At 38.3% G+C, this 55,786-nt stretch overlaps 1 protein-coding gene across 3 annotated transcripts; it reads right to left on the reverse strand.

Annotated features, from left to right (window-relative positions):
* Positions 1-384: 384 nt before the first annotated feature.
* hmgcll1 (3-hydroxymethyl-3-methylglutaryl-CoA lyase like 1) lies at positions 385-35,604 on the reverse strand. 3 transcript variants are annotated; one of them, XM_066679509.1, is made up of 10 exons: positions 35,362-35,604; positions 32,019-32,096; positions 28,919-29,026; positions 27,673-27,768; positions 27,244-27,392; positions 24,707-24,770; positions 22,011-22,199; positions 6,416-6,541; positions 4,048-4,175; positions 2,041-2,566 (listed from the first exon to the last, which is right to left on the reverse strand). In XM_066679509.1, exons 1-9 carry the CDS (start codon positions 35,452-35,454, stop codon positions 4,050-4,052), a joined length of 1,029 nt encoding a protein of 342 aa, XP_066535606.1. In that variant the 5' UTR covers positions 35,455-35,604; the 3' UTR covers positions 2,041-2,566; positions 4,048-4,049. The 3 variants fall into 3 exon arrangements, with proteins under 3 accessions (XP_066535608.1, XP_066535606.1, XP_066535607.1); XM_066679510.1 differs by having other exon boundaries at positions 2,041-2,841; XM_066679511.1 differs by lacking the exons at positions 2,041-2,566; positions 4,048-4,175 and adding an exon at positions 385-957.
* Positions 35,605-55,786: the final 20,182 nt, after the last annotated feature.

A 55,786-nucleotide genomic window follows, 5' to 3' on the forward strand; every position in this document is an offset into this window, starting at 1 on the left:
GTAGTCACTTATGGCTGCGGAAACCAGGTGTGTATTTTATGTAATGAGTTTTACAGTGCAGGGATAAATGCCTTATAGCCTGCTGTAATAAACAGCTGTACTGTTTACCATCTCCTGCCCTGCTATTCACCTGAGAGTGAACAGCCCTACATCTATATTACCCTCTCAAATACAGGCAAAAAACCTGGACCTTAAGTCCTCAAACATTTGATCTCAGAGCCCATCGAGCCGAAAGCAGCAAGGCATAAATATCAGGAGTAAACCTTACAGAATTGACACAACATTAGGCTTTAAAATGGCCACAAAATCAACTGGAAGAGTCATATTTACTAGAGTCGGTTGAGTCTGAGATGAGCACAGCATTTTATTTATGCATAGGACACTTTTACTGGCAACATGTGATTAGTCACTTCAAAAGTACAAAAGAAAACTGTTAGTATTACAACAAAGCAGCAGTTTAGTCATTTTAGTAATAAAATAGACAGATTAGGAATCTCCTGCAGGAGCTTACATCACTGAAGCATGCAGAGTATTTCCAGCATCCAGAGAGAACTCTACAATAGTACAAACAAATCATCAACATCAGAGCAAAAACATGTATTTTAATGTCTTGATTTTTATAAACATAATATGCCAGATGCTCTATGTCCATATTGTTTCACAACCAGACCAATATCAATGGCCCAAAACAATATGGTTGGTATACAATGGGGCATTCAACACGTTCTAACTATAGGTATAATCTATTAATTTTGCTGGTAGTTTCACAATGGTTCTAGGAAGTGACAATTTCTGGAGGAATATAAAGAAAACATCAGCTCATTTTGATAAGAAACACTGCTGAAAATGATAATTGTAGCACAGGTATGTTGACGAACATTTATCATTGTTCTGTGTTTGATTGTGGACATCAGCCCTCCACCTCAAAGCCTGGACTCAAGTGAATTTGTCCTGTTCCTGTTTTTTTAAAGAGGAAATGTATTTTTTTAAATTAGACAAATAGAAATATAAATAATTTTAAGTCATACATTTATCAAGAGACTTTTTGAACGCCCCTTGTATTATCTTACATATCTTTCTCTCAGAGTCACCAATAACAGATTATTTAGTCAATAATTACTTAATAATAAGTGAATGCTGCCGGATAATTCTGTTTGTCCTTAGCTTATACAAAGTTTACAGTAAAAAGTATGTGAAACCCCTTCATTATTGTTAAGTTCATGTGTTTCAGCCACACCCTGTAAAATCAAGCACAAAGCCAAGTGGTCTACATAGACAAATTCCTGCCCTGTTAGGTCTACCTTAGACCTTAGACCATTGTAGGTGCTATTGTACGTGTGAAATGGAAACAGACTATACAAGCTCATATAGAATGGTCACTGAGTGTGTAATGCAGGGTTTTTTAAAATCGTTCCAACGATCACGAGCCAAAAAAATGAGAACAAATTATATTTAAAAAAAGAAAAAAAAGAAACAGTGCTTCAAGCTACTAGGTGTATTCTGTATACAGCTCTGCATCAGTCTGCAGTGCCTTCAGAGGAGCACTTCTGGACTTTACATTTAAATCTGATGCACAAACATATATTATCACCTATGCCTTATGCTTCTGTGATGCAAAACTGAATTCTGCTTCTTATTCCACAGCTTTTTTTTTTTCAAACCTTCTGATTCCACCTTAAATATTCCAGAATGTAATTGATTCACCATATAATGTGGAACTGGAAATATACTTGCTACTTATAGGTTACTACTAGTGATGTTTTATGCTTGTTATGAAGAAAAGAGTAATGTACTGTAAACTCTTAATTATAATAAACTATTCATTCTTAACAATTAAGGTGCTACAAAAGGGTCTTTGAGCAAAGCCAGCAAAATACTATGTTTGGTTCCATAAAGAGCTTTTTTTTCTAATACTTTAAATGGTTAAAGAAGCTTTAGATTGAATGATGGGTTAAACCTTAAAAAGGTTATGCACACTCACACATCTCTTCAACAAACATGGTCCTTCATGAAACCGAAATTGGTTCTTTTCTGGCATCTGTTCTAGTACACTTAATTACTGTTGAATAAAGAATTAATTAATAATTAATGACTATTTTTTTTATAATATACTATAATTTTTTTATAATTTATATACTAATTTAATTGTGACTCTTAATATAAAGTATTATCAAGTAGTTACACGTTTCTTTGCAGCAGTTAAAAAGTACAATTAATGTTCAATATCAACATATATGTCAATGAATTACAAATATATACAACATCAAGGGGGCGGCACGGTGGCGCAGCAGGTAGTGTCGCAGTCACACAGCTCCAGGGACCTGGAGGTTGTGGGTTCGATTCCCGCTCCGGGTGACTGTCTGTGAGGAGTTGATGTGTTCTCCCCGTGTCTGCGTCGGTTTCCTCCGGGTGCTCTGGTTTCCTCCCACAGGTGGATTGGCGACTCAAAAAGTGTCCGTGTGTGTGTGTGTGTCTGTGTTGCCCTGTGAAGGACTGGCGCCCCCTCCGGGGTGTATTCCTGCCTTGCGCCCAATGATTCCAGGTAGGCTCTGGACCCCCCGCGACCCTAAATTAGATAAGCGGTTACAGATAATGAATGAATGAATGAATGAACAACATCAAGGTTAAGGCATATAGGGAATCACAATTCACATCATTGTTACACATCCTAAGTTAAGCACAGTATAGCACACATTTTATTAGGCAATCTTTGGAGTTCAAGTTTTGGCCTGTTGTGAATGCAGTGTAAACCTGGGGAGTGCCGTAGGTGTAAGTGATGTTACTGTATTGGGTTAAGAGAATGAAGCCTGAGACCTCAAGGTTTTACCCTCTTCATTAGATCTGTGAAGGAAATGAAAATGTTTAGACAGGAAAATAATGATTGAGCTCTTACTGGTTTAAAACCACAGTGCCCTGTGTGACCCCTGCATGGGCTTCTGTCTAATTGCAACCACATTGGCCAGGAAATGAACTAGGGAGGACCCCCACTGATACATGAAGATTAACTTTCCTAAGCTGGGTGTCCGCAGACTTCTGCAAACAGAGCAGGGGTTCAGACCCTTAAGCAGTGGGCTGGTGCATAAAGTCTAGCTGGCATTGGAGCTGGCATCTGATTAAAGAGGTTCCATTTAGGCGTCCAGGAGGGCATAGCACAGGCACAGGGTTTTTATAAATATTGTATATATTTATATATATTAGCACGTTTAAAGATATTCATACACAAGGAGCTGATATTCCATGTTATATAGAGGCCATTACTAGAGGATAAATAAGTCATTTACATACATATATCAGCCATAACTTTAGATCAAGCAGCTTAATATTGTGTAGGTCCCCTTCGTGCCATTAAATCAGCAACGATCGTGAGGCAAGGCTCCACTAAAAGGTGTCCTGTGGTATATAGCCCCAGGATAGTGCAATCTAGTGCTATTTCTTCCCCAGGTAATCAATGCACACACATCAAGCTCTTTACTTGATATTAAAAAAAAAGAAAAGAAAAAGATAAAGTGATTCAAAAGAGATTTCATTGTTCCATATATAGATAGATAGATACATAGATAGATAGATAGATAGATAGAAGCATCACTAGTGAATAGATACTCTTGAATCATATCTATAAATGCTATTATTAATGCAGAACTTAAAGTGAATATACTATCTGAAAGTGTGTACTTAGGGCACTACTAAACGAAGATTAAGACGTTAATAAATCTCCAGTGTGTCCTTTAAAATAAATAAACACCAAAATATAATAGAAATGTACCAGTTAGTGAGTGGCTGAATATTCTTAACATCCACTTTTCCCAAAAGTTGGTAAATCCCTGCTTTCAACATTCAAAAAGTTATTTCTATATCTGAAGATATGGAGATTACATTGGATTTGATGAATATTTGATGTTAAAGTTTAAAAAAACTGACAGCATTGATAGAGTGTCTAGTTAGGCCCCGTTCTCCCCTACGGCCGAACCTTACTGCACTGCAAACACAAGCATTGGATGATGTGATAGTAAATAGAAAATGAAAGTCATGACGTTAAATATATCTCACATTTAGTTTGACACGTTGAGCGACTGCTTTGAGCTGTTAATAGCTTGAGCAACTTTCGAGCTGGTGGTCCGCCCTAAACTTTGGCAGATGAACTCTCCCGCTTCAATGACCTTGTCCAGATCCACACCCTGCAGAACAGGAAATGGTTAACAGAGCAAAGAACTGTAGTGCTGAGGGATCTACAGCAGGGGGGGCAATAGAAAAAGAAACTGGGCTGGTTCTCAGGCCTTTTGGGTGTGGATGAGGGTGTGAGGGAAATTGTAGACCATAATTACCACGGACACAGTTTCACCAGTAGGTCATGTTCATAAATACCGGGTATTTTCTGTATCAACAATACAGAAAAACAAAGGATTGGACATTTCTTTTGGCTTTTATAAGAAGTTTTAAGTCCTACAGTGTGCAGCTTGAGTGGATCTTAATAAATTGTGTAGGAAATTTTATTAGCATTTGTAAAATGTCTACACCATCAGAAAAAAAGATTATTTTCAGATACATTCTTGTTCTTTAAAAGTACAAACATTGTTAAACTACAACAGTGATAAAATCCAGTCATTTTCACTAATGGTGATTTACATTATTTTCTCTAGAAGAAGAATTGAACATCTGTAAGTTTTCATTATAAAACTGTGTAAAATAGATTTTAAAAAGAGTTCTGGAGATGAAATACAGTGTATAAATCAAATTGAATTAAAATTCTACAATAAATACAAAATATAATACAATTTCTTTTCACTAACTAAAAGTACTGAATATGTACCACAGTGAGCGTATTTCTGAGAGTGTACTATTTATGTTCATAAAACAACCAGCCTAATAAACCTAAACCTAAATTTATTGTAATTGTAAGCACCAAAAATATAGAAACAGCAACATTCATTCATTCATTGTCTGTAACCGCTTATCCAGTTCAGGGTCTGAAGTCTACCTGGAATCACTGGGCGCAATGCAGGATCACACCCTGGAGGGGGCGCGCACAGGGCGTTACACACACACACACACACACACACATTTCAGTTGTCAATCCACCCAACGTAGGGGAAACCCACACAGACTAGAGGAGAACACACAAAACTCCTCACAGACAGTCGCCCGGAGTGGGACTGGAACCCACAACCTCCAGGTCCCTGGAGCTGTGTGACTGCATCTAGCTGCTGCACCACCGTTCATGCAATGTTCATGACTTGAATCATAATAATAAAAGGAATAAAAAACACTTTTTATAAAATTCAGAGAATGTTTCCTCACAATCTGCTAGCTTTACAGTTTTAAGTTTTAAGGCCTAGTGTTAAGTTGGGGGTGGGGGGATTAAGAGTTAAGAGTGTCTATGCACCACTGGTTGAGTCACAGCTAAGAAAGAGCACCTGGATGTGTTTTGATGGTGGAGAGCCTCCAAATGTTGGAAAGCATTAAAATAGATGAGTATGTTACTCTCTTTCTGCTCCATATTTAGGTAATTATTGACTTATTTTTGCTGTTGCAGTTAGGTAACTTAAAGTGGAACTGACTTTCACAGCTACAAATTCCACAGCTGCATGAAAGTAAACACAGAATGAAAATGTTATGAAACTAAAGTGCTCAAGTCCCAATGGGATTCTATGGTAATTAAAATGATGAACAAACATCTAGAGACAAGTTAAGCTTCAGTCACATACAAGCTACTGTGCTATTTCACAGGACAATACTTCCCCAGAATTATCTATATGTTGCCTTTAAATCCTACTTAACTATAATGCTAAACTTAACCATGAACCAAAAATTAAGCTTTACAAGGTTATAAATGGCACTGCATTGTGCTTGTTAAATGCTATCACTAACACATAATCCTTAACCCTAAGCCTAGCTCTGACCCTAAACCTTATCCTGATGCTACACTTAACCAACATAAGTGTAAACTCCAAAAGTAGAGTAGAAATTGTTGTGTTTTGTACTTGTGTAATGCTATCGCCAACCGAAAATGGCGCTGTATTCATAGCTCCTTTTTGGGCATATTGAAAGCACTTAATGCAACAGTGCCACCAGTGGATGGGAGGTTATTGACTATAAAATAACAACACATTTGAATTTGTAGAGACCTTGTTGTTTAGTTTTCTGATGATTACATCACATATGTTTTAATTCCATGTAAACACATACACTCTAATGATTCCACATATTTAAGCTGTGGGGCTACATACAGCCTGTAGATATTTTGTTACCACACATTATGTGGTTACAATCATATTATAACTTGCCTCTGAATGTGGCACTGAAATACTGAAATGCAACAATATGGAGGGGGGTGGGTAAGGTTTTGAAGTATTTTCAAGTCCTCCAACAGCTATGAATGCTTTCTTTGTGAGTGAAACAAAAAAGAGAACCCACTCACCGTTTCAATACCCAGTCCATGCAGCATATACACCACATCCTCAGTTGAAACATTACCGGATGCCCCCTTGGCGTATGGGCATCCCCCAAGGCCGGCGACTGAGGAATCCACCACAGAAACCCCCATCTGCCAACGAGATGAGAAAAATGGGCAATCAATACCTAGTTCCATGGCTAGAGGGTGTAAAGCTGGAGAACAATACTGGCCATTATCTTCTGCCATGCTGTGAACTTTCTATGTGCCTCTGTTTCTTGGAAATGGACTGGTTTGTAACATCTGGGACATTACAAAGCACCTGTGCCTTCTGCTGCAGCTTTTCTGGGAAGTCCAATCAATCCAGGGATTATGAGCTTGAGCAAGTTCACATGTTCTTTAGTAAACGCCATGGTTCTATGTAGAACCAGGAACACTCTGAACAGCATTTGAAGGAGCATCTGGTACATGACAAAGCACCTGTGCTGCCTGCTGCACCACCTTCTGAAACGTGCTGTCAAACCTGAGTTTTGAGCAGTGTTGTAACTCTACACCCTAAAAAAAAGAACTGTAAAAACATAAATGATAAATAATAAATTGTAATATACACTGAAAATGAAAGATGCAAGTGCTAATTAAATATGGAAGAAATTTATTTTTAAGTTGTGAAGGATTGCATTCTTTCATTCATGTGCCTCGCTATGGTTTGCTACACTGTCTCCACAATCATCACAAGAGTTACCAGGAGGGGCATGTTTCTAAAGTTATTTGGGCTTGCTAGTTTATCTGTTTAATAAAGAGAAATTACTAGTTTTTCTTGCTGAAAGATATTTGTCAGTCAGCCATGATGGTTTTGCAGGTAGTCTCAATGCAACTCCAGTGTCCTGTGGCCCTGGTTCTGAGACACACCTCAAATCATTGTTTGTGAGGAGTTTGATGTGTTCTCTCTGTGTCTACATGGGTTTCCTCCTGGTGATCCAGATTTCTCCTACAGTCCAAAATAAAAAAAAACCATAATAGGTGGACTGGCTGTGTGAAAATTCCCACAGGTCTGTGTGTGGTGCCCTGTGATGGATCAGCTCCCCTACAGGGTGTGTTCCTACATTGTGCCCTGTGATTCTGAGGTTGAATAAATTATATAAAATGTGAATAAAACAAATGTTAGTTTGGTTTTATGTTTTCTTCCCCCATGTTATTATATATATAGAAATAATAATAATAAAAAAAGTAAAAAATATTTGACACCAGAAAAATCTGAGCACTATTCCCGAATGTTATGAATAATGCTAGGCTTTGGCTGTCAGGAGATTTAAACCAAGGGCAATCAAATAAATCAAACTGAGGCACAATGTCTCACTCTTCTTGCGGTCCTGTATAAATAAGGCTCTCACATATGAAAAAGTAATCACCTGTAAAAAGTGCCTCTTGTCTCGCTGCACTTCCTCAGCGTCGATCTGAACTGCGCAGTGTCTATAATCACTGTAATTGTAGAAACTTGCTGCCGTGTGAGAAAAAGGACCACAAGCGTCTGGCCTCCATATGAGAATTAATGATGCGTCCAGGGCCGGCCCTGCTTCTCAGAGCTTTTGTTGGAGCGCTCGACCAAACAGCCCGAAAAACGTTGCCTAGTACAGGATTTGACATTTCACTCATGTGTTCTTATTTACTTTAAGAATGCATACTCCCTTTGTGTTCACTCTGGCCACATTGCGACTATGAACTTTGACTAAGAAAGATTTTAGGCTCTGTTTTCCTTTCCTTCTGTAAGACCAAGGTGTTACAACTCCAACTCCTAAAGCGTCCATTTGATCCCCTTCTGACCCAAGTGATATCAGCTAAACTATAATCTAACAGGAAACTTTACTTTTCCAACACTTTGGACAGAGAGTTAAATGTACAATGTATACACAGGGTTTGAGGGAACCTGTCCCTGTAGAACCAGCCATTCCCAACAGCAACAATAATAGAGAGAGATTTATGACATATTAGATGCAGCAATGAATAGCAGTGCTGCTACACAATGCGCCAAGGTTCTGACTGTTTAATATATTATATAAAAAAGGCCTGGACTTCAGGGGTTCTGTCGTTGCCTCAGATCACTGTATGCGTGGAGTTTGGTGAGCTCTCCATATGTCTGCTGCCCAGTCACTGTGTTTTTGTGCTGGTTAGTGCACTCCTAGAGTATGTCCCAATCCCAGGTGGTTTGCTAGGGATTCATCAGAATAGGCACAAGATATAAAACCTGTGCCAAGTTGACTATGTAGGTTACTTGATCTGCTTTGGCTGCTCCTGTGAGGTGGTTGCAAAAGCTAAACAAGAAACAAGAAGGCTCCTTCACACATGCAAAATAACCTGGACATTTTCTAGATGTTACCCACACTGTATGTGTGAATGCACACACACACCCACAGCATTTCTCCCAGACTTTACAAAGAGTTTATCCCAATATTGGACCAGTAGTCCAAATCAGTGCCAATATGAATAGAGCCATGTTCTGGCGTATCTCCTGCATGCCCTGCACAGGCAATACCCCATGCATAAAACCTGCAAGAACTTCCAACTGACACAGAAAATATCCCACTGTGAACTACATGTGTGAATGGACCACTCTAGGATACTCTGGAGATTCTCTGCCTATCTATTTTTGCCAATTTTTAGTGTACTATATCATTTGAACATAGCAGTGGTCCTTGACATTGTGTGAAAGCTTCATAATGAATGGACCAAATAGAAATGCTCCAAAATTACTTGGAATCAAATCTTTTACACCGACTTCCACTGCAAGTTAAGAAGGTTTTGTCCTTCTACTGTAAATGAACTATTTTGGAGATGCATGTTTTTCATTAGACAATGACTATATGTGAAAAGGACTTATGACTGAAATTTGGAGGTGTGAACAAATAGCCACATATATTTTTTTGGTAAACTCAAAGGAAGAAACCTGAAAGGAATGGACACTGAAGCGTGTGAATAAACCTACTGAAATACTAATTAAATGATGTTGTGTGTTTTCTTGGCAGCCGTATGTAAATTTTATAAGAGCTATTTTAAACAAATGGCATTTTATTTAAAAACTTTTTATGAACAAAAATTACATTTTAATTCACAAACACAAACATCAAAATCACCATCTTTATATTTTCTAAACCACAACATACCCATGCATGCTTTTGGATATATCTAAATACAATACTATCCTCAAAAAACAAACCAAATTGACGCACATGCTTTTGCAGTGCTTATTCCTTGATGGAATTCATAATGAATGAAGTGATGAATATATTCTTCTCTTTTCAAGCCTTTTCAAAACTACTTAATTTGTAAGTTGCATGTTAAACATAACATGACAGTGGTCATTTTTATTATTATGTAACAGTTAACATAAAATGACAAAGAGTGGGAAAATGTTTTAATCCTGAATTACAATTATACATTACACAAAAAAAAATGCTTTAAAACTTATTGGTGTTATTGGTGCACCTAATATTTAAAACACTATCCCGGCTAGATGATGAGGTTATGTTCAGCCGTTTTACACCTGGTGTTTTCTACACAGTGGAAAGGAGGGGAGGGGAAGTGTGTGTTCAGTAATCCCTGTATTTACCTGTTTTTCTGGATAGATGTTTCTCTCAGCCAGCTGACCCATGAAAAAGTCAGAGCTGTGGAAAGGCCCTTGCCAGGCCTGGCAGGTTCTGTACAGCTGGGCTAAACTCTCCCGTGCTGCACCCCCCCCCCCCCCTTGAGACAGTGGGCTTACAGCCACTGGAGCTGTTACGGAAGCTTCTGGAAGCCTTTGTATTTGTCATTACAAATTACAAAGTCAAGCGTGTATCTTTCCTTCCTTTTTTTTGCAGAGGCAATGCAGATTAAGATATCAGAATGTTTTCCACATGTCCCACTCCACTGTCAGGAGAATATTAAATACGTTTTCCAGCAGGCAAAACCAGATGTCGGGGCCAGAGAAGAGGAAGAGGAGGAGGAGGAGGAGGAGGAAGAAGGTGGTGGAGGTGGAGGAGACTGGGCTGGTGGTGGTAGTAGAAGGGAAGGGGTTGTAGGGCTGGGGGGAGGGGGGGCCTACAGAGCAGTGAAATTAAGGCTACTCTCCTGCCCCTGACCTCAACCAAGTGTCAGGAGCCATCAGAGCTGCATTCTCAGGCCTTCAGGGCATGGGGGCAGGAAGAAAAAACAAAGGGAGCTCCCCTTCGCTTTGGCTAACAATGCAGCCCTAATTGCCAGCTTTTTCTCATGGCCCAGGTCCTGTTTCAGAGCGAGGGGCTGTCTGACTAGGCTGTAATTACTGTTTGTGTTGGCAGGATGGGGGAGGGAGCCATGCTGCTGCACACTACGCTGTAGATTTCCAGACCTGACCCCTCTCTGACTCACCACAGTGGTGGATATTGCAGCAGGCAGACGGCCCTCATCGTGTAAACAGTGCTAATTTACTGCAGCCATCTTCTCGCATCCCATCAGCTAACAGCAGGCTGCCGGCCTAGGTCTGCACTTCAGTACAGAGAACAAACAGCAAAGGTACAGGCTCAGGAAGATGGGCCAGAGATCAGGAAACCTAAACTCAAACTGTCAGCGCTGAACTATCCCAAGTCGGGTTACAAGTCAGAGGCATCGCTTATTGTGCTCTTGTGTGTTCTCAAGGATTCTCATGAGGTCTTCAACATATAGTTTCCACATTTAGTTCCAAAACTTTAGCAACTAAGACAATAAGAGTTACAACCCAAGCCTGGATACATCCATTGAATGAACTGCAAGTCCCATAAATCATTGCCAAATTATTACATTAGCAAAATAATTCAGAACTACACTGAACAATCAGATCACTGGATTAGGAACACCTATCACGTATCTACACTCATTGTCCATTTTGTCAGCTCCACATACCATACAGGAATACTTTGTAGTTCTATGATTACAGAATGTAGTCTGTGTGTGGCTCCACATACTTTCTTATCCCCATTTCACCCTGCTTATCATTGGTCAATGCAATGATCCTTCAGTGTAAAACTGGACATGATGCACCTAAATCTGCTTCAGATAAAGAGTTGAGTTCTGAGAAAAGGAAATAAACAAAGATGAATCAGATCAAACAAAGAAGCTGCTGGTGTTTTCAGAACAGTGGACTCACCCCAGATTTCAGACCTCAGCATGTGTTCGGGATTACAGATTACTTTGGGAATTGTGGGAAGCAGGGTATGCAAACAACAATGAACTTTGAAAGTTTAAAGAGCTTCCAAAAAGTAATAGCTGTGATAAATGTAAAGAGTAGAAAAATGTCATATTAGTAGTTGAGGCTTTTTTTTCTGACATTTGTAATTTAAATATTTATATTATAAATGGTTGGAGCTGGAAACTGACATGTAACTTTTGTGTTGATCTGTATTCTGATGAGTTTTTCCTTAGAAGTAAGGTTTCTTCCCAGGAACATGAAGGTGTTCTGCACTGAGAAACACCCCAGATTTTGGCTGGTAGCTGCAGAGCTGTGGTCAATGAGCTGTGGCCATGTTAAAAATCACAGATTCCATGCAGATCTCAGAGCAAAAGTTTCTTGCAAAGACATGCATTAAGTTTTTGGAGCAGTGCTGGCGTGGGTGGAAGCCTGGTGGTTAAGTCTAGAAGAATTCAAGGGAACAAAGGTATGTTTTCTGACAGGTATGGCTCAGAGCTGTGGTGCCTACAGCTACATATTTAAACTGACATTTCTCTGAGATAATATGTTGGAGGGAAGCTCAGTGTGCTGACAAGCTTCCAACCCAAGACAGCTCTTCCCCGAAATAAATAAACACAGCCATCTGTGTGAGGCCACAACCACGGTACCATATTTTTTTGGGGGCCAATCATTAGGAAGGCCAAAAAATCTAATAAGCCACTTTGTAGAAAACTTGGAAATGTGAACACAAGAGGCCCAAGACCAGACCTTCTCAGGCCAAGGTAAAGAAGTTTCTCCACAGGCACCAGTAACTCAACCATATACGGGAACGTAAAACCCAAGTTTTGGGCCTTTACTAAATAAATAAAATAAATAATAAATAAATAAATAAATCTTTACAAATTATACATTTTGACTCTAATTATTTTACTGAATACTGCCTGGAAAAAAGCAATCACACTATTTGAAGGACTGATTGGGTGATGTTTTCTGGGATAAACACCACTCTGGCTTATCTTAGATAGACAGAGAATACATTTCCACTGCTCTACAGCTATATACTTAGGGGCTTTAAAATCCCTTAGGTCATACTTGGTATTGCTCATTAGACTAAAATATGGCAATGCTTTTCAGCTGCACATTACATATTGTATATTGCATTTACCTATATATGTAACAGATTCTTAATTGTTACTAATTAAATATTTAGTAACTTGTTATTATATGGGTTGTATATGGGTTATTACCTTTTTATTATTTTTGTAGTTCTGCAAAAATAATGTGGTGCTAATGTAAAACAATGGCCGCAAATGCAGTGAAACTATTCAGAGCTGTGAAATACAAACTGCTTCCTATTTATTTCCTCTCTTACTGTCTGTAACATCAGGTAATACATCATTTACTCAGAATATATTGGGGAGTAGCTCTAGTATGTGGTTGGTGTAGAAGGTAAAACAGCTTCTTTTAAGGCAGAAGACTATAGTTGAATGGCAGTTTTGGTAATCAAGTGCAGCAAGAGCTGATAACTAGAGTTCGATTCTGTGCTCTGGTGAAGTACACATCTCAGTAAGAAATGATGGGTAATTTTGGGTAAAGCTCAGATCAGATAGAACAGATTATGATCAGATGCTGTGAGATGCAGTAACTCTTTCTGAACACCACACAGTATATAATCATTTAAAGACAAAACCTGGCAGAAATGTGATGCAGTTTTACACACTATTGTCACATAATTTCAGCAGAACTAGTGCAATGTGTTTAGGGAAATAATTCATTGGCAATCATAACAACTAGGAAACTGTCATTTCATTTATGGATAAATAAGAGTTGTTACACTTATATTACCATATTATTACACATTTATCACTAATCTATTAAATAACGTTGCCTGCTTTTCTGTGAAGATTGTGCCAACATTTTGTGCGATGCTGCAAATTACTGTGTAAACATTGGGCCATTAGAAGTGGTGTCTACAAATATTTAAATGTGGTGTAAGCCTATATCTGTCATATTAAAGCTTACAGAGGTGTGGTGTAGTGTATGAAATAATGGTGGGTCAGTACATTTCTCTTAAGAATTCCAGTAAAAACATAAATATACTAATGCAATGCCTTTATTACGTTGAATTAATTTAGCAGTGACAGATGTAGTAGCTCATAATCAGTCACAGGAGAGAGATGATCTAGCCCTAGCCTTGCATGGGGACCTCACCATAGCAACAAAGCCTAGAGTAATAGTGTTGCTTCAGCTGTAACCTTTGGGGCAGATGCTCTCTACAAGAAAAGCCCATGTGGCTCTGAGAGCTCATTGTGTTAAATGAAGGTTAATTGTCCAAAGCTATGGGATAGGCCCTGAAAGATTAATGAGGTGATAAAAGGTGTGTTCCTTCTTCTTTGAGACTGCCTTTAAACCTCTGCAGAGTTCAGACTGCGCCTGCATTTCTCCTAACAGAGTTTTGTGCAAAAGTTTGGGCATTTTGTCAAATGATTATTTGTTGATTTTCAAACATAGTGAACTTAAACATGGCCTTTAAAAAATTGCCTAGTCTTTCTTTTCATTCCCACAATACAAAAATGTCTCTCTCATTGCCTGTAAATGTATTTTATGTTAATAATGTCCTCTTACTTTAAAAAGTGTGAATACAAAAAAAAAAAAAAAAAACAATAAAACTTTTAAAAAACTGCAGGTGCTTTAAAGAAAATGAGAGAATGACCTGAAACCATGGGAACAACGGAAAAAATACAACAAATTAAGTATATTTCAAAAAATAAAAGAAACACTTTTTTTCACTTTTCAATTTTAAATTTTAAGAACATAAATGTAATTTGGACACAATTTAAGAAAATGTGTGCAAAAAAGTGTGTATTGTTCCCTCAAAGTAAATTTTCTGGGCTGTGCATTGTTACACAGGCACCATTTTATGGTTCTTTTCCTAGCTGTTTAATTCACTAAATAAAAAGTAAGAGTGCATTTAAAAAGGCAAAGAATTTTGACGTTAAAATCCCTTTGGAAATACACTGAATGAGTCTTGTGACACAAAATATTTTGCAGACACCTACTACAAAGCCATTGGAAAAGAACAGCATTTAAATCTCCTCAACATTCCACTGAAAGAGTCCCTCCCTCTGATTTTATTAAAATAACTGAGCAGCGAGCTGGTTCCCAGCAGCAGTTGCAGGACCCCTGAGACTCTGGTGGTCCAGCGCTGACCCTCCACACCGAGAGTTTTGGGCACTATACAAACAGGTCATTTACACTAAGCTCAGGTCATTGACATCTTATCAGGTCAGGCACCCTGCACTCAGCACATATAAACACACCCTGTTTCTCATGGTGTTTTCTCACTAATACAGATAGAAACACAGATAGAGTCCTCTGTACAACCTGTGCATTCTATTGAAATCGGTCAATCATCACTTGATTTACAAGTCATTTTCATTTTCTTTAAAAGTATTTGCTCAGTTTAAAAACAATTTTGTGACCAAGTTCTGGGTTTGACATATGCCCTAGAAGATTTCATCATACAGATAGACGATATGGAAGACTGGATCATCCTTATTTTTTTCTGTACCAAAACCAAATCTCAATAAATCCCACAATTTACATGTTCTTTTCCTTTTATACTCACTTAAAACCTTTGGGGGAAATTGAGATATTGCTTTGGAATTCATGGAAACTTAATAATATATTCTGCTACTGACAAATAAAAGTTTGAATTGAAGGGTCTAAGAGAAATATTTGGAAATCATGGGAACAGATTAAAAACACATGCATATATATTGCATATTGTTCATTCTGTAGATTTTTTGTTTAGCTCTGGCCCACCTTCTACTTCATAAGTCTCATTTTTTAGGAATTATGCTTTATAACAGCATAATAAATATAAATCTTATGATTTATATCAGCGTTATAAATGTTTAAGTATAAAGATGATTAAATTAAAGCATTTAATAAACTTCAGCTACAACTTTGTAAGTATTTTATCAATGCTAATGCATGTGTTATGCAATCCTTATGAACAGGCCTAATATTAATTATTTAATGTTGGAGTGCTAATAAATATGTTAAATGTATCACACTGAGGTTAATGAAAGTTTAAAAAAAACTTTATATTGCTTATTTGTAATTGCATCTCATAGTCCCTGATTATGAATTATGGTGAGAAAACTTAATCAAGGCAAATAAAGTTGTAGTGTTTTTGAGAAGAACAGTCAAATCTTGACTGCGTGTTCTGGAAAGCTGTCATAGATGAGCAAGAACAGAGCAGCTCTACTCTGCCAAAGCAGCCTGGACATGCTGTAATCTATCAATAAATCCACTGCTTTCAATATGGGGACTTTTGTTGAAATTTTAACCTTTGAAGCCTCAAGTCATTCCAGGGTTTAATGTTCTCCCTTCCCATTTACGGTGGACGCATTTCTGACTGTTTTATTTGAGGAATTATACATTGGAATGTATGGAATCTAATATTGAGTTTATTAATAAAAACAATAAAAACAAATGAACACATCTAATGGGGAAATCTTTTAAAACTTTGCAGGTATTTTAAAGGTCTAAAATTAAACTACAAGACATCCATAAATACATGTGAAAGAAGATTTTGATTTTTAAGTGTTACATAGTTTGCTTTAACACAAATTGTGGAGTAACCATTCAAACTTTTTAGGTCCATTAAAGGCTTAAGAATCTATCCAGAAATTAAAATGTATTCCCTTTTCTTTCAGAAAGTAACAAGGTACATAAGCAGAGGTAGAGGTTTGATGGGGTTTAGCAGAATTAATTTCTAGCTCAGTTGGTGGTGGGGACCACTGGAACCCTGTAATGAAAATGTATGATAAAATCTTTCATTTCCACTTCTTTTTCGAAGTTTTAGGAGGAGGGATAAATGTGTGGGGTGTTGTGGAGGAGGACAAATGGCAGGCCGTTATTATTTTCCGACCTCATGGGGTGTGCATGATAAATCATCTCAATTGCTGATTCACTCGCAAGAATTCCACCCCTTTTCTGCCTCTTCTCAGCAGTGTCAAAGATAAAAACCATGGGGATTCTGAAGTGCTCCTTCTCAATAGTGAGGTAAATGCTCATTATATAGTGCAGGGCTTCTAACAGCATTTACACAGTCCATTTCTCAATGGACAAAGTACATTGTGTTGCAAGTATTGCATTTCGGACGGTACATCATGCAGAAGTGATAATTGGATTATTAGCATGGATTTGCCTCCCTTTGCTGCAGTAAGGGCTACTACTCTTCTAAAAATGCGCAACACTCGATGTTAACATTTTTGTGAGAATCTGATGGCATTCAGCCAAAAGAAAATTAGAGGTCAGATAGTAATATTGCATGTTTAGTTCTGGATCACTGGTGTTTTATCTCCCTGCTCCACAGCCCAAATTCTGTGGGGGCTCTTATGCCCGTTTGGCCAACACTTGGTAGCCTAATAAAAATGATGATTTAAGGCTCACCTACAGCTGATAGATATAGATATTCATCAATACTCAACATTTTGATGGAAGTTAATATAAAAAAAAATTAAGCATTTCTATTGGTCTATTCACCCAGAAGCTGCACCATTCAGGGTAAAGATAAGCTAAATGGTTAAAACAATGTAGAAAATGGACAAAAATGAAGATCCTTTATTTTTTGGGGGGATAGCTATGTGCTTACATATATTGGTCTCCAATTAATGCATTTTCTCCAAAGTCAGTTTACGTAGTTATGTATTAGAAATTATACACTGACTTCACCTGTGCCCACAGGCATACCTTTGCTTTCAACTGGAACATATACATTTTGGTTACACTCAGTGTTCTATTTTTGTATTTAGTTTCTTATAATGGACTGATGGACTCTTGTTGAAGGGCATTGTCTAGTCTCTGGGTCTTATTTCCCTTTTTCTGCTTAAAGTACCTGTAGCTGATCCATACACAGGTTTAATTAAAGTCTTAAACTAGATCCAATGATTAAAACACGAAGAAAGCACCTAAAGGATCAACTTATTGGAAATGTCCTTATTTAAATGTTTAACAAATGATAAATTTATCATTTATTATTAACAAATGAATTAATAACTGTTCAAATTTAGATTTTAAACCATACACTTTATAAGTGTAGTCTTATTCTAAAGTGGCACCAATACATAAATTAAAATGTGGAGAGAGATACCGAGGCATATAATAATCAACCACATTTAAGCATTAAAATTGGAATGACATCTTTGCAATTTCAGGCAATTTATACTACAACTTGCTGTGAAGATTATAATTCGAAAATCTGTTTTTACATAACGGGGGACAACATCTGGGCATTGCTCAGGTTTCACCTAATTATCACTTGAAGGTGTTAACTGTTGATTTTATTAGGTCCACAAGCTCGACACCAAAAAAAAAGAAAAAAAAAGGCCTGCCTTACACTCATGTAAAACACATAGATGTCTAGGTGTCAGAATGAGTTCTGAACATTGTAAAGCTGTATAGCTGTATGGAAAGATTTTTTTCTGAATTTCACTTTACTATTTGTTTCTTAATTTGGAGACATGTTATTGTAGGGGCTCATATTTGTAGGGAACAAAATCTAGCCGCTCCATAAGTTAAAAACAATTGTGGGATCTTAATGAAACAAATGTGACATTTAGTCAAAATACCACAAGACTCAAACACCACAGCACCCTCTGTCTAAATGGACCTGTTCAGATTACCATTTTCAGCATGGAGACTGTTCCTTTAAATGAGAATGAGCCACAGCTCAGTTCAGTGCAAGAGCCCAGGAGTGAAGATTGAGAAGCATATTCTATTTTTCTCCACACTCATGTTTGTTTTGTTCTGTTTAACCTCACCTATGAACACTGACATTACTGTATTTCTCAGAGAGTCATGTGTGCACTATACATAAATAGCAGCACTAAATTACAATTTCTCATTTCATCCCATGTTTTTTGTTTGTTTGTTTGTTTGTTTGTTTTTTACTTAGGCAGTTCACAATAAACTGACTGGGTTGTGTTATTGTACAGTTTATGGGTCAGTAGGAGCTCCAGAGCCACAAAAATAATGTTCACATTCATAGGAATAGTAATGTTTTTCATAATATGTCTCCACTGCACAAAGTTTTAATGACATCTGCCTTAAGTCTACAAACGCAGTTGAGATGTTATAACACTTCATAATGTCTTCATGACGGCTTATCACATTAATAGATATTTTTGGGTAATGATGTCATTTGTCATAAAGGGCTTATGTAGGTATTTTAGCCTCATGAACAAATAAAAATGCTCCAGGAAAATAATTGTCGAAGATTCACCGTGATAGTTTTGTGGTACTCTGATGGCAGTTAGGGTTACAGAGTTACAGCCAGAGGGAGGGAGGGAGGTAAGAATGAAGGAGGGAGGAAGGAGGGAATACTAGAGCCTGGGGTTTTCCTTTCTGCACTGTTCTCCATGTGGTTAGTAGCGGGTGATGAAAGGATAATTTCCCCCTTGGCCTTTAAGCAAAGCATTGTCACGGGGGCTTCAGTGGCCCAGTGATAGATGAGTCGGAACCCTCTTTTAACCCCACCACCACCATTCCAGCCCCCCTCCAGAGGCCGGTGCTCCCCTCCAGCTCTAGGCCTTTGTCAAGAGCAGGCCACTGTCATATGAAGCAGACACCCAATAGGTAAGCCTTTGTCTGGACCTCTTCACATCTGCTGACCTGCCCAGCCCCCAGAGAGCATCCCACCGTGGCCAGCAAAGACAAAATTGTGAGAGAGAATCACAAAAGAGCCAGTGGAGGGACGACAGAGCCACTCCAGGCCTTCTCCTGTCCACTGTCTCCACAAGTTTTAGGTTCTGAGATGACAGAGGCGGATGCACAAAGGTAAAATTTAAAAGCAAAGGAATGAAATCCATTCTGATTCAGTGGATGGGTTGGATATAAACTGCAGGTCAGATGGGATACACTGTCACATATATAAGCTGTTCCTCCATAATTTAAGGATGGGACGGCAATTGCTTGAGGTCTATGACTACTCTGGAGATTTTTGTTGCTGTTGTTTTACTTTTTGTTTTTGTTTGTTGGATTTGTATTTTTTTTTTGCACAAGCAGACCACAAACATCCATCAAACTTAATCCCCTATGTTATATTTCCATCTTCAAACCAGAGCTTGAAAAATATAAAAGAAAAGCCAAAACAAGCTGTAGCTATTCAGGTACAAAATCAAAGCTGACTGTCAGATTAAAAAGAGATTACCTTCCTTTTCAATTAATGAACTTCTAGATTAGCAATAAATGCAATAACAAAGTAATATAATATAACAAGTCATTAAATTATACATTAAATGTCAGTTTCCTGTTGTGTTACTAAATCATTTTTTCAGTAATTTTTTTAGTATTTTTATTTTTTATGATATTAGATTCATTTCCTCAAACACAGTGCAGTTGTTCTGCTGAAATTATTGGGTGTTAATGTAAAATGCTCAGTCATGTTTCTGACCTGTTCTGCTTTTAAATGGTCAGAAGCAGTGTGAAGTATATCTCACTCCAGATGATTGGACTTTACCTGAGCAGGGAATCTAACTCTGCTAAGCAAATCTTATTGATCTGGGCTTTACCCATGCCTAGAATCAAATCCTACACATATTTTCCTGTGCTTTACGTGTTTTATCACAATTGCACATTAAAACACATCAGTACATAAACATTACTCCAATTAACGGTTTCTAGTGCAAATATTTTTCTTTGTTTTCTGTCATCATTAGTCCTCTTTGTTTTCTGTTACCGCTTCTTGACAGCTCTACTTTCTTTCATATTTTCAGATTGTAAGGATGAATACAAACACCTGTTTTTTTTTCATCAGTTCTGAAGCAGGAGTGTAGCTTGATTTACTCTTAATGATGAAAATTTAAGTGCTGTCCATCCAATGGGGACAGTTTTGGTTGTCTGCCAGGTCTTACAGTGTTTTCAAAAATCCCATTGGTTCAACTCCACATTTTGGCATTCCACTTCCTGTAGATGGATGTGTGTGTGTGTGTGTGTGTGTGTATGAATAACTTGCACATAGTATGCGTTATTATTAAATTGAATTATATCAATTCATCATTTATCTTTATCATCTTAGCATTAAAGGCGACATTCAGGATTGCAATATATATATATATATATATATATATATATATATATATATATATATATGTGTGTGTGTGTGTTTAATGAATTCAGAATATGTTTCCTCACCATTTGCTAGCTCTCCAGTCTGTTTTCACACTGGAAACTGGTGTAATCGGTTTATGAAGACCCAGTGTCAGTAAATGGGGAAAAAAAATTAAAATGAAATACAAAGAAGCTCTGTCAGACATTTTAGGCATCCTCCTTCTCTGCTCACAGCAGAAAAAACGGCAACAAGCCTTCCAAACGTTAAAAGTCATGAAATAAAATAGGATATTGGTTTATTCCTGCTCCATAGGTGGGAAGTATTGACTTATTTTTGCTGTTTCAAATTATTTAGGTAAGAACCCATTCTAAATTCGGGAGACTGCTAACTACATGAAAGTAAACACAGCAAAGTTCTACAATTGAGTTTCTGTGGTAAACTAAACAGTAAGGAAAAATCTATCTTTAAAATTTCAGCAACATACAAACATACATTGTTTTTCTCCTCAAACATACACTTCCACCTTAAAAGACGTGCTAAGATAACATTAGCACTATCTAAAGCAGTGCTGCACTTCCCAGTGTTTCAGGTCTGACCTGCTGCTCTCAGTGCCGCTGTAGGAGACACTGTGACTCCATTGGCTGCAGCATAGAATGATGGACAGATAACTCTGGCTGCTGATTGGATAAATAAAGGTGACGATCAATGAAAAGCGCGTTCTCTGCTTAGGAGCCATGGAAAATCTGCCCCTCGCAGATACGTACAAAACGAGTCTCGTATCGGTTCAAAACAGAACGCATCTTTTAGTGTCCAAATACAGGACATTCCATATTTTACGGGACGGTTGTCAACACTACGTGTGCACATTCTATCAAGAAAGCAGACGGATAGCCAATAGCTATCTGGAGACAGAACCGTCTTTGTTGAAAATAAAATAATTGGGGAAATGAAAATGAAAGAACATTTGGTGGTGGGCTACAGCCCCCCCTAACACAGGCCTAACGTCATCATAGAGCCTATGTAAAGATAATGGACTATATTTTTGGTCATAATTAAAATGAGATTTATCCACTTTTCATTTTGCTTCTGAGCTCTGCTATAAAAGCTATACACTAAACTTAAGGAATCAATCCTCCTCTCAAAATCTGAAGAAGCTCAGCTCAGGTGTAAGTACTTGAATGTGTTTTCTTGTCTCTGCTAATTTTCTCTCTGTCAATACAGTGTTAAAAAGTGTTGCTCCAATTACAGCAGTCTCTTGCCAAATACAGCACCCCTCAGGTTCCACTCCTCAGTCTGTGGTGTGGAGTATAAAGAGAACATTGAGAGTCCAGGGGCTGGCTCACCTGCAGTGCGGTCAGTATGTTGGCCAGGGCTTGGCCGTAAGTGTCGTGGCAGTGTACAGCCAGAGCGTGGACAGACACCTCAGCGGTCACTGATCGCAGCACTGCGGCCATGGAGCCTGCCGTCCCAGTGCCAGTGGTGTCCCCCAGAGACACTTCATAACAGCCCAGGTCCAGCAACCGCTTCACCACCTGCGTCCACAACCAGTCATACACAAACCCACTCAGCAAATACACACAAACAGGGCTTAGTCTGAGGGGTATAGTCTCGCGGTTCTACTGCTAACAGCGTAATAAAGGCCCCCAGGGACTGGGAAACTGTTATAACTGGAAGAAAAGGCACATGTAGTACTCAAATGATTTACTACACTTTTACTTATATAATAATAATAATTATTATTATTATTAAGTCACACGTATGTATATATTGAATTTAACAAACCCAAGTTTGCTTTAAAATGTCAGGGGGGACCCTTTTTACGTCCTTAAATTTAGTAGTAGCTTTTGAGCTGCTTCTTTTTGACCTGCTCTGCTCTGAACCTTTATTTAAAAGTGCTGTTTGTGTGTGTGTGTGTGTGTGTGTGCACTCACAGAGAAAGAGAAGAAGACTTATGATAATTAATACATATTTCAGCATAATTATAATGTAATCTACTTTTGAACAGACACTGTGTTTACATTGCTAAATAAAACCACTAATACATCATGGAAGCAAGGATGAATTATGTAAGGAAGTTGTGCCCATATTCTGTAAACCAATTAATTAGCTAAAAAAACGACTGTTAAATTCCCACGTCCGTTCACGTGCATTAACATGTTAATATTGACAGCACTATTACTTAACTGACAAAAGTACAAATAAAAGTTTTCTGATGCAAAGCCATCTGGGGGCTTATAGGTGTATGGAGAGAGATTGGTCTCAAAATATTTGCCAAATGTATAAACAAAATAAATAAAAAGTCACAAATATGTTTCACTGTTCACAAATTAATACATCTCAATCTATGCCTCACTGTCTGCAGTTTTTAAAAATGCAGTTCAATTCATAAATACTTGTTTGGTTTTCATAGACATGTCATCGTTTTATGTGAAAATAAATAAATTTCTTTACATTTACATTGTGCCACAGACAGATCGACTCCATGCCAGGCCAGCATTTCTAAAAATCCTTTTTTTGTATTGGTCTTAAGTAATATTCTAATTTTCTGAGATACTGAATTTGGGGTTTTCATTAGTTGTCAGTTATAGTCGTCAAATTAAAAGAATTAAACACTTGAATTATAACAGTCTGTGTGTAATGAATTAGTATAATATACAAGTTTCACGTTTATAACAAAATTTATATAAATCAACTGATATAAATTAACTTTTTCCTGATATTCTAATTTTATGACCAGCACCTGTATATAGAATGTGAATTTAAACAAATGTATTTATTTTCACATAAAATGATGATATATCTATTAAAAAAACAACACATATGTATTTATGAATTTAACTGTATTTGTACAAATTACAGACCGTGAGACACAGATTGCGAAATATTAAGTTAAATATTGTTAATACTGAAACATAATGATGATGATGACATTTACAAATTTGTCAAGTATTTTGAGACTAATCACTCTCCATATATAGGTAATGGCACTTACTACAGATACTACAGTGGTATCTGGCCTTGCCCCACACAAATAATTAATTCATTCATTATCTGCAACCGCTTATCTAGTTCAGAGTCGCGGTGGGTCCGGAGCCTACCCGGAATCACTGGGCGCAAGGTGGGAATACACCCTGAAGGGGGCGCCAATCCTTCACAGGGCACTCACACCTATGCGCTTGCACATTCACTCACTCCTATGGACACTTTTGAGTCGCCAATCCACCCACCAAAGTGTGTTTTTGAACTGTGGGAGGCACCTGGAGAAATCCCACGCAGACACAGGGAGAACACACCAAACTTCTTATAGATAGTCTTCCAGAGCGCGACTTGAACCCCGAACCCAAGATCCCTGGAGCTGAGTGACTGCGACACTACCTGCTGCACCACCATGCCACTCTTATATTATACAGTATACATAATATATAATATATATAGCCTTGCACCCAGTGATTCCAGGTAGATTCCAGACCCACTTGAATCCTGAACTGGATAAGCAGTTACAGACAATGAATGAATGAATGAATATAATATAAATAATGTTTCATATGATCTGTAGTTGAAAGACTTTGCATTTGATGGATTCTCTTTCTATACCTTTTACTTTCATTATCCATCCATCCATCCATTATCTGTAACCGCTTATCCAATTTAGGGTCACGGTGGGTCCAGAGCCTACCTGGAATCATCGGGTGCAAGGCGGGAATACACCCTGGAGGGGACGCCAGTCCTTCACAGGGCAACTTTACTTTCATTAGTTTAATTTAACTTAATCATTGTATGTTTATTCTTATTTTATTTTCCTCTGTCCCCAATTTCCTTTTTTGGAGTGTGTTCCAGGCAACAAATTCAAATTTGTTCATACAAGTCAAATTGGTCAGTAAAAACAATTTGTAAATATAAATGTTCGAAATTTTCTTCAGGGAAGCAGATATTGTAAAAGTGTTTCTTCCATGGCATCACTCACTTCAAAATGTTTTAGGAGCTTTATTTTGAAAAGATGTAGGCAGAGAGTATTGCAGTATTTTTAACCTTACTTTACCTTTGTTACTTGGTTTGGTTGTACATCCCCTTCATACGGACAGCCAAGAGCACAGGAAACATAACTGCAGACAGAGACAGAGAGAGAGAGAGAGAGTGAGTGAAACTACATGCTGAGAGCTGTGTTCTACTCTCCATACCACAACAGCAGTCATCACGGTAACGTCAAATGTTATTCCAAAGCACCAACAAGGCCCCAGCTGCCAAAAGCAATCGTACAACGGATTACATTCATCACGGACTAAAACCAAATGTGCGAGTGCAGGCGAAACATATGGCTGGTGTCAGGCATTGTGTTTAAGAGTTCCAATAGCGTTGACAGTGGCAAATGAGAAATGATGCAAAGGAGGGGAGTTAAAAGCTATATGCGCTTTCCATATGTTGGAAGGGAAAAATTTACTGCTCGAAACGGTGGACAAACAAGTAAAAGTTGACAATGTTACTCTTGGGCACTTGGCTGTTAGGTGATCCCTCAGTTTGGGCTACCGGAATTTCCATAGACTCTCAGAGGGCCATAGTCTCTCGGAGGGCCTCTGTAAGTACTGGTTTTCATTGGTCTCCATTAGCCACCAGCGGCATTATGTCACTTTTGCCAACATCAGACTCACGTGTGGCCACAGAGTGCCTGCTCCCTTCGTGCAGTTTTTGCCCCATTTCCTCCCCCTGAGTTTTTTTTTTTTTTAAATGAAAGGCCTGGACACATCTGGACTTGTGCTTGTGACATGATACAAAAGGCACCAGGATGCATGCACATCTGGAACTTGACTTATTTACTCATTAATTCAGAGATCATGTCCTTTTTTTGCTGCTTGGGTGCCTCATGTCAGACATAAATGACAAAAATGTGATACAGTGTCAGGGCAATGTTCTAACATTACTCAAACAAAAAACAACAACTATGGAAGCAGGCCTGGATATTGATTTGTCCACTCTGCCACAGGAACAGGGAGTACATTATCACTAGTTGGTACCTTTTATGCCAATGTACCCCCAAAATGTTCCAGTTCCTGAGGATTTGAACTCATTCAGAACACAGTAAGATTGGTTTGAAATCATGTCAAATAGTGCTTTTCCACCAATGAAGAACCGTAATGGTTCCCATTAGCTAACATAATTTAGAACCATTTGGCATGTTTTTTCCAACATAAACTGGAATCTTGAACCAAAACATTTGTTCCCAGCTGGAACCAAAGAAGTGTTGGTTCCTCAACACGAACCAGGACAACATCTGTGTGGAGCTAAAGAATTTTCAGAAAGAGCACAGAGCCTTAAATAAAAGAAAAATCTATTTCACTGTGGAGCTGGACACAACCATTCACAGATGCTGTATAAATAAACAATAGGAAATAAAACAGGAAACTGCTCTGTTTGTGTTTTTTTCTGGGGCTGTATTAAGCATTACTCAAGGTCACCTTTCTATTTAGAACCAGAGGCAGGGTGAAATGGTTCCTCAGATTCATGGAGAATATGGTGTTTACAATTCTACACAGCACTAAAAATGGTGGGCGGCACGGTGGTGCAGCAGGTAGTGTCGCAGTCACACAGTTCCAGGGACCTGGAGGTTGTGGATTCGATTCCCGCTCCGGGTGACTGTCTGTGAGGAGTTGGTGTGTTCTCCCCGTGTCCGCGTGGGTTTCCTCCCACAGTCCATAAACACACGTTGGTAGGTGGATTGGCAACTCAAAAGTGTCTGTAGGTGTGAGTGAATGTGTGTGTGTCTGTGTTGCCCTGTGAAGGACTGGCGCCCCCTCCAGGGTGTATTTCCACCTTGCGCCCAATGATTCCAGGTAGGCTCTGGACCCATCGTGACCCTGAACTGGATAAGCAGTTACAGATAATTAATGAATGAATGAATGAACTAAAAATGATTCTTCAGTTATAATAAGCCAAACTGCATAATAGTAGAACACCTTTTAGTGCTATCTGTCTTCAAAAAGGTGCTACATAGAACTAAATTGACAACTTATTCAATAGTCTGAAGAACTATTTAATCAGAGAATAAAACATTTCAGTTCTATATAGAACACAGGTTCAAACTAGAACCAAGGCATTAACTAAGGAACCCTAGAAGAAACCTTTTTAAGACTACAGGTCTGGCATTGGTGCTAAATTCAGCCACAGCGACACTGGAACATATCAATACCCCACTGATAAAATATCCTTGGTTTCCATCAAAACGAGTGGAAATGGTTGCTGATTCACTGAAGAACACCAAGGGTCCAAGAATCCAGAGCAAAACAGATTTAAGAACCAGAGATTTTTTTTGTGGAAAAAGGCTAAAAAATATTGGATGGTGCTCCTTTAATCCAAAGAAAATAGTTCCTAAACTCTAGGGCCCAAAGATAAGTGCTTTATACTCCTTGAGGCGATATTGTCCTTAAGCATGGTCAGCTTATACACAGCAAGTTTATAATTATTTTGTTTAATTTTGATATGTATGCCTAAGGTAATTCATTCATTACAAATTATTTTTTAAATATCTTTTAGGCCATATAATGTATCACCACATTAGGATATGGTCTACTGAAGGTCACTCACCCCCGCACTGGTATTCCCGCCTCTTTGGCTGCACTGGTGACCTGCTGGAACCTCTGCATGCTCTCTTCTATGGAGCAGTTAATGTTCTTCTTGCTGAAAGTCTCTGAAGCAGAAGCAAACACGGCCACTTCTCTTGCTCCAGCTTCGACCTTTTAGAGCAAAACCACCTCATCAGGCATGTTTCTGACAGCACATGTACACCTTCCCAACATGCATTTCTCCATTGGGCAGAGCTCAGCAATGAAGAGAGATGAGGTAAACATTTGTAAATACATGTTAAAGATCAGCGATTCACAGAGAGGTCAGGAGATGAGACTCAGAGTGGTTCATTAAATCAGAGACACAGCTCCAATGACATGACACCATAAACAAACCACAAATTTGTGAGTCAGTGGGAAATTAATGTAAATGCAGTAAACATTGACTCACAGCTGCCTGGAAGCCCTGGAGGTTGGGTGTCAGGACCGGGTACCTGACATGGGGCAGCTTCTTAATCCCCCTCAACACCTCAGAGTGGTCTGCCATCTGAGCATAAATATACCAATCAGTTAATCAATCAATCGCAGGTAAATGTACAATTTCACCATATTAAAGAAAAATGCAAAAAATGCTAAAATTAATAAATTCAGAAATTATTAAATTATTTGTTGGTTATAACTAACTTTGAACTCCAGATCTATTTATTGCAGGAAAGACTTGAGTTCAATGTAACTAACATAACCTCAATGTATAGTTAAAACTTAATCCTAAGACTGATAGACCAGTAGTTTCAGTGGTTAGATCTTTAGATATAATAGATAGGTCTATTAAAATTTTAATAATTAAATTTTCAATAATTATAATTTTAATTTTTGTTTTTTAATAATTATAGAAATTTTATTTAATAAATTCTGGGTTTCCATTGCTAAATATTTAATAATTGCACATTTAAAAATTTAAATTTCACATACATATTACATTTGAATACTTTGAATTTGTAAGAATATTTTCATAATACGAGAGTCTCCATTGTTAGCTTTGTAAAGATTTCCATCATTTGCTTAAGAAGAATTGTAATAATTTGTATATAAACTTTATTGTGTCTTTCCTGTTCTAGATTTGTGCTGCTGTCAGATTGATGTGCTCATATGGCCTTTTTCTACCAAATGAATGATTTCAGGATTCTTAAATATTGGTGACCTCCAGTTAAGTGGCCCACATTTTCATCAGTTTTGATGGGAACCAAGGATACATTGTCAGGGGAGGTTGTTGTGGGGTTGCTGTGGATGAATTTAGCACCCTAGCTGTAAATAAAAGTATAGACTCAGGACAGTCATTGTTTAATCACTTTTTACAGGTTAAGATCATAGTGACATATAATGCACATGTGTAAATGCTGCCTAGTTCTGAGCTATCCTACTGAGCATCCTATCAGACAGAACACAGCCCCAGAAACGCAAAAATGAAGCAGTGTTCTATTTTTATTTCACTTTATTTGTTCATATTACACACTGCAACTCCAAAGCATTATAATCCTTTATTTGAGTCTCTGTGATCTTTCATGCCCATGTATGCTGTCATGGTTCACACTGAACAACCTATTGGTTTTCAGCTTTTTTTTTGTTGCAAATGGGACTGTTCCATGTTTATGGAAATTGTTCAGTTTTCTGACAACACTCTTAGTGCCGGAGATTACCTGAGCAACCCACTTGGATGACACAAAGCTAGTGGCTTCAATCGCAGGCAAACCGGTCTCAGACAGCATGTTTATTAGCTGGATCTTCACCTCTGTTGACACAATTTCCTGATAGAAGCAAAAGAAAAAAGTGACTTAAAAGTCTGAGAACAGCTGGAACAGCTAATGTACTAACCCATAGTGACCTGGATGAAACAGATTCTGTACGAAACCCCCATGTGTGGGATCCACTCAATGGGGCATAAAAACGTTTATTCAGGGACAAAAAAGCTATTTGATTTTTTGTTTGGTCAAACGTTGACTCTTATAGAAAAATGTATAAAAATAAGAAATAATTGCTAAAAATACATAGTTATATTAGTTTTTTGCTGGTAAAAATAACTTATTTAAAGATGTAAAAAATTCTACGCAACGAAGCTCACTTGCTGTGGAAGGAAACATTTACTGCAACACTGTCTTTCTTAAAGTGTCTCTCATATCACAGTTCTCCATCACTCAAGTCACACTAACTCTCTCATCAAATCCATCTCCAGACTTACAGCACAGTGTGAATATGGCAGCCATAAAGACCTTGCCATCTGGCACTAAATATGCAGCATGTGAACCATATGTTTGTACAATGTCATGTTTCCGAGATATTTCAGTTTTGGTTTGTGTTTGCTTCCACAGTACAATAGGTGAAGGGAAAATGGGAACCACGTGTTGAGACTCTGCTGGTTCTTGTTTGAGAAAGAACACTAGCTAATCATCCACGAAGAAGTGAAATTAAGCAACTAAAATGATGTGTCCAAATAGTTCATATAAGACAATACAATCACTGACATGGTTGGTATAGTGTATTGCAGTGGTTCTGAATATTTGTCTACAGTTCAATTTGGGGATCAGAATTTCAAGCCCCTCCAGTCTGACACACAGGCATAGGTTGTTTGCCAGAATCCACAGGAATATATTGTAAACATTGTAATTTAATTGCACATTCTCACTGAACAAAAAAAGTGACAACACTAACAGTGGAATTTTTACAAGGCACATGATTTATGTATCTCATACGTTTGCCTTGATGCACCCCTATTTCAGGGCACTTTGGGAACCACCAGTGTAGTGGGTAATAATGTTGTCTTCACAATGAAAAAAAATATGACTTAATTTTTCTTACATTGAACGATTCCATTAAATTAAATCTTCTACATCCAGAAATAAATTCTCAGAACAAATAGCCTACATGTTACTCAAATTATATCTTTGGACTTAGATAATTTATTTTCATGCAATAGTTTGATGTGAAATAATTAAGTAAATTCAAAGTGTCATTTTTATTTCAATGCATGCCCTGGTAACCAATCCATGCTGCAACTAGAAGAGTCCTTTGACATGACTAACACTAACACTACATTCACCTGCATCTGTAACATTTGAACTGTAAGTCACCCTGGATAACTGCAGGTGCCAAATGTCAAAAATGTAGAAATAATAAAAATAAAAAATGCAATATCTATCAAATATAATAAACCCTTAAGTTAAATGAATCAATTATACTGGACACTAAATCAATTATACTGGACACTAAACATAAACTTAAGCCAATCAAATTCCACCACAATCACAAAGACTTTAAAAAAAATGATGTCAAATGATGTTTTGTTGGTAGTCCAAGTGAAAATAAATGAAAACATGTACCACTGAGAATAAATAAAATGTGTTTTTATTTTTTGAATTTTTTTTTTCTTCTTTTTTTTTTTGCTCTAAGGCATGCAAAAACTAAAAGTGATTTTGTAGAAATGCCATAGACATAAATGACTTTCAGAGCAAATTTACAGATTACCAGTTTAAGTAAATGTAGTTTTGCGGGCTTTGGATTTTGGGTTTAGACTCTAAGGACTTTAGGACTAATACAATATTTCATAAGTGATGATTAATTTATTTATTGGTTTATATATTTTTACAGGGCGTCTGGATTGAGGACAAACAACAAAGAAAGCACATGCTCTGTCCAGATGAACTGAAAGTAGTCAAAAGTGGTGAGTCCCAGCAGTTAAAAAGAAGGCAGTTTGAGAAATCATTGTAATAAATATAACTGCTATTGAAAGTAACATCTTAAATGAAAAAAATATGTCTGCAAGTATGCAGCTCTCTGAAATATTCTGCTCTTCATTGTTGCTCTTTCTGTCTTATAATTCACCTTCTCACAAAATAAATAGTGAAAATAAATTCTGCTCATTCTCTTTGGCATTTGGTTTTTTTGATCTTGGTGTTTTTCAGTTCTGGACTGGGTCCTGACTCTTGGTCAGATCCTGCATTCATTTCATGCATCACATTTCAACTCCAGGCTTTTATTTTGTTATTCTGTTTAAAACCGTTCTGTTATGAAAACTTACAAATATTGACCATTCCTTCTGGGAAAGAGAATGTGGTGTACCTTGTAGGTAAACTGGATTTAAGACCACTGCTGTAACTTTGAGGGTGTATTTACACTGTCTGTACAATAAGTGAACAGAAATGTACCTGAATAGAACCCTTTTTTATGACATGGGATTTTCCCAGCATCTTCCCTCTAATGGTCTTGACCACAGCTCTACTCAGTGGTGATCATGTATTTAGGTTGCGCATTCAGATGTGAAAAAGAGCAGTTATTTTTTTATTTCATTTTATTTTTCTTTGCTTGCACACATTATCATTGTGACAATCAAAACTCCAAAAGCTATTTTTATCTCCAAAAGGATAATGTTTCAGTAGAAGTTAAAATTTTCTAGATGTCAATGTAAATGTATTTCTTCCTAAATAATTTGGAATTCTTTTCTTTGATTTTCTATGTGAAGATATCATGAAATGTTCATACAAAATAATGGGCATATGGAGATTATAAGCGATGTATAAACTATAATGTCTGAAATGGAGACACAGTCATAAACAGAGTAATAACTTGACTATGTTCACCTATGTAAATTCATAGGCATAGCTAGAAATTGGTACAGGCAGTGTACAACCAATGTGTGAAAGAGGGTGATTTATTGCTTGAGTTCTACGTGTCTTTACTTGGCGAGACTATTCATTTGTCATTTTCTGCGGGGTGTTTTTTCCTTTGGTGGGGAAAAACCCCTACCTTCTCATTTTGAAGTCCATCTCTTGGCCCAACCTCCACGATTTTGACAAAGTCTGGAAAACTGTGGACGTCAGGAACCTGCAAATTGAATAACAATGAGCACGGCCATTCCACAATGCTCCTCGGAAAAACTGACAGGCAGCTTAAGACGTCTTCTGTGCTATGTTTCTTCTGAAATGATGCATACGACTTTGTGCTTGGAGTCAAAAGGTCCAGATCTGCAGCACATTGCCAGGCCATTTATGATATACAATTTCCTTCCTGTTAACAGTAAAACTCAAGTTTAATTTCAGAGACATGGGACTGGTATTGGCCAAGGCAAGGAGATGAGCATTTGTGCAGCAATAAAATCTCAGTCTGACTCTGGGGAGAGCTGCTACTCACTGAGGCTGAGGCACTTAACCCCAAGTTGCTCCAGAGGCGCTGCAACATGGCAACCACCTTCTTATCTACACTCACACTTCCTGGCCAGGGGCTTCACTCAGTGAGATTAGCAAGCACTTATTGGCCATGTTCTTCATGAATAGCTCATTAAGAATAAAGAAAGGGTTAGTTATCAAAAAAAAACAAACAATGCTTTAAAAATCCATGTTGTTTTATAACAGAATGAACACAGCAGGAGCACAAGAACCCATTCCGTTCCCTGGCCAATTTGTTCATTGTTCCACTTTAAAAAAAAAAAAAAAGGTCTGTCTTAAAAGAATAAGCCAGGCTTTTAAAATCTTATCTCCATCTGCTGCATCAGTAGCATATGGATGAATAATATAAATGGGCATATTAAGATTTTCCGTTTGATACTTAATGAGCAAATATCTTTAATTACTCCTTAATTATTGAGGGTATATTATAGCCCTTTTCCACAAGTTAACACAGTTCTGGGGTCTTAATGACATACCTGTGACATGTTTTAAATAAGAATGAGTCACAGCTCAGTTCAGTACAAGGAGCAAAATCTCTGCATTTAAAAACAGCATTTAAAAACACAGAAGTCCACTGCCTCTCCATGTCAGAGTGGTAAAGTTGGGAAAGAATCTGTGTTTTATAATGAAGGGAGAAGTTATTCACTGTTAGCTATATTAGCATTTTCGTCATAGGATCTAATATAAACTTCTTAGCACTTTAGCCTCCAACGTAAAGTACAGTGCAGAAGCCTTAGGTACCTAAGATAATTAAATATATTTAACATAATGCCTCAGTAAGCGCAGTGCTTGTATAAAGTTATATATAATCACAGCAAATACAAAAAAACAATAATATAAAACAAATAAGAAATATTATATCATTGTTTCCTATAAAGTAGTAGGTGTGAGTGAGTTTGAAGAACAATTGTTTTTCAGATTCAGTTTTGTTCAGATTCTCCTTGATTGCATGAATTTGTTAAAACTCCAGCAATACTAGGTATTGGATGATAACTTCAAATGATACGGACTGCCACAAGGAGATATTTGAAAAACTCACAGAATATCACACTTACTGGGATAATGTTATTTGGTTGTATTCTAATGTTGGGTGTTTTTTGTTGTTTGTTTGTTTTTAGCAAATAAACACTTGCTGCTCAGATAAATAGTTTTTAAAATCTCATAACTTCTGGTGCCTATAACTTTTATACAGATAAGCATCATTAATTGTGTTATTTCTCACATGATTTGATATAGAGTGTACAAGATTATAAGTACAAGGCAGGTGTTCTTTTTTCTCCATCTACAGGGAGGATAATGTTTTATCATGACTGTCTACATGAGTTATTTCTTTGTTTTGACTTAAAGTTGAACAAAGAAGCTCGCCTTGTCTGAATGTGAGAGATGACTGATAATGCATACGTCCAACAGGGAAGTTGAGGCTGGATCACATATGTCTCCCTACACCCTGCACAGTGCAGATCATAAAATATCAGTTTCTGCACTCATTTAGTGTGCTGTAGAATTATAATCATTGATAATATTTATTGATCTGTTGATTATAAAATAATTTATATTGATCTATAAGCTTCACATCTCCCTGTCAAAGTAGTGCACTGTCTGTGTGCAGTAGACTCAGTTTAATTAAGATTATTCCTTTTTAAAAAGTGCACTATAAAGAGAGAGTATGATGCTATGTTAGATTTTACTGACCGACAGTTTGGTCATATTTGCATATTTATGAGTAATGTGTAAGTCCTCAAAATGGTGGCTATATACAATGATATCACTTAAAATACAAGAACACTACAGAGTACAGTAGCTGCTCGTCCAACCCTCCCCCTTTGTTGCAGTTAGATTGTCTACTTAATAGGTTTAACCTTAGATGTTGGCAAATTCTGTGAAGGTTTGATTGCATTCAGCCACAAGAACATAGATAAGGTCAGGTATTGATATTGAATATTTGGTTCTGGATCACAAAATCCACTCCAGCTCATCCCAAAGGCACTGGACTGAGTTCTGTCTTTCCAGAGGCCATAGATCCATTGCTCCACAGTCCAGTTCCTCTAGTGTTTCTCAACCCTGATCCTGGAGGTGCCCTGCCCTGCATAGTTATTGTGCTCCATTCTCCCAACATACCTCAGTCAACTAATCACTTAATGGAGTTGCAGTGGGTGTGCTAAAGCAGGTAAACCACTAAAATTTGCAAGGCAGGGTGTCTCCAGGACCAGACTTGGGAAACATTTCTCTAGCCAATACTTGGCATTAAGCAGTCTGACAAGCTCACGTGCATCTATATCAGAGCTTTGTGCTTTTCATTGGAGATTAGAACTGCACAGAACAATCACAATGGGTGCAGTTTAAAGTAGATGAATTCACACATTATAAGGGTGACTACACTGTCAGAAAAACTGTCACTGTGGTTGTCCCCTCAAGGGTACATAATCTGAACCTTTAATTAGGGAACATAATTCTACCATATTCAATAATAATACAAATATTCACCTCTCCTTCTGGAGAAGAAAATATAATGTACCTTTAGGAAACACAACTAGATTTTAAAGGTACATTTACATTATTTACACCTTTAGTATACCATTATATATATACCTATATATTTATATATATATATCATATTGCTTGTGGTTTCTGTTACATACTGCTCACCATTTGAGTAATTCTGCTTTACTGGGGATGACTGTAAACATTGGAGGAAGTCACACAGAAACATGATCCTACAAATTACATTGTATTATATCATAAGTCTGACCCAGCTCCAGCGATGATGTAGACATATGGTTGAACTAATTTAAAATCAAATGTGTTTACACCTGAAGGATAATAACACCCAGTTCTAGAGCTCCCTGCTACAATGTTTCCCATAATCTCCCGTCACTGTGTGTGTGAACCATGCAGTGGACACATGCACAGAAGCCAACCCCCACCTTCTTTTCCTTAAATAGCCGCGGCAGCCAGGGATCCCCCGCCAGAGCCCCATAGCTCAGGCAGTGCTTCACAGCTGTGGGTGCGTTACCCATCCAGCTAGCTGGTTAAGCTAGCTTGCACGCCTTCCTCCCAGGATGCTTTGCCACCTGTGGAGATCCAAGTTCTCACGTGTCGGCTGTAGCAGCTCAAGGAGAGAAAGAACAACACACTGCTGCCCTGAGAAGTCCCATCAAAGCAGACGAGGGGACATGGAATGACTCAGCAGTTACTATGGTAGCAGCATCTCTGCATCTCTCTTAGCATGAAGATGGGATGGAGAAGCAGAGAAAGTAGGGGGAGGGTAGAGGAGGGGAGGGGCAGCTGCTTATAAGCGTAAGACTTTCAGTTTTCTCTGAGTGAGGCTGGCAATGTTGCAAGGATCTAGACTGTAGCAAAGAGAAGCTCAGGGACCTTCCATGGGATACTTCAGGTTCAGAAAATATAGAAAGGGAAAAAGACCCCAAAACCGCAAGCTGCTTATTTTACGGCCCTTCACCTCCCTTCTCAGTGGAAATCTTCAGCTTCGGGGAAACACGCTGCCTTGATTGATCTCCAGTGAATTGAGGAGGCCCGGTGCTTTTTCCACGGCCCGGCCGTGCCACAGCTGCCAATGTCAACTATGCTGTGTTATAAAATCTCTCTGTAAGGCCAGGGCCACAATTTACTTGTGAAAGGGCCATTCTTCCGAGTCCAGGTGTTAACAATAGAGGGGTTTAAGGAAGCCCTTGTGCTGAGCTTCTTCTCAGTAAGACATCCGTGTGTGTACTGTGTGAGAACCAGCTTTATGGTCACCAGAGAGGGAGGACTCAGGAATGCAGTGCAGTTTCTGTGTTTGAGAAAATGTCATTGTTCTGGATTAAACTGCAAGACAAAGAGAAGAGAACAATAGAAAGTTATTTAAATCGATATTAGCAATATAAATATCATTGTTGCTTTATTGGTCCATTCATCATGAAATTTTCATGCAAAGTGAAGGAAAGCTGCTGTGTTCGAATGATAGTATTTTATGTACTGTATTTCCTTGAATGTTTATTAATATTACTTATGAATATCTTATGTTTAGTATGTGTGTGCCTACCAAGACCAATACTTTGTGTGTGATTCTAATTCAGATTATAATAAATGCCACATGAATATTCTCATTCCCTTTCCTCCTGTTCCATCTCATATTTTAACCATTAATCCAAGTCTTATCATATAGTACCTTCTATGAATTGCATAGTAATTACACTATGTAATAAGCAAACATTGTAGTTATGAGAAATTTAAAGTATATCCCAAATTTTGATAGACCACATCTGAAGTTAATGATTGATTATCAAGGACAGTAATTGCCCTTAAAAAAGAATGAAAAGCAAGTTGATTCAAAATGTTCCTAATAGAAGCCAGTGGTGTGTTTGAGCCAGCTGGGTTTGTGTGTGTATTTAGAAACCACATCAGAATTATTGTCTGTGATCATCAGCAACAGTACAGAGTCAAAGATCACGCAATATTCATTCAATTTAAAAAAAACAACAACAAAAAAAAAAACATGCCTCAAGAACAAGATATTCATTGTTTAGGAACAAAACAAACAAACAAACAAAACCTCCACTTCCTTTTTATAAATAAGTTGCTTTGTGTTTTTCAAAGAAAAAAAAAAGAGATATTTTCACTTCTTTCAAAGTTTCCTCTTAGAATTAGAGTATACTCTGTTTGCTGCTTCTCATGCAATGATCCCTAGGATCTTGGGGTGGCCGGACCATTGTTCTAAAAACACCAGCTGCTTCTTTGTTGGATTTATAAAATTAGCTTTTTCTCATTAAGAGCGTCTTGACATTGTTTTCAGAGCCAAGGGGTTTTCTTCTGTGAGTGGAAAGATGGACAGAAACGTGTAGATCTTATTTAGACTTAAGCATCAATATAAAGATATATGTAATCACAGTAAATACAAAAAGATAATAATATAAAACCATTAAGAAATATAATATAATGTTTTTTCTATAAAGTAGTAGGTGTGAGTGAGTTTGAAGAACAATATTTTGTTCAGATGCTCCTTGATTGCATGAATTTGTTAAATCAACAACACACATTATTTAAAATCATTATTTATTAACTGGTAAAACTAGGTATTGGATGATAACCTCAAATAATATGGACTGTCACAAAGAAGAGATTTGGAAAAATTAAACCAAACACATTCACACAGAATATCACAATTACTGGATTAATTTAGCAAATAAACACTTACTGCTCAGATAAATAGTTTTTTAAGTCTCATAATTTCTGGTGCCTAAAATTTTTGCACAGTACTGTACTATCTGTACTATGTTAAAGTACAGGTTAGGTTAAAGGGTTAATATCAATTTTTCATCGTAATGTGTAACAGAGCTTTACACAGACTGTTGCTCCAATCAACTTTGTTGTTGTGCAGGCCTCACCGCTATATTTTTACAGAGTCGTTCTGCTCTGTGATCAAGTGCAATGCTATGTAGGAGTATTATGTGGTGTGGAGTATGATTCAGAATTGTCCCCAGCTGGAGCATGCTGCATTAGAGTCGTGCCCTTACCAGCCCATTTAGTGTTTCCTTTCCTAAAATGCTCGGCAGCTAAAAGGACAAAAACACAGACGTCCATCTTGACAAACACCAGCTGTTGAGGTTGGACTTCAAAGAGGTGAGCTTCGCCTTCAGGCCACGCTAGGTAAGGTTACACAACATAGCACAGGTGAGTGGGTGTGGGGGCGGTAGTTGGGTTGTTTTTGGTGTTGGTTTGAAGTCTTTTAGCCATTCCAGACATGCTCTAATGCAGCTCATCAACAAATATTAGGATTAGTATCATATTATGAACGTACTGGATCAAAGGCTAAATATGGGCCAATTTAATTAAGCAATCAGTGCAGAACTTATAGCATTAGCTCTGCTTTCAGTATTTGGCTAAGATATCCTCAGGTTCCAAAGTTTTGCAGCACTTATCATTCTGAGCTTGTGACATCAAATTCCTGCAAAATAACTCTCACCTCAGTGAACTACAATGGTAAAAGCACCATACACTGCTAATCCCTGTGTGTTTACTAATGCTTCGTGCCATAATGCCTAGAGAATCGTTTCTGATGGTGGATGACAAAATAAAGGTAATATTGTATTTAATAAATGAAGCATTCTGTTAGCATTAATGACATCAAAAAAAGCTGTAATAGCTTTACAACCAATGCTGCATTTGACTGCAGCAGTAGATTACAGGCGTATACACCACAAGAGCTAAAATTGGTGCATTGTAGCATTTTTACATTTGGTTTGTAGTAATTGTATAATCCATTTGACCTCCCACCCATTGCTAGTGGTGTTCTAACTAAATCCACACAACCATTACATGAAGATTAGATGTTAGAGGCTGGGTTGAGGCTCAATTTTAACACTGGGTACATGTTAGAAATTCAAAATAAATTAGAAATTTCCACAAGAAGTGAACAATATTTTGCATACATTATACAAATCCTTAAAATAATATTTTACTCAAATATGTACAAATCCAGATTGAGATCAGATCATTTAATCTTTCAGTCAACATCTAGTGCCCAGGCCACATTTTCACATTTCTTCAAAATGTCAAACTCTGTGAATTAACAGTTTGAATATATTCATTATAATGTGTGTCCTTTATGGAGGATGTATATCTATATTCATTTGAGAAAAAAGTAATTTCTCCAATAGGTTTTTGAATTATTATTAAATATTATGCATCATTGGTGTCTAAAAAAACAACAACTCTATTTTAATTCTGAATATCTAGTTGTCTTATAGCCTTATTAATTAATTAACGGTCCAAAAGGAATGGGCCAATATTAATTGGAATTTTAAATTTCACACTGGCATTCCTTTAAATATTTAAATTCTTTTGCTGTGAGTTTACCGTATTGGAAATAGTAGATGTTATGACAGTACGGCATACACCAATCATTAACTGTAAAGATCAACATTAAAAGCACCTGCCTAATATTTTGTAGGTCAACCCCCAGCCCCCAAAACAGCTCTGACTCATCAAGGCATAGGCTCCACAAGACTTCTGATGATGTTCCCTGGTACCTGTCGCCAAAATGTCTTACAAACCTAACCTCTACAAAAAACACCAACCAACACCTGCCATTTTGGAGACGCTCTGATCCAGTCCTCTAGCCAATCACAATCAGGCATTTGTCAAGGCAATCAGACCCTTATGTTTGCCTATTTTGTCCTGCTTTCAACCAGTGTTATTCACGTCGCCTGTCAGTTGTTTTAATCTTGTGTCTGACTGGGGTATATATTATCTGAAGCAGTTGTTTATGAGCCATGAATGCAGTCAATTCCTCACAGCGTTCCAATATCTTGTGCAATGCCTTCCTAGAAGAGTAGAGTTTTACTATGTTGAATTAATATCCTTCATTTCAGAAGTAATGTTGGATGACATGGATATATATATATATATATATATATATATATATATATATATATATATATATATATATATATATATATATATATATACACACACACACAGTGGCCTTTAAGCTAAAATAAGATAACCTGAATGAAAATGATAAATGACAGGTTGGATGAGACCTCCCTTAGACGTTTGATGTGCAGTCCTAGTCTAATCCAGGCTATTACCCCAATAAAAGAGTGTGACTGTGCTCTTTTTTTATCTTTAGGATGAAACAGATGTGGGAGAAAAATCCTCTTTATGGGGAGCAGGTTTTAGCTGAGCATCAAAGTGATTTCAAGCCATCAGATAAATCCTGAAAATAGGGTGAAACTACAGCAAACTCAAGCCAGAGTAAAACAATTTTCATCCTCCCATATGACTCCAATTCTCCCTCTCTGAAAGTGCAGGAATAGATTCAAGGTCTGATTGCGCCATAAGAAGTTCATTCTCCCCAATCTCCTCAACATCTACCAGGAGCCCCACTCTGAAGAGACCGGCCATGGGCTTTTTCCAGCGTATCGCTTCATTTTGCTTGAGTGCAGCAAACGTTCAGAGCATTTATTCAGTAAATAACTATGTGTAAGGGAACCAAGCCTTTGTGCCAATCTTGGAAATATATAACAGATTGTTTTATATTTCCATAACTGGCATATACACCGATGAACCATAATATTATGATGTCCTCCTTGTTTCTGCATTCACTGTCCGTTCTCTGAGCTCCACTGACCACACAAGTGCACTTTGTAGTTCTACAATTACAAACTGCAGTCCATCTGTTGCTCTGCATACTTTGTTTGCCCTGTTCTTCAATAGTCAGGACCCCGAGAGGGCCACCACAGAGCAGGTATGATTTGGGTGGTGGATCCTTCAACACTGCAGTGACTGATGTCATTGCAGTGTGTCTTGTATGTTGTGCTGGTATGAATGGATCAGACACAGCAGTGCTGCTGGGTTTTTTTAACCCCTCAGTGTCACTGCTGGACTGAGAACCATCCACCAATCAAAAATATCCAGCCAACAGCGTCCTGCATCCATTGATAAAAGGCTAGAGGAAGACCAACACAAAGACAGCAGCAACAGATGAGCTACGGTCTCTGACTTTACATCTACAAGGTAGACCAATGAGGTGGGTATGTCTCACAGAGTGGACTGTGAGTGGACACGGTTTAAAACCTCCAGCAATGATCCAATCATTCCAGCACAAATCTCAAAACATACCACCACCACATCAATCACTGCAGCACTAAGAATGATCCACCACCCAAATCATAGCGGCTATGTTGTGGTCCTGTGGGGTTACTGACCAGTTGAAGAACAGGGTGGAAATGGGCAAACTAAGTATGCAGATAAAAATATGGACTTTGATTTGTAATTGTAGAACAACAAAGTTCTCCTGTTGGGTCAATGGCGTTGAGAGATTAGACAATTAGTGTAGAAACAAGAAGGTGGTCAAAATGTTATGGCTGATCAGAATAGAGCAATATCCTTAATTTGGTTTGCTTTTCTACATATAAACCTCCAGATGTCATTTCTTTGCTGTGAGCATAGAGGGAGGAAGTTTAGCATATCAGAAAGAGACTTTTTTTTACACACATACAGACACTGGCATAAACTGATTGGAGAGCCAGCAAGTGGTGAGGAAATGTGCTCAGATTATTTTTTAATTGTTTCTTTTGTTAAAATCAAGTTAAGTGAGTGTGAGAATGAATGTGTGAGTTTGTGTTGCCCTACAAAGGACTGGTGCCCCCTCCAGGGTTTGTTCCCGCTCTGTGCTCAGTGATTCAAAGAAGGCTCCGGACTTACCACAACCCTGAATTAGATAAGTTTAAAATTGTTAAAATTCATTGTTACAGACAATGAATGAATGAATGAATGAATGGTGGATTTGCTGTGTTATGTTGAGTGAGTGAGTGAGTGAGTACGTGAGTGAGTAATTCATTCATTCATTCATTAAATGCAATGAACTGTTGCCCTTTTCACGGTGTGCTCCTGCCTTGTGCCCAATAAATCTGGGTAAGCTCTGGACCCACCATGACCCTGATGGGCATGAAGTTGTTAAAGAATGTAAATAATTCCATATTTTCTCAACCTATTTTCATTCATTAAGGACTAGGGCTTTCCCAGCTGCTTTGGAAGCATTCCACAATGATTCTTCTGTAAATTTCACTTACAAAACAATGCAGTTGGTAGGGTAAGGCATTAGTTAAAATAAATAATTAAATATTTATAGCAACAAATGCCTGAAATTATTTAAGTAAAATATATTTGTGCTTTGTTTAAATTGATGTCAAAGAGGATTCAAACCTTTTTATTCTTTTTTTATTTCCTGTAAAACTTTTTTGCATGTGGAGACTCCCTCAGAGGCAATGTGTGCAGTAAACATGACTTTTTGCTGGACATGCCATTTAAAATTACCCACCAAAGGGTCATCAGACTAATGTGAAAATCTTTTCCCACTGAGAAGTTGGAATAGTTGACCACGAAGGAAATTACAACACGTGATATCTCTTTTGGACAGAGCTGGATTAAAAAATGTCAGACATATGTGGATTTCTATGCCTCATTTATGTTTGGAAGAATGATAAAATGGGCATTTACACCTACTTCACATGATGGATGAGCCATAATACAGACACAGCACAGGCAATTTGCTCTGAGATGGGGCTATTGGTGAGAAGGCTGGGTATCAACACATCTGACAGTGATACATGGGAACAGATGTTTTAATGCACTCTGAGATGCATAGTGCAGATTGTTTAATCGCACTGTAGAGGAATCCACAAAGAAGATTTGCTCACTCCACACAGTTTTTGGATTCCACTGAGCTCTGAAAAGCCCCACTGATCTTTCGCAAAAACTTTCAAGTCCATTTCAGCACTTCATTTGCAGGAGGCGTGAAAGGGGTGAACCCAGGCGAAAGGCAGCTGTTGATGGGTTAATTGCTGTCCAGAAAAAGCTGGAATGTTCCGTCTCCATTACTAAATACCTCCCTGACCATGGTAAACTATTTACACCGACCATTAGGCATGTCCCAATAAGGTTCAAAGCTAAAAGCATTATAGCCTTCAGCCTCATCCGTTTGATGGAATATTTATTTTTATATTATTTTTTCATGAATCATTGTTCTCCCACTACAACAGCAAACACACATTACATGCATATATCACACCACCATTTGGAATTCCTATGAGGTCAATCAGTCCTGACTATTTGACTAGTCAATGAGGGTTGGGCTAATTTACTGTCGCTGTTCAAAAAATAAGTATGTCCAAATTTAAAAGAAATAGTCACAAATGTTCATTCATTTAATTGGTTTATTTATATTATTATTTATCATATATAGTAAAACACATGGGATATGTGTTCAAAAATAAAATAAATCATGCTCATTTGATGTTAACCCTGCAGTAGCAATTATAGTAATGATAAATACAAGAGTCAGCATGTTTGAAACAGATGTACTGTTTATACATATATAGTATAGAGCATGGCAGTGACAATGACGTAATGATGGTAAGTGTAGTCCTACAAAGTCCTGTATGGTCAGTGGAGCTGAGAGAATGAACAGTGTCTATAGAAAAAAGGTCATCATAATATCATGGTTGATCAGTGTATATACATGGGATTTCTGGGTCCTGGCCCCAGCTGAGCGCTGCTGATATAGAAAGAGATATAGACAGTAAATAAGACTTAAGACGGGAACCCATCCTCCTCTGATCAATACCAAGAAAATGAAGAGCATCATATAAACATGAGTAAAGAATCTGAGTATAATGAGTATACAATTGTCTATAGCGGTATTCTAAGTGTGATAAGATATATATCAATATAGTGCAGAGGTCATTAATAGGCGGACTGTGGTCCGGACCAAACCTGGACCCAAACCTTTAGACTATTTAGTTTTGCACAACAGGTAGTGTCACTGTCACACAGTCCCAGGGACCTGGAGGTTGTGGGTTCTAGTCCCACTCCAGGTGACAGTCTGTGAGAAGGTTGGTTGCTTCTCCCTCTGTCTGCGTGGGTTTCCTCCAGCTGCTCTGGTTTTCTCCCATGGTTCAAAAACACATGTTGGTAGGTGGCGTGTGTGAGACTGTGTGTGACTGGCGCTCCCTCCAGGGTGTGTTCCCGCCTTGCGCCCAGTGATTCTGGGACGTCTCCGGACCCACCATGACCCTGAATTGGATAAGCACTTACAGACAAAGAATGAATGAATTAATTAATAATTTTGACCATTTTTGTTTTAAGCGGTAGAACCTTTCTTGTCTTTATGGTACAGGATTTGCAGTGCAGTAACTAGACCAGTCGTGCACATTGTAAGATCACCAAAGGCACTCCTTGGCCAATCCAATCTGTACAGGAGTGCGACACACACACATCGGTGATGGCGAGGTACGAAGCGGTAAACAGTAGTCAGAGAATAAAGCGAGTCAAAGAAAAGCTAATTCAGACGCCATACTCTAAAAAAAGAAAAGCATTGAAAACAATAAATACTGTTGATATATATTGAACGGTATTTGTAATTTGTTTTGTCTTTCAGTTCTTCATGACATAAAATGCTGATAGAACTACTACAGTTCATGGCACTGAATCTTAACCCAAGTTAGAAATTATGACAGTCCAGACCTTGGTCTGAGGAAGTTCCTTCTAACTGGACCTTTTTTTTATTTGCTTTTACAGTAAGTAAATAGTTAGGGTTAAAACAATTTAAATTTCTAAAATAATATGTTCACATCTTTAAATTTCTACCCAGAGGAGTGTAAATTGTATGCTGCAGTAAATATAAACTCAACATATAAGCCTCCACGTGTGGGACCCACTGTATAGAGTGTGCATGTCCATGGTTAATTCAGCAGTTTAATTCTTCATCTGATTTAATTTACATTTTAAAGAAACATGCTCAAATAATAAATAATCTTCATAAATACACTGTGCTCATTTTTAGTGGTAAGAAATAACTGCCGCATACAACCAGCAGTTCCATCTTTATCCAGGTCTGGCTGTTTCTGAAGGTGTTCATGTGCAATGAGGAGTAAAACATCTCTTTTTGTATAAGCCTTCAATAAACATTGGGCAAAGTGAACCGCATGGAAAGTACCTTCTAACCCAAATATGTAGAGGAAATATGTGAGTATGATGAGGAAAGTAAACAATGCTGAAAAACCCAACCTCTTTTAAATGCAATGTGAGGTAATATATTTGTGTTCCAAGCTCCATGAAAGGATTCTTTTTATTTTGCACCCAATGTGAAATGCAAAGGCACAGGGTCAGCCATTTTTAGGCTTTAGTACTAGTCCCAAGCTCTTTGTTTTACAACCATTAATATTAATACAAATATAAAGAAACCAGCATTTGATATGTTTAGTTATATAATAGTTATCCGTTAGTTTCAAATTGGTCGTTTTCACATTTGATCCTATTTGTTTTCATTCACGATTACTTTAATTATACTACAATACCCAACAGGCACTGCAAAGCACTTCATACACCACTAAAAACCTCCCTGTATGCATCACTTTTGTAGAGGCTAATTAATTCAATATGACATTCTAAGCAGTTGTCATTTTTCAAAGGCTCCACCCACTTTCAAGTTACAAAATTAGTAGGGGTGTTTCCTGATCTTTAATTTAGATATCCTCTTTTTAGACTGGAGACTAGTAAGCAGTTTACAGCCGACAGATCAATAGTTAGATATTTATTTTGACCAGAGTGCTTCAGTAAATGCAGCTTTGTCGACCCACTCTTTAAATTCTTCACTGTAATAGCAAATTATCTCAGCAGAGTTCCCATAAGGCAATATGCTATTAAGAGCATTGTTAAAAGGTAGAATGAACATTACATTAAGCAGTTAATATGAAATTACTTATATAAAGTTTCTGGGAAATGTAGCCAAGATTACTTTTAATAATGAATTATTTGCATTATGACTAACAAAGTATTTACTCAGTTCATAAGACTGATACATGTAAAATTATATGGTTCACGGAATTAAGAATGGGATAAATGTGAATCAGATAAACACTGGCTCCAGTGATGGCCTTGAACTCCTCTCTGCCGGTTATTTGGAAGAAGCATCACAGTACAATGCCACAATGTAGCGGTGCTTTGTAACACTCTGGGTCAAACTCAGTCTTCCATATTTTGGTAGCAAAGCAAATGTTGTAGTCTTTGTTGAGGTTACACACACACACACACATTCACACACGAGAATAGTGTTTCAATGAGAATGCATTCTTTCGGTCATCTGTTCATGGATTTTTCCCGAGAAGTGTTTAAAAATGCGACCCAGATGGTGGCACTAATCATGGGAATCTGATTGGGCATAATGGAAGGCCACACAGCCCACCCACAGAACACAAATAGGAAAAACCATATGTGGAAAAATGAATAAGGTAAACTGCAAAACATTTTGATTAGATAAAGTTTCAGCAGCCTTGTGGACTTACTGCAAACAGACACTGTGAAAACAAACTGAAAGGTCAAGAAAAAATGAGAGAGAATGAGGTGGAAATAGTGAAAAAGAGAGAGAATGAAAGAGAATGAGGAAGAAAGAAAGAAAAATATATATACTGTTCGTATTGCGTTTGTGTGTCCAGTCTCTTTCAGTCTCTAAATCATATATTTCTTATTCGTTACTTGCATGTCTTGACATGAGCAACAACAATTTTCCATGTAGACTTCCTCTATATAGATTCTGTGCCTGTTGAATTAGATTCCTCTTTCACACATGAACTCTCGAGGATTTCTCGAGAAGCTCCGGAGTATTGGGCCTGGAGATATCCTGGAGTGGTCATTCGCACATACAGCTCACAGCGGGAGTTTTTTTTTCTTTTTTGTATCAGTCGCACTCTCCAAGCAGGAAATGAAACACATGCTTTAGGTGTGTGCAATAGAAACTCCGGAACATATCTTGCGCCATTATCACAGGCACCGACTCTAGGGATGTGCTTTTTACTAGGGATGCAAGGAGGATAATGTCCGGGTAAGGTCCGGGACGGATATTGTTGTTGATTGTGTCCACACATACAGCTCCTACAGGTAAACTCAGGAGGATTTCTGGATTACTGTGCATATGTGAAAGGGGCTTTACTTGTACAACATTGACTATGAATCTGTTAAGTGTTGTTCTGTTCAGTGGGACCAAATCACATTACTAATGGATAACGGCCCATTGCTGAAGAAGAGTCTTAACCTCACTGTTCTTTAGCTTTTTAATGTGATTATTGTATTTAGTTTTCCCCAAACAGCACCAACAATTGATAAGTATAAACATGAGTCCAGAGTGGCGGAAGATGTGCGATATGCTTCTTATATGGTGCTTCCAGTGTTTAACTGTAAATGAGTTTTTATGTTATACATAGGTTTACAAATCAGTAAATTTGGCACAGAGTATAGATCCTTACAGAATCTTTTAAAAAAGGCCTCTCTCCTATAACATTAACAGCACTGTTGAAATAAAGAATCTGTTTCGTACACCTGGGCTCTCTCCTGGTTGAACAGTTCTAACTAGGAGTGCTTGAGGTCACATCTAGCATATGAGAGTGAAAACAGTGTGTATTGTACCTCTTACAATGGGTCCTGGATTCATTTCAAGGAGGTCCATATTTTCATGTGGGCAGTGATGGGGGGAGGGGGGGGGGAGTGGATAAAGAAGGTTCTGGCAAATGACCCAGTGTAATAAACCTCTATCGAAAAGTGGAGGAGTTCATAAAGCACAATGAAGTCAAAGAGCAGGAACAGAGCCTCGATTCAAGGTCATAACGAGGGGTGTGTGGGGGTGGGGGGTGGGGGTGGAGAAAAACATGATTTACACAGCACAGGCCTAACACTCTGTTATTTAGCAGGCAATGTCCCCTGGTGTTATGGCTTAAGAAACCTCAAATCCAAATAGTACTTCACATCAACTTTCCTGAGAAGCTTAACAGCTGTTTAGAGAAGCCGCTATTTGAGCGCAAGAGAAAATGTGTCAGACTATCACTGACTCACGTCAGGACCTTGTTCTAGGCCAGTGTGTGTATCGAGATCCTGTGTGTGGAGGGCATCAGTGCTAAGGATACAGGACACTATATCCATCCAGGTCCAGTACGGTGACCGATCCCTGACGTTCTTTCATGTGGTTGCGTGGCTCAGGGCTAAGAGGACTGCTCCCTGGCAGTGAATCACTTCAAATAGGAGCCCATTCATCCAGGAGAGGAAGACTTTTAGCGGAATTGGAAGGACTCCACATTATTAAACAGTAGACGGGATTGTGAAGTGGCAGGAGTAATCATAAAGGGCAGCGGGCCGCAGGAATGCAAATTGTCCGTGTTCGCCAGAACTTAAGTTAGCAGGTGGCCTCCTCTATTAACCCACGCTCACGTTCTCCCTCACATCCAGCCTGCACAACATCTGGATGGCCCCCCACTACAGATTTTTAAAGTCACTGCCAATTTCATGTTAGCCAGAGCTGCTTCAATCACATGATCCTGCTACCAAGTGAGGTGGGTGAAGGCTAGCATGCTGAGATGTTTGAAGCATGCTACCCCTACTTTTGGAACTGGTGCTAACACAACAACACTGGAGAGCTCAACACACTTGGAGGAGAACACTAACTGTCCATTTTGATACATTGTACCCTGAACACTGGATTAGGAACACTTGCACTGAAAAAAAAATCGCTCACATAATATTTGTCACTGACTCAGCATAAATAATTTGATGCAACTTGAATATTTTTAATACAAGCTATTTTTTATATATATTTTTAATAAAATATATTAAATTGCCCTAATCAAAAATAACACTTTGCTTTTATGGACCTAATGTAAATATTATATATGTATAATGTTTACTTCTATACAAGCCATTTTGAATGTTTAAAAAACAATTAACACATATTAATTTACATTCCCTTAAATACAATATAACAGCTGTTATTACATTAAATCTGTAGCAAATGTAATTTAAAAAAAAGCTGCTTTACATACATGTACATTGGCCAATGACCATTCAGTACACATAGCTTTTGAACACACACTTATTTTAACATTGTAAACCTGATTTACAATTTTAACAATGACCACAAATGTCAGAGACAAATCCAGGAGCTTCTGCTTTGATTAAAAGAGTCATAGATTTAGCTCATTTTCATACATTACTTATTTAGATGTAATGGCACAAACATTTTTGGCACAAGTCCCCTAATTTAACAAATAATACCAATTGAAATTGCACTACATTTTTCAGGAGTTCTTGCAAAGTCGGATTTGCAATGTAAATTGCAGTTTCTTTTAAGATGATTCAAGTTAAGTGTGTATGAGCCCCCCAAAAGCAAAAACTTTTGCAGTTGAAGGTATCTCACTCACAAACTCTGCTCCCTTGATGAATATTTTAATATTTTTGTGTGGATGAAGAGGATCATGTTTTGTGGAGATAAATATTGTCATGGTTGCCTGATCCAGCTTCTCAGCCTAATTCTTCTGAATACCCTACATAAAAGAAAAACAGCAATACATGAGGACAAACTGAAGAATGTACAGTAGAATACAGACCTCCATCAATGTCTCACTGCCTCCCTACATCACCACTTCCAGTACAAACAACATTTTACTGAAGAGATGAAAGAAACTGAAGTTCAGTTGATTGCTAATGGCAATATTAAAAGAAAGGTCAGAGGACCATCAAAAAATGTTGATGTGGTGGTGCCCAGTATACCTCTGAATCATAAATGAATACTCACAATAGCGAAAACATAGGATACAAAATGTGTACATTGATTGTTTGATGTTAGTCACTGGGCAAGAGAAAAACTCATGTCTCTATGTGAAAAAAAAAAAATATATATTTTCTTGCTGTCATATTAACGGTCTGTGTGAAAGTTCTTTTTTAGGGGGGGGCGCAAAAAAAAAAAGCAGCTCGAAAAATTTCTATAATGAGTGTCCTTACCTGGGATTCGTTGATAAGGCGGAAAACAAGTTCACTGAAGTAGATTATTGAAATTTCAAGATGCAGTATCTTATGATGTTGATGTGCACAGTCTGAGTAAGACAAATTGCTAGTAAGGTAAACTCAGGAGGATTTCTGGATTACTGTGCATATGTGAAATGGGCTTTATTTGTACAACATTGATGATGAATCTGTTAAGTGTTGTTCTGTTCAGTGGGACCAAATCACATTACTAATGGATAACGGCCCATTGCTGAAGAAGAGTCTTAACCTCACTGTTCTTTAGCTTTTTAATGTGATTATTGTATTTAGTTTTCCCCAAACAGCACCAACAATTGATAAGTATAAACATGAGTCCAGAGTGGCGGAAGATGTGCGATATGCTTCTTATATGGTGCTTCCAGTGTTTGACTGTAAATGAGTTTTTATGATATACATAGGTTTACATATCAGTAAATTTGGCACAGAGTATAGATCCTTACAGATACTTTAAAAATGCCTCTCTCCTATAACTTTAACAGCACTGTTGAAATAAAGAATCTGTTTCGTACACCTGGGCTCTCTCCTGGTTGAACAGTTCTAACTAGGAGTGCTTGAGGTCACATCTAGCATATGAGAGTGAAAACAGTGTGTATTGTACCTCTTACAATGAATCCAGTTGATTGCTAATGGCAATATTAAAAGAAAGGTCAGAGGACCATCAAAAAATGTTGATGTGGTGGTGCCCAGTATACCTCTGAATCATAAATGAATACTCACAATAGCGAAAACATAGGATACAAAATGTGTACATTGATTGTTTGATGTTAGTCACTGGGCAAGAGAAAAACTCATGTCTCTATGTGAAAAAAAATATATATATATATTTTCTTGCTGTCATATTAACGGTCTGTGTGAAAGTTCTTTTTTAGGGGGGGGGGCAAAAAAAAAAAGCAGCTCGAAAAATTTCTATAATGAGTGTCCTTACCTGGGATTCGTTGATAAGGCGCAAAACAAGTTCACTGAAGTAGATTATTGAAATTTCAAGATGCAGTATCTTATGATGTTGATGTGCACAGTCTGAGTAAGACAAATTGCTAGTAATTCAAACTAAACACAAAAGGGGCTATTCATGCATAGATTCATAGCTACCTCATCCAAAACCTGCAAGTCCTGGCACTCTCCCCTTTCAAAATTCCCCTATTTCTATTAATGACCTTCAGCATCCTGCTTAAGTACTTGTCCAACTGACCAAAGAACTTTGTCTCCAGAGGACCTTTGTAATTCACAGGAACACTGATCTTAAAAATAAGAGCAAATAAAAAGAGGTACCATCTACTATTTACATACAAAAATATTACAGTGTTATTAATAATAGTAATAGTCAGGCTTTGTTTTTCTCCACGCTACAAGCAATAAGAAATTTGCTTACATATACTGCACATGACAAACTAAATTTAGTGCTTACTATATTTGTGTATAAGTGGCTTGTGTATATAAATAAATAAAGCAAATACCTTTGTTTTATGTGGTTTGAACCGCAGCGCTCTACGAGCCCAAAACTAACATTACTCGAATTGACAAAATATAGTGCTATTACCTAAAGAACAACAAAAGTGGTCGTTAAATATACATGCCTGGCCATTAATACTTGATAAATACTTGATAAGTTGGATAAAGAGAAGGGTTCTATATGGCACAAAAAGTGGTTCTTTTATATTTTTACAATGTCAAGCTTGTTACAACTGAAGAACCATTTTGGTGCCAGATAGAACCCTTGTCTAAAAGGTACTATATGGAACCATCTATAATCTCCATCAATCTAAAAAACCTCTTTCAAGTTGCAAAGAACCCTATAATCATGCAAAAGTTTATTCAAGTTTTCAGCATTCTATATAGAACCCTCTCCCTGGATCACCACATTAACGTTGTGGAGGGGTTTGCGTGCTGGCATGAGCCTAGGAGCTATGTTGTTGGGGTCAATAGCCCCTGGTAGGGTCTCCCAAGGCAAATTGGTCCTATGTGATGGACCACACAAAGAGTGGGCCAGACAAAGATATTGATGAAAAATAAGACAAGGACACAGCTTCCCTTACCAGGCCTGAGAGGAAGTAATCCGGGTCTGGTACATTGTGGATCGGGTGGCAGCCGAGGGCAGGGACCCTGGCATTCTGATCCTCGGTTACTGAAACTGGATCATGGAACATGGAATGTAACCTCTCTGGTAGGAAAAGAGCCTGAGCTGGTGTGCAAGGATGAGAGGTACCGGCTAGATATAGTTGGGCTCACCTCGACACACAGTATGGGCTCTGGAACCAATCTCCTTGACAGGGGATTGCTTTCACTCTGGAGTTGCCCAGGGTGAGAGGAGTAAGGCAGGAGTGGGCTTACTTATAGCTCCCCAGCTTAGCACCTGTATGTTTTGGTTTACCCCAGTGGACAAGAGGGTAATTTCCCTGTGTCTTCGGGTTGGGGAATGGGCTTTGACTGTTGTTTGTGCTTATGCACTGAACAGCTGTTCAGATTACCATGCCTTCTTGGGGACCCTTGAAGGGGTGCTGGAGAGTACTCATTCTGGGAACTCCATTGTTCTGCTGGGGGACCTCAATGCTCAAGTGGGCAATGACAGTGAGACCTAAAGGCGCGTGATTGGGAGGAATGGCCCGCTGATCTGAACCTGAGTGGTGTTCAGTTATTGAATTTCTTTGCCTGTCACAGTTTAGCCATTACGAACACCATGTTCAAGCATAAGGGTGTACATGAGTACCTGGCATCAGGATACCCTTGGCCGCATTTCGCTGATCAACTTTATAGTCACTAGCGGCTATATGTTCTGGACAATTGAGTGAATAGAGGTGCTGAGCTGTCAACTGATCACCACGTAGTGGTGAGTTAGATCAGATGGAGGGGAAGGATGCCAGACAGACCTAGCAGGCCCAAATGTGTATTGAGGGTTTGCTGGGAACATTTGGCAGAGGAACCTATCAGAAAGATCTTCAACTCCCACATCCGGCAGAGCTTCGGCTGCATCCTGAGGAAGACCAATGACATTGAGTCAGAATGGGCCATGTTCCAGACCTCCATTGTTGAAGCAGCTAGCCGGAGCTGTGGCTGCAAGGTTGTCGGTGCCTGTCGTGGTGGCAATCCCCGCACTCAGTTGTGGACATCCCTGGTGAGGGAGGCTGTCAAGCTGAAGAAAGAGCCCTATCGAGTCTGGTTGACTCAAGGGACTCCAGGTACCGAAGGGCCAAGCAGATTGCAGCTTCGGCTGTTGCTGAGGCAAAATCTCTGGTGTGGGAGGAGTTCAGTGAGGACATAGAAAACGCCTCTGAGAACATCCTGGCAACCGTCAGGCGACTCAGGAGGGGCAAGCAGTTTTCCACCAACACTGTATATAGTGGGGGCGGGGAGTTGTTGACCTCGACTGGGGATGTCATTAGGCGGTGGCAGGAATACTTTGAGGATCTTCTCAATCCCACCAGCACGTCTTCCACAGAGGAAGTATAGTTTCAGGATCCCTGGGGTGGGGGCTCCTCTATCACTGGGGCTGAGGTGGCTAAGATAGTAGGAAAATTCCTTGGCTGTTGGGCCCCGGGACTGGATGAGGTCCACCCTGGGTTCCTCAAGGCTCTGGATGTTGTGGGGCTATCCTGGCTGACACGTCTTTGCAACATCGCTTGGACATATAGTTGGACTGATAGTTGAACCTCAGATCCAGGAGGAACAATGCGGATTCCTCCTCAGTCATGGAACACAGGACCAGCTCTATACCCTCGCTAGGATCCTGGAAGGTGCATGGGAGTTTACTCAACCAATCTACATGCGTTTTGTGGATCTGGAGAAGGCATTCGACTGTGTCCTTCAGTATATTCTGTGGGGGGTGCTCTGGGGGTATGGGGTACTGGGTTCTTTGCTACGAGCTATCCATAATGGGTAGTGACCGAAAGAATGAGATCACGGGTACAAGCGGCTGAAATTAGTTTTCTCCGCAGGGTGTCTGGACTCTCCCTTAGACATAGGGTTAGGAGCTCGGACATCCGGGAGAGACTCGGAGTGGAGTCGCTGCTCCTCCACGTTGAGAGGACCCAGTTGAGTTGGTTCGGGCATCTGGTCCGGATGCCTCCCGGACGCCTTCCTGGTGAGGTGTTCCAGGCATGTCCAACAGGGAGGAGGCCCCGGGGAAGACCAAGAACACACTGGAGAGACTACATGTCCCGACTGGCCTGGGAACGCCTCTGTATTCCTCCAGAGAAGCTGGAAACAGTGGCTAGGGAGAGGGAAGTCTGGGTTTCCTTACACAGATTGCTTCCCCCGTGACCCGGACCGGGATAATATAGAACCATTTACGTTAATAAAGAACCCTAGTGGAAGCATTATTTGTACGCGTTTACATTTACACTTTTTGTATGATTTATTAAACAATAATGTACCTTTACAGTAGGTAAAAGTTACTGACTATTTAGCACTGTGCTGAGTGACTGGAGAGAGGGAAACCCATCATATGCAGTACCACATATGCAGTGGGATTCATTCATTCATTGTCTGTAACTGCTTATCCAGAATCTCTGGCACACACCAGGAATTAATCTCCAGAACCTAGTACCGGTGTTCAGAGAGCTGCAACACACAGACATAAAGAGTTTCTTTTGTTTTCATAAAGCACTAACACAAAGAAGTGACACTAACACCAAAAACAGTTAAGTGTATGGAGAAGAATATATCTCAAACAATTTTCTTTGTGCAAATAGATAGTTAATCCATAAGAGCCCAGACTCAGTTCACCATAAATCCAAATTAGGAGAAATATAAAACAGACCAAAAAACAACATGGATTTTTTTTTTTTTAATTTTGCATTCTGTAATTATTTTTGGAAAAAAATCCCAATGTAACATAAACACTACTACAACCATTTTGTAACTTATGTATTTCAACATTCTATTAGAACACACTACACAAATTCATAAAATGTCATGTGACTGCTTCCAAGCTGTTCAGTAAAAAGTCACCTAGGAACATTATGATTTAAAGTGAAGGAGAAATCATGTAGGGAACTTTTACCTATGTGTAAAAGAGTTATGGGGGAGCAGATGTTGATTGGTTTGCTATCGTGATGGTGTGTCCATTAAAACACAGGAGGTTGAACAGCCTCACACTTTACTTTATTCACAGCCACACAGAAATCCACACTAAACGTTATAGATATCAGGGATGAGTACTAGTGAGCATAATTTAAGCAGGAAGTATGGATGGAAGACTGGATGGGTTGCTGAATAGATTGATGGATGAAAGGCTGGATGGATGGTTTTAAATTATCACACATCAGGCAAGGACAGGTCTCAATCCCTACTACAAACAAATCTGATGTGCTAAGTAAAAGTGGCTGACTCTGACCTTTTTCAGCCTTAAGCCCCGCCCTATCCTGTTGCAAGGACACATGGTCTTTGCAATTTCTTTACCTGCTCCCCAGCAACGTCCAACATATGATTTACCCTCAGGAAATCACACTTACCAGAAGCAGTCATAATTCACTTTTTTTTTACAGGCATGCTTTATCCTGTAGATTATGTAAATGCACTCTGTTCTGATTGGCTGTCTTTTTTTTTGTGCTTGACTGCAAATGCCTTCTGAACTGAAACACTACTTATAACTTCAGCAAAAGTGTGAGTCTACACTACAATATGATAAATAGATAGAATTATTTTCCAGCTTAATTTCCATATATAGAGACTGAGATGAAAACCTGAAATGTGTTTACCCAAGACATCCCTGATATGTGTCTTTTTGTGTGTGTTGTGCTAATTTTAAAATACTTTTAAACACATGTACCCCATTGTCCCACGTTGTAAATATAAAGTCAGAGAATTGTAATTGTTCATCAAGTTCCTAAGTGGTCACAGCACCCTGTACACAGGATATTTTTGTCCAGTGGACTATTCTCAGTGCAGAAATGACACAGGTGTGTGTGCTTAAGCAGCAATCCTGTGTCTGGTCCACTCATACCAGCACAACACACATTAACACTATTTTCAATTTATTTAATTAGT

This window comes from Hoplias malabaricus, chromosome 8 (genome assembly GCF_029633855.1).
Source record: "Hoplias malabaricus isolate fHopMal1 chromosome 8, fHopMal1.hap1, whole genome shotgun sequence".
Lineage (NCBI taxonomy): Eukaryota > Metazoa > Chordata > Actinopteri > Characiformes > Erythrinidae > Hoplias > Hoplias malabaricus.

Coding starts and splice junctions, on each gene's coding strand:
- hmgcll1 (XM_066679509.1), bottom strand. CDS start 35,454: ATGGGTAACGCACCCACAGCTGTGAAGCACTGCCTGAGCTATGGGGCT. Junction 27,393..27,672: donor TCCAGGGCTTCCAGGCAGCT/GTGAGTCAATGT, acceptor TTGCTCTAAAAG/GTCGAAGCTGGAGCAAGAGA. Junction 24,771..27,243: donor GCGGGAATACCAGTGCGGGG/GTGAGTGACCTT, acceptor CTCTGTCTGCAG/TTATGTTTCCTGTGCTCTTG.